General features: G+C 36.1%; 3 protein-coding genes across 7 annotated transcripts; 1 reads left to right on the top strand and 2 right to left on the bottom strand.

Moving 5' to 3' along the window:
* Nucleotides 1-16,768: 16,768 nt before the first annotated feature.
* Nucleotides 16,769-17,758, bottom strand: LOC145066542 (uncharacterized). Its single transcript, XM_079013831.1, has one exon. The coding sequence runs from the start codon at nucleotides 17,756-17,758 to the stop codon at nucleotides 16,769-16,771; it is 990 nt and encodes a 329-aa protein (XP_078869957.1).
* An 8,448-nt stretch (nucleotides 17,759-26,206) lies between these two features.
* Nucleotides 26,207-36,168, top strand: LOC145049817 (protein STRUBBELIG-RECEPTOR FAMILY 3-like). 2 transcript variants are annotated; one of them, XM_078998175.1, is made up of 17 exons: nucleotides 26,207-26,430; nucleotides 27,227-27,347; nucleotides 28,524-28,653; nucleotides 28,752-28,823; nucleotides 29,088-29,153; nucleotides 29,997-30,068; nucleotides 30,140-30,211; nucleotides 30,528-30,599; nucleotides 30,724-30,789; nucleotides 30,923-30,988; nucleotides 31,320-31,654; nucleotides 31,771-32,072; nucleotides 32,308-32,579; nucleotides 32,907-33,045; nucleotides 33,444-33,565; nucleotides 35,289-35,445; nucleotides 35,781-36,168. In XM_078998175.1, the coding sequence occupies exons 2-17, from the start codon at nucleotides 27,263-27,265 to the stop codon at nucleotides 35,853-35,855; spliced, it is 2,103 nt and encodes a 700-aa protein (XP_078854301.1). In that variant the 5' UTR covers nucleotides 26,207-26,430; nucleotides 27,227-27,262; the 3' UTR covers nucleotides 35,856-36,168. The 2 variants fall into 2 exon arrangements, with proteins under 2 accessions (XP_078854301.1, XP_078854305.1); XM_078998179.1 differs by having other exon boundaries at nucleotides 27,207-27,347.
* Nucleotides 36,169-57,707: 21,539 nt separating this feature from the next.
* On the bottom strand, nucleotides 57,708-61,332 carry LOC145049802 (uncharacterized). 4 transcript variants are annotated; one of them, XM_078998161.1, is made up of 4 exons: nucleotides 60,868-61,332; nucleotides 59,232-59,681; nucleotides 58,230-58,524; nucleotides 57,708-57,990 (listed from the first exon to the last, which is right to left on the bottom strand). In XM_078998161.1, exons 1-4 carry the CDS (start codon nucleotides 61,327-61,329, stop codon nucleotides 57,977-57,979), a joined length of 1,221 nt encoding a protein of 406 aa, XP_078854287.1. In that variant the 5' UTR covers nucleotides 61,330-61,332; the 3' UTR covers nucleotides 57,708-57,976. The 4 variants fall into 4 exon arrangements, with proteins under 4 accessions (XP_078854287.1, XP_078854284.1, XP_078854291.1 ...); XM_078998158.1 differs by having other exon boundaries at nucleotides 57,708-57,953; XM_078998165.1 differs by having other exon boundaries at nucleotides 57,708-57,953; nucleotides 58,377-58,524.
* Nucleotides 61,333-72,089: the final 10,757 nt, after the last annotated feature.

Genomic DNA, 72,089 nt, shown 5'->3' with positions numbered 1-72,089 from the left:
TGAAATGAAGTGTTACAATCACATGTGATTGTATGAAAGGGAGTTTACGGCCAAAGGAAGATGTGTTCATGGCCACACTTGAGTTTATGGACAATGGAAGATGTTTTCACGGCCACACTTGAGTTTACGGCCAAAGGAAGGATGGTTTACGTTCGTATCAAGCATCTTTGAAGGGTTCACGACCATGAACTCTTGAAGATCTTTCATTTGGTGCTTGTTTCATGGCTAGGAATCAAGTGTTTGGTATGGATAACTAGATGATAGAAGAAATACTTACATTTTGGATGACTTTAGAGTGTTCACGGCCCAAGAACAAGTGTATGTTCTTGGTGTTCATGGTGAAAGATGATGATCTTGAAGATCTAGACCAAAAGTTATAAATTCACGGATGAAATCAACGGGTTTTACTTGATTAAGAAGGATATCAAGAAACAATGGAAGAATAACTTACACTTTTGAAGATCAAGGAGGATATCCTTGATCATACTTGAGAGAAAATGGAAGTTCTTGACTTGAATATGTGAGAAATGAAGAACAAATGAAATAAATCTATATTTATCAAGGGAGTTCACGACTAGGAGGGTGTTTACGGCCGTGAATAGAGTTTATGGCCGTAAACCCCATGTGGTTGGCTTTCTGGTTCGGGTGCAGCCTTCTGATCTTGAGCTAATACTTCCTAACACTCAATCCTTATGTGTACTAGGCTTAGAACTCATTATAATGACCCTTAACAAGGCTAGAAGTCAATAGAATTAAGTCGGACTTTTGGTTGATTGAATTGACTGTACAAGATAAAAGTTTTTGGGTTGTCACATTATCCCCCCGTTAGATGGAATTTCGTCCCGAAATTAGCTTTCTTAGCAGTACTCCTGGGGTCACGCTTTTTCGAATAACAGAATACCCACTCCTAGACCTGGAAAATTTGCTCTTACGCTCATGATAGGATTCATACCTGGTCCATCTATCATCACCTCGTGTATACAGGTCGTATATAATTAAGATTAGCAAGACAGTCGGATGTGTGACTCTGCCCCAAGTCCATAACCAAACAAGGAACAGGAGATAGGGTGGAAACACACATACTAAATTTGTATAATCATAATTATATACCACCCTCACGTATACACTTAATAGTGATAGGTGGGCTGTATTCGTCCTTAGCCTCTGTGCTTGAACTTGATCTACTGGATGAGTGGTAATTCAAGAAGGTCTACTGAGTATATGGTCGTCAAGGTTTCAGAGGGAAAGGTACTCCTCGCTTGAGTACTTCGAAGTTTAGAAGACAAGAAACAATATTGAGTTCTGGGTTGGGTTGTCGTTACGAATGACGATGGTTTTGTGAATTTGGCGTTCAAGGAGATGGAATTTTTGAAACATATGAACTTAGTATGGTGAGGACAACACCAATCCATAACGAATGATGACAACAGACACTTTACTGAACAAAAGTTAGGCCGATTTGAAAGAAACGTTTGTTATACGATGTTGTATCCCGTGTGTGCTCGACAATGTACTCTATGTAGACTTTCTAGTGCTTTCAGTTTTCTTCTTGATATTACCACTAACACAAATCGTACCGTGATGAGCGAGTACTAACAGTTAAAGTGCTTTGATAACTAGTGTCGATACTCTATAGTATGATCCCCCTCGGTACCTTTATGATCGCCTGGCAAATACAAGTTATGTATAATTAAGATGAATAAGACGGTTGACTGAGTGGCTCTTCCCTAAATCCACAACCAAACAAGGAACAAGAATTAAGACGGAATCACTCACTCTAAGTCTGCAATATCTTAGTTATGCACTACCCTGATGTACATACTAAGCCATCATAGTTCACCTGTACGGATCTTTAGTTCATTTATGAATGTTGTGACTTGTTCAGATGAGTGAGTTATTGTAATTACTTTTAAATATTTCCCTAAGTTTTAATCTTATATAAATATAAATTAAATTTTTAATCAATTCTTATTTCGAAGACGTACCGCTAGTCGCTGGGGACTCTGGGGTAGTTTCTCCTATGGTGATCATCATAATCAGTCCATCTGAGCCTGAGTTCTTCGTTATCGGGCAATCCCTCTTGTAGTGCTCTGTCTCACCACAGCCATAGCAGGTATGGTTTATTTCTACTCTGGGGACTTGGGAGATCAGTTGTGTTGGTGCCCTGCAGAACCGGACAATATGCCCCTTCCTGTGGCAATTCAGGAATTGCATTTCCCGACATACTCCGGTGTGGTGGTAGTTACACTCATCACACTTCGGGAGAGTTCCAGCATATCGATTGGCAGATGCTGGAGTAGCAAATGTTGTGGCGGCGTATACGATAACAACTTGTTGCTCCTGCAGGGTTTCCTAGGTTGTTCGCTCCATCCTATTTTTCCCCAACTTTCATTTATAGTCCCCTCCCTTTGATGGATCATGAACGGGGACCACCACGCCACGGTGGACTCCATGGTCAATGAGTCTCTGGGCCAGACATTTGGCTCTATCGAATGTAGTTGGGTTAGAAGACAATACATCTCCTTGAATCGGGGTAGATAAACCCCAGATGTACCTTTCTATCTTCTTACTCTCCGGGGTAACCATCTCTGGGCATAGTGCTGCCAGGTCGCTAAACCTGTCAGTGTAGGCCACTATGTCTGAGCCGACCATGGTATGCTCCCATAGCTCTTGTTCTAACTTTTGAACTTCGCCCCTTAGGCACTATTCTTCCAACGTCATCTCTTTCAGGTTCTCCCAACCTATATAGTTAGCTATTGGTAGGGTTAGTGACTTAAAATGGCTATTCCACCATGCTAGGGCTTTGTCAAAGAAAGTGCAGGCAACAAACTTAACTTTGCTCCCTTCTGGGCACAGACAGATTGCGAAGACCGAATCTATTTTCTCGAACCATCGCATCAGAGCAATGACTCCCTTATTTCCATTAAAGGATTTGGGTTTGCAGATCATGAAGTCCTTGTACGAACACTCCTGTGGGCGTCCGTGGGTAACTCTGGGGTTTGTTAAGTGGGTACCGTTACTAGTTCTGTTGGTACCACATTCGCTAATGTGAGTTAGAGCAGCTGTTACTGTGGCGGCTATCGCTGCTTGGAGAGCAGCAGGATTGAACTGTGGTAGTGGATTCTCTGTTGTGTTATTGACTACACGCCTTACAGGTCTACCATGAGGCATCTTTTGCTAAAACGAATACAAAGATGAGACGGGAATAAGTCTATAGTAGTGGTTATAAGCCAAAAGCCGAATGACAATGTTATCCTAGTTCCGAGTGTATCTTGTTCTGACTTTCATAGGGTTCTGAAAACAATTCATAAAGGAAGTCTATATAAAATAAACTTTATGAATTAGAAATGGCTATCCTTGAATGAATTTCTACGAATTGAACAACTAATACTGGCTGCATGAAAAGAAATAATTCTAACACATAATGTGAGTAGTGTATCCACTAGCTCACAAAGTCAATTAAGGTAATTATTTATTAGTGTGACGCATAAGACGTTTTAGTTTCTCCGGCTGATCACTTCTTGGAAATCTCTTTTTGTTCCTCCTTGACTCCTCTGCTGACTTCTATGATGGAGTGGTCATATCTATCGGGTTTGTCGTACAAGAATGGAAGTGTCTAAAGAATCTATGAGATTAAGTGTAACATTATAGGGTGATCCTTACCAGGTCCTCCTATAATTTCGCAATGTATACAAGTTGTATATGATTTAAGATTAAATAGACCTTCAAATAAGTGATCCTACTCCAAAACCAAAACCAAACAACGAACAGGAAGTGAAGCATAGATCACAAATTGTAAGTCTATAAAATCTCAATTATATAAAACCTTGGAAGTATACACTCCGGAATCATAGACCTACCAGAAGGGTCTTTTAAATTCTCACATAAGTTATTTATAGTTCCTAAAATACTCCTATAATATTTTAATGTAATGAACTTGGTATGTTTTAAACTCGTTGTTGTCTTGTAGTATCATAAAATACTGCTATAGTATTTTAACTTTATGTTCTAATCTAGAATTCCCTTGAATCGAGTTAGGTAAGTTTTAAGACTGTTGCAACACCACATCACTCCCAAACACATGTCGGTCATATCTCAAATGAATATAGTTGATCAGGCTATACTGATCCTAGATATGATTACATAAATGTCCAGGTTTGACCACAGTGTTCAACCTTTAAACACTTATGTTCTGTTCTTCTTGTGATACTTGTTCTAGTATGTATATATGTTATAAGCAAGTATGTATACTTTTATAAAGTATCGTTATATTTTTAAAATATATTTTTATTCAGAGCACTTCGGCCCCATTGCATTTATAGTTGTATATCTTTTATAGGTTGATATACTTAGTTCACTATAAACAAAGCTTTGATACCAATCTGTCACACCCCTAAACCGAAACGGCGGAAACGTTCGGGGGCAGAGGACATCATGTTTAGTATCACAACACATGCATCATAGTAATCAAAGTAACAAAAAACCATTGCATTAATACGAAAGTGTTTACAAAGTATGTGGTTCACATAAGATTGACTACAAAAGTAAATAACAAAACAAGACATGAAGCTACTATACTTCATCTTCTGAATCCCAGTGTGCATACCTGTCTACAAGTTTCTTGAGAATACAAGTTATTTTAAAAGAGTAGATCATCATTTAAGCTGGTGAGTTCATAAGCATTTAAGTGATGAAAAGTTAGTTGTAAGTTCTTTTTAGAAAAGTCCGCCTGTTCATCCAGAAAATCCTATATTTCCTGATATGATGAATAAAAGTAAAAAGGGCTCTACAATTCCTTCTATGAGTACTAAATGGATACAATTTATATACAATTTAGAGTAAACAGACAATCGATTGTGTGAATCTTCCTTAAGCCCACAACCAAACAAGGAACACGGAATGAGGCGGAAGTCACACATCCCATTGTTTGTTAGATCTTCATTGTATATAACCCTAGCGTATTCATTTGGTACTTATGGAGTTAACTATAATAGTTTTTTATATTTGATGAAAACATTCTTTAAGAAAATCATATATTTCCTTTAGTAAAAAGGGTAACCACAATAGTTTCTTCTATAATCACTTAGTTTGTACAAGCTATATATAATCTAATATCGAACAGACAGTTAAATGGGTGAATCTGCCATAAGCCCACAACCAAAGAAGTAACATGATGTAAGGCGGAAAGCACACATCCAACTGTCTATCGGATATTAATTATATATAACCCTGATGTATAAACTAATGTATTATAGAATTAACCACTAAAGGTCCTTTAAGTTATACCAGTTTAATAAAATGGATTAAACCCTTTTGCTGATAAGTTTCTAGTTTAGCCTTCTAAATGTTCTATCTGAAAAGTATGTTTTTGTACTAGAAAACAGTGTATTGAATTTGTATGATATGACCTGACCTATACCTGGTACTCCTTATGATTACTTAGTGTATACGGAATATATATATATATATATATATATATATATATATATATATATATATATATATATATATAGCTAAGATCGAATAGATAGTAGACTAGGTGAATCTGCTCTAAGCCCACAACCAAACAAGGAACAGGAAATGAAGCAGAAAGCATACATCCTACTGTCTGTCGGAGCGATAAATATATATCCCTGATGTATCTACTGAAGAATCATAAAGTTAGCATTATAGGCCTCTTTTTTACTGAATGTTAATGTTACTAGGAAGTCGTGTGGTATCGTTCAACTTGTTAGGATGACTACTAGAAGTGATGAAATCCTGTACTCTAAACACCTTTGTCGATACTGTTGTGAGTTTTGTATATATTAATATGTTTTATTTATTATTGTCCGGTACTTTGTAGATGTACCCTTTATAAATAACATAGGGTACTTTGTAGATGTACCCCATATATAACTCCGGTACTTTGTAGATGTACCCCATATAAAACATGGTACTTTGTAGATGTACCCCATATATATCCTTATACCTTGTATATTATCATCTTTTGTTATAAACAATGAGTTAATGATTCGTTCCCTTCGTAGGTTATAGGGAATGTAAAGTATAAGTTCGTAAATCATGATTTGTTCTTCTATTGTAGAATATTGTATGTTCCTTCCTGTTCTTGTTATAGTACATTCCTCCCTATACTAGTTATAGTATGTACTGAACCCCTAAACTATACCTATTTTAGTTTACTAGTATGCTTGTTTTGAACTGTCTCTGATTTGTAGAAAAGACTCGATTATATACACTGATTTATGATTGTACTTTAAAAATAGAGTTTTATAAATAACTAAGTAACATAACTTAAAAGAGTTTTTGAAATAATTTGATCACTTATAAAATCATAAGAAATCCATTGATGTGATGGTTATCACAGATAAACATTTACATAATATCATTGTGTTCAACTTGTATTCCCCCCTTAAAATCATTTAAAACATTTAAAAGATTGATTATAGGGGTATGAACTCACTTTATGTGGGTGATTCAAATGAAGATTCACGTAAGGATGAGAAGTTCCACGAATGAATTTCCGAGACACAAACGAGTGCTAAATGACATATAATGGCATATATATAGGCATGCAATTAGTGTTTAAAACAACTAACATGCAATAAAACAACCTTTGGGACTAGGAAACACTCGAAATGAAGTGTTACAATCACATTTGATTGTATGAAAGGGAGTTTACGGCCAATGGAAGATGTGTTCACGACCACACTTGAGTTTACGGCCAAAGGAAGGATGATTTACGGTCGTATCAAGCATCTTTGAAGGGTTCAAGGCCACATGAAGGGTTCACGGCCGTGAACTCTTGAAGATCTTTCATTTGGTGCTTGTTTCATGGCTAGGAATCAAGTGTTTCTTATGGATAACTAGATGATATAAGAAATACTTACATTTTGGATGACTTTAGGGTGTTCACAGCCCAAGAACAAGTGTATGTTCTTGGTGTTCATGGTGAAAGATGATGATCTTGAAGATCTAGACCAAAAGTGATGAATTCACGGATGAAATCAATGAGTTTTACTTGATTAAGAAGGATATCAAGAAACAATGGAAGAATAAGTTACACTTTTGAAGATCAAGGAGGATATTTTGATGATACTTGAGAGAGAATAGAAGTTCTTAACTTGAATATGTGAGAAATGAAGAACAAATGAAAGAATTATATACTTATCAAGGGAGTTCATGGCTAGGAGGGTGTTTACGGCTATAAACCCCATGTGGTTGGCTTTCTGGTTCAGGTGCAACCTTCTAATTTTGAGCTAATAGTTCCGAACACTCAATCCTTAAGTGTACTAGGCTTAGAACTCATTAGAATGACCCTTAACAAGGCTAGAAGGCAATAGAATTAAGTCGGACTTTTGGTTGATTGAATTGAATTTACAAGATAAAAATTTCAGGTTGTCACAATAACATATTGGCACAACTAAAGCTTTAAATTCATATCAAAATATCCCACACAATACTAGCAAACTTATTTTTATATTTTTCTAATTTACACCATGTTTTCAAGTCTATGTTTTGTCAGATTTGTTTTTTTAAATCTAACATATATATTTTTTCTAACATGCTCCTTTCCTTTAATTCAATCCCATACCCCACACTTCAATTATAAAATACCCTCATTATGTAAAAACAATTAAAAGCTTATACAATAAGAAGGAGAAAAGGAACAAACTCGCCTTGGGAATGTAGTCACGAGATAGGATGACTGACGTCGGTTGCTTATCAATACTAAACTTGAATTTGTATGCTAGAACACTCCTAGAACTGAATATCCTTGTTGAGATTTGAGGACTCGTGGCATAATGGTAGGCGGAAAATGAATCTTCATAGCTCAAAAAATTAATTGCAGTATTCCATGTCGTGGCAAGTTGTTGGTCACGACGTGGACCCTGTGAAATCCAGAACTTGTGAAAAAATCATTGTTACAACACGCATTCAGAATTGGCACATCACAGTATTCGAATGTATGGAAAGTAGGCACAATGTAATAAAAGTCACGTCTCGAGGTAGCTAGGTTGGCGTCGCATATTCATGAAAACTCTTAAATGTTCATCGCTGAATGAATCGAGTAGTCTCGAAGTAACTAGTTTCTCGAATGGTCCCTCATATCAATTTCTCATAATACTCCTCCCCACTTTTGCACTCTTTCCCATCATCAATTTCTTAGCTATAAATTCTCTTGCAACAAAAATAAGAATCATTAAAAACAAAAACTACAATGAAAATAAAATGCAAAGTTATTTAAATGTTGGGTTGCCTCCCAATAAGCGCTTCTTTTTGTGCGAGTCTCGAGTTGGATTCTCAATATAATAAACTTCTAATAAAATCAATGTTGATCCATATATTGCACTTAATACTCCTTTTGGAACGATTGATTCGTAATATTTGACGTTTTGTTTCGAAAATCATCCTGCCAAGCTTGAATCCATAAAATTTAAGAATGTTGACAGGGGTTGGAACTGGTTGGACACTAATCAGAAATGGATCGTACATCAAAACTTTCTCCAAAGTTGGAATTGTTACCCATGCTTCGAAGCACAACCCGGAAAAAGAGGTCCATGTCGTGGTAATGATCACACCACGACGTTGTTCCTGCATTTCTGCTTGTTCTTGTTCTTCGTCCGAGTCTTCTGCTAGCAACCTCTCAAGCTCCTCCAAATCTCTTTTTGGATCGAACATATCATCAAGTGCTTGCAGCTCATGCTCAATAATAGCATCAAGAGTATCCATTTAAAAACAAAAAGAAAAACTAAAAACTAAAAACTAATAACTAATAACTAAACTATAAACAAAATTTAATCATCAAATAAAAAGTCCGAGCTAAACGCAACCGTTCCCCGATAAGAGCACCAAAAACTTTGATGTGTTTATTAATACACTAGTTTTTTATTTATAATGTCCTATATACTCTCAACTAGTCTTAAACACAAATAGCCAGTGTACCTAGTCGTGAAGTAATATAGTTGTGCTAAGAAAGGGTGTCGAACACAGGGAACGTGATGGTTAAGATCAAATGATTCAAATGCTAATTAAATTAATATGAAAAGTTAATATGGGATTTTTTTGTAAACTAAATTAAATTAATGCTTAATTAATCAACGAAACTAATGAACTAAATGGAAACAATAAATAAGCTATGAATCCCCCAAGTTTTTGTAACACTCTAAAATTTTCAAATAAAATTTTCATTTTTAAAACCACATAAAACTCAATATCACATTTCTCAAAAACCCAAGTGTATAAATTATTCAAAACACAAGATCACAAATGTCTGATAATATCCCAGAATCCTCAAAACATAATCACAAACTAGTGTGTACAATCGAGCCTTCGCCTTCCCGAAATCTACAAGAGTACCTGAAACACATATCACACAACACGGTAAGCACGAAGCTAAGTGAGTTACCCAAAATACCACACACAATAATTAGCCTCTCATGGCTATATCTCGATAACGACCCTCTAGTCATGTGTCTTAGTGAAGACCCTCCGGTCCCACTACTCGGGTTGGACCCTCTAGTCCTAACTCAATAAAGATCAGAATAATGCACAACCTAAATCACAAGACAGAATGCATGATATCACATATCTCAGTATAAGCAGATAAGATGAACATATACGCAGACTACTATAACAAAATAAGTCACAAAGACATTATGCACGATAACACATATCACATTATAAACAAATAAGACCATCAGGTCAATAGTAAGTGTTGGGTTATGAGCATAACATCAATCTTATGGTGTTCATGCAACTCTGATTGTGTTGATCTAGGTTTTTCTAAGTAAACATACAACATTTAATACCAAAGAAATAAACCCTAATTAACTAGTATGCATATCTGAAATTTACATGTGATTAGGGTTAGAATCATTACCCTGATTGTTATGTAGCAATAACAATCACACACCTCCTTGATCTTGAATTCTGAAAGCTTAGTCCCTCAAATGTTGCACCTCTAATGGAGTCACAAACACCACTAGCAACAAGACGACTTGGGAGAGGGAGGAGGAGGCACCAAAAACATCTAAGGTTTCTCTTAGAAGGTTAGCCATGTTTTTTTGGAGCCTTAGGGGCCCTTATATAGTTGAGGCTATTAGGGTTTTCAACTTGGAAACCCTAATCCAGCTGATTAGGCCCTAAGCAACCCAAAGATCCTTCCAGAAGGCCCCTTTAGACGATTTCTATATGGACTCTCATATAGAATTCGTCCATTGCTTCCTTATGGATCATAAGCCCAACTCTATAACTATCTTATAATTACAGTATCAGTCCCATTGATTTAATTCATCTCTTTTGACCATAAAATTAAATATAAATTAATTCTTGATCAATATTAATTAAACAATATGATTTCTCTTTTAATAAATTATTCATATAATATATTAATAAATCATAATTAATCTTCTTTCTCCTTAGGTCATCCTATCAGTTGCTATGGTGAAGGCAACCCAAAAGGACCATGCTCATAATCAAGTCAAGTACATACCAAAATAGTTATGGGCTTAGACACCTAATCCAATAGTCTCCCACTTGGATAAGTCTAATAACTATTTTGCATATGACTTCAGAATCAGATCAGCAATTATAGCTTTCAAAAGCTACTGTCGAACTCTGATCATATCAAAAACGTGTCCTTTAGATAAGGGATCATATATTCCTCCATTCTAGATATCATATGAACTGAGACATGGATTTTAATCATACTCTCTGTTCATGTATTGTTTCCTGATTTCCGATTTACGACGACTGACAACAGACTACAATTGAACACATCAACTTAGTCCCGGCTTGGCCAAGCGCTTAAGGGTGTCATCACTAAATCATCGAGGGTCCCACATATATCACTTTTATCTCGATTTGGGTAAAAGGAACGGATAAACTTCGACTCAAATGCACGCTTGTACCTACTCATCAAATCACACACAACAATATGTTTATAACACCAAGTTACTGGTGCGTTTACATATTATCAATGTGCAACCGACTTGTAAATTACAACTCACACGTCTCGGTTTCAAGAATATAAGATATTATCATCTCACTAATCACTCATGATAAAATCCATGAAGTGATTCAAGTGAGCGTGGGTTTAATCCAATGCTTAAATCTTATTTTAGGAGCACTCATGAACCTTGCAGCAAACTTTTGCTATGTCTAAGACACTTTAGACAATCTACAGTTAGATTCATGACAGTCTAGCTTCAATACCTACTTCCAAAGTATTTATCGACTGTGGATGGTTTGAATAATCTTATTATTCGGGAAGTCAAAACATGCAAAGTGAAACACAAAAATAATCGAATCCAATATGGCCCCAAACTTTTGAGTATAAATAAAACTCCTTTTATTTAGTCACTATATTGATTACATCATTCATTGTATAATTTTTCGGATAATCAACTTATTATTTGAATTATAACAACATTTGTCCCATGCTTCAAGCATGCATACTATGTTTACCTATGGTCCTTACTTTGTGAAATAGATCAATTGAACACATTTCCAATGATACTCATTTCACAATTCCTAATCCTTATCATTAGTGTAAGAATACAAGATTCTCGCCACTACTAGAATATATTAGATTCTAACATTTTATGCAATGATCCTTTCGTAATGTCACAACACCAAAGCCACCAAGACTTTGCCAATGAAAGTACAAAGTACTCTATGAAGTCTCATATTCAAAGTACATTCCTTTGAACATTCTTCTTGCATTAAAGTTTCTAATCTAGACACAGATTCTTAAAGTCTAACTCTCAATATGGAAACATTTCCATATTTGCCATTGTTTGATTCGGCCTCGTTCGAATTGCCAACATCACTCCAGTACGCAAACACCGAAGTGTATAGGTACCATGTGTCGCACGGGCATCTAGAAAGACCGAGCAACTCGTAAATGGCTTAAGCTCTTTTCCTAGGAGGTATTTTTGAACCAACCAGGCTCGAAGGTATCCGGATAGGGTTTCATGCTAAGTGCTAGGTTCTACCCTTTGCCCTCTATGCATAACCCCGCATAATCGATCGTAAATCAAGTACTAGTATGCAATATTCATATTATCATAATTAAGATTCATAACATTTATACCAAGAAGATACTCAACAAGTTCATAATCAAATAGCAGTCATTTCATATAGTCTATCATAGTTTCAATTAATCGTATCAAGTACCAAGATATGCATGTCAACCAAATTTTATAAGTATACAATTGTCACATAAAGGCAAAACAGTAACATATTTCACAATGCATATATTGGCATAATCGACAATTAATAATAGTCTAATTTGACTAATCGGACCGTTTCCGAAATGTAGTTTTCGACTATGTACAAGGTTTACGAAAAGTCTATCGACTCACCGTAACTTTATGATATATAGGGTTGCCCTAGCCGTCACCTCGTAATCTCGTTAAGTCGTCGATGACCTAAACATAATACATGCAATTATACTCATGTGTCCATTTTATTAGTTTATTTAACTAATAGAAAAACTTATAATAAAACATGTTAGCCAATTAATAACGTTTTACTCTTATTAATCTTCTTAAAAAATTTACTACAATTTACAATGTAAGTAAAAGTTATATATACGGTTTAATAACATTATTAAAGAACTGTGAACCACATCAACATACTAATTCACTGTAACCAAAAATAATACGTCCATGGCCCAACCTCATTAATTAGTCTTATTAATAATGACGTAATGATATTAAGTCAAAATATATTACCACATTAACTTAGGAATTATTCAGCATGATTCATTATTATTTGTTAAAACACCCTCCACTTTACTTGGCATTTTATAAATATAAATCATATGACTTGTTACCCACGATTTTAAATGTAACTTCATATTTTATTCTAAAAACGGCCAATATAATTGCACTATAATTTATAAATAGTAGGTGAATTTATATAAGGGTTTGAACTGGTATGAGAATCACCAAATATCAATTCGAATATAAGGTTACGAAGAATTTTTAACCTATAAACCCATGATGACCACTCTATGTATGGTATTATTCGAGGCCAGTGGAAAAAGAGATCGGGCAACTAGCAAGGGTCTTACAAAGAAAACATTGGCAACGAGGTGGGGATAGTAATCAAGAAATGCTTAGGTACAGATTCAAAGTCATTCAACAACTAAAAAGGGTTAAAACACCAACATATAGGGCTGCTGGGATCGAGTATATAAGGAGGCATAAATCATCTCACAACACATAGTGACATAGGCTTTGATTCGGCTTTTGGTAGCAAGAGTGATCATAATAACAATTTCAGACATTCAATCCCGAGTTAGTATCTGCATACCTGGTGTTAAGGTGAACAGGAAGTTATTACTGCATAAACTCGCAGGTATGTTTTATTGAAGAAATATAACTCAAAAACTTCAATTAATGATTACAAGAACCTACTGGATATATATACTAAAACAAAACTAATTAGCATATAATTAGGATTCCTAAAAAGTAATCTAAAACTTTCCATGTAGAGAATCCTTATGGCTCAAGGAAATTCTCTGGAACTTGGACAACACTCCAAGGAATTTGCTTCTGGACCGGATCACGCCTTCTAGCCACTTCCGGACTCAGGTATTCACTAACAATCACCCCCTGAATTTCTGAATCGATGGTAATTCTTGCACGCCAAGCAACGCTCTCATTTCTGCGAACCTTATTCGAGCTAAGGCCTTCGTAAGTGGATCTGCTCCTTGCTTATCTCCCGAAACATGTTCAACAATCACTTGCTCGTTTTCCACACGCTCTCGAATGAAGTGGAATCGAGTGTGAATGTGCTTGCTTCTTCCATGAAAGACAGGATTCTTTGACAATGCAATTGCTGATTTGTTGTCTATGAGAATCAGCACCTTCTGTTTCTTCATTCCTGTCAACTCAGATAACAACTCCCTTAACCAAACTGCCTGACACGCAGCTGTAGTAGCTGCCATGAACTCTGCTTCACATGATGACAACGTTACCCTATCTTGCTTCTGGGAGCACCAAGTGATAGGAGAGTCACCAAGGTAGAAGACATGCTCTGTTGTACTTCTGCCATCATCAACATCAACATAATGACTGCTATCACCGTAACCTATCAAGCTCATATTATTACTTCGTTTATATACTATCCCAAACGATGGAGTACCACGCAAGTAACGAAGAATTTGCTTAATAGTGTGTGCATGAGATTCTCTTGGACTTTGCATATAACGGCTAACTACTCCAACCGAATATGCTAAATTTGGACGAGTGTGTAAGAGATATCGTAAACAACCTACTATTTTTCGATAATAGGTAGCTTCAACTTCTTGTTCATCTTCAGCTTTTGACAACTTTAGTCCTGGCTCCATCGGACATTGAGTTGCATTACACTCTTGCATGCCTGCCTCTTTTAGAATCTTTATAACATAACTCTCTTGATTCACCTTTACACAACCATTTTCTTGCAATACTTCAATATCCAAGTAGCAAGTTAGTTCACCAAGGTCTGACATTTCAAACTGTAACGCCATTAGTCTCTTGAATTGGTTTATAAACTCTAAACTTGTTCCTGTCACGAACAAATCATCTACATAAACTGCAACTATTATGTATTCTCCATTTGCAACCTTTCTATAAACCGCATTTTCTTACATGCATCGTTTAAAACCCATATTTTTCAACGTGTTATTAAGCTTCAAATTCCATGCTCTCGGAGATTGTTGGAGACCGTATAAAGCTTTTGCCAATTTGTAGACTTTTGTTTCTTCACCTTGCTTCACGAAACCTTCCGGTTGGCAAACGTACACTTCTTCCTTTAAATCTCCATATAAAAATGCAGTTTTTACATCTAAGTGATGAATCTTCCATCCGTTCCCGGCCGCGAGAGCAATCAATAATCTTATTGTCTCGAGTCGAGCTACTGGCGCAAATACTTCATCAAAATCAATGCCTTGCTCTTGTACATAGCCTTTTGCCACTAGACGCGCTTTGTACCTTGTAATCGTTCCATTCGTATTTCTTTTAATTTTATACAACCATCTTAACCCAATAGGTTTAACATCTTTATATGGAGGAACTAATTTCCATGTGTTGTTCTTCTCAATGGAGTCAATTTCAGCCTTCATTGCATCAAGCCAATTTTTGTTCACTTTGGCTTCCTTAAAATTCTTTGGTTCTTCATCGAATGACAACATTAAATAATCCACATCTAACTCGTAGTCATTTAATCTTCTTGGCAACACTGAAGTTCGATTGGACCGCCGAAGTGAGACAAAACTTGCATCGTTATTTTGATCATCAACACGTTGCGATGGGCTGCTATCATCGTTATAAGTATCATTGGTTTGGTCGGTTTGGGTCGGATCAGTAAACTATTCGGTTTCTGTTGCAGTTGGGATCGAACCACCATTATCTTGGGTTGCTTGACCATTACTCCACAAGACCGTAAATGTACCCGGTCCATTTCCATCTTGATTTTTCGGTTCATTATTCCATTGCCATGTCTTATTTTCATCACAAAATACATGGACACTAATAATAATTTTATTTTCTCGCGGATTATATAACCGAAATCCTCCCGAATTGGGTTCCTTTCCAAAATATACCAATGGTCGTGACCTATCATCAAGCTTCTTTAAATGTTTTGAGACTACTCTTTCATATGCAACACAACCAAATACTTTCAAGTCTTCAAGATTTGGTTTTTCACCATAAAATTTATCGAATGGTGTAGCACCTATCAATGCTCGAGTAGGTGTACGATTTATGATGAACGTTGCATGTCGGACCGCTTCGCCCCAAAAGTGGTTTGGAATATCTTTTGCTTTCATTAGGCACCATGTCATCTCGAGTAGCGTTCGATTTCTTCGTTCAACTATACCGTTTTGTTGAGGTGCGTAAGGAGACATCAACATTCGTGAAAATCCCTTCTTCATCACAAAAATGGTTCAACTCGGTCGATGTGAATTCTCCACCTCTATCCGTATGGAAAGTCTTGATCTCTTTACCAGTTCGTTTTTCAATTGATATCTTGAATCGTTTAATAATTCCGGATGCATCGCTTTTGTGCTTCAAAAGAAAAGACCACATATATCTAGAATAATCATCAATAAGAACTAGAATATAAATATTACCCGCTTGGGTGGGGGGATCAACCGGTCCACAAATATCTCCATGCACCATCTCGAGAATATTTGTAGCTCTATAATTAGCTTTCTTTGCGAACGACTGCTTTTTTTGTTTTCCAACCATGCAAGATTCACAAAGTTGGTCTTGATGTTGGATTGCCGGTACCCCTTTAGCTAGCTTGTGCATGAAGTTTATTGCGCCAAAATTAATGTGGCCAAGTCGTGCGTGCCATAACCAAACTTCATCATTAAACTTGGCTTGTAAGCAATGTGGTTTTCCAACTTTTAACTTTATTTTGTAGAGTCGGTTTGCACATCTCGCATGGTTAGAAAATTACCTCGCATCCGAATATCACAACCGGCTATTGTAGATTGCCCAAGGCTAATAACATTGCTACGAAGTGATGGGATATAATAAATATCCTTCATTAATTTTTGCTCACCGCTTTTACCTTCGAACAAAATTGACCTTTTTCCTTTAATGCTAACACACGATCCATCTCCAAATCTCACTCTACCCGTTATGTTTTTATTTAATTCAGAAAAGTAAGAGTAGTTGCCGGTCATGTGGTTGCTCGCACCATTATCTAGGTACCAAATTTCGTCTTCATCGTAATTTGCTTCAACTTTTGGAGGGATATATTTGTCTTAATTCAAGAACACTGTTTCTTGAATTGTATTCGTCATAAAGAACGTCCCTTCTTCATGATTTGTATCTCCTTCGTGTGTCTGATTAAGGTTAGCCTCATGATTTTTTATTCGGTCCGGGCATCTTGAAGCAAAGTGGCCATATTTGTCACACTGGTAACATTGAATATTTGAGAGATCTCTTTGCTCGCATTGTTTTCCTTTTTGCTTTTGATCTTCACGATTTTTAGAGGATTCCGAGTGACCTTGATTTTGAGTGTTACCCCGACCACGTCCACCACCTCGTCCTCTTCCACGGTTATTTAAACCCCGACCTCTTCCTCTTGATGAATCGGTGTTTCTATTGGACGATTCGGTTTTGGAATAAAGTAATTTATTTTGAGTCTCGATTACTTTGTCTTCACCCTTGATTCTTTCTTCATAAGCTTTTAAGCGACCAACCACGTCTTCAAAGCCTATCGTTTTAAGGTCCAAAACTTGTTCAAGGGTTGCAACAATGTGTACAAATCGCCTAGGGAGGCTCGTAAGGAACTTCTTCGCAAGCTTCTGTTCAGTCATAACTTCTCCTAGTGAGGCGGATTTCGAAGCAATTCCAGATAATTTTGCAACGAACTCATCTATTGTACTAGTATCACTCATCTTTAAGTTTTCAAATTTTGTGATTAGAGTTTGGAGTCGGGCTTCCTTCACACGATCAGCTCCTAGGTTACGAGTTTTAATCGCTTCCCACATCTCTCTTCCGGTTTTCAAATTACCGATTTGAAGGATTAAATCCTCCGGAATCGATTGAAACAAAAATCCTTTCACGATGTTGTTTTTCTTCAAGTCATCTAGTCCGGGATCAATCACATCCCAAACGCCATGAATGCCGAGTAGCACCTCCATGCGCATCCTCCAAATTGTGTAGTTCGTCGATGTCAAAGTCGGACATTGGAACGTAAACGACATGTGTTCCTTAGCCGTTGGTTGAGACAATTCTCCTCCCGACATCTTGGTTCAATTTCTGATTCCTCCACACAAATCAGAAAAATTGATTTATTATTATTATTATTATTATTATTAAATAAATTCACAAGTGAATTGAATTAAAGTAACTTCTCCTTTAATTCAAAGTTGGACAGATTTGGGCCCCAATTAGAACACCTAGAAGCCAAACACGGATGAGAACATTAATTAAACAAGCCCAAAGTCAAACATAAAAACAACACTTTTGTATTTTGTTTCCTTTAGGGAAAAAGACGTCTGCACACAGATCTCTCGCTGGTTCACGGTATGCCTTCCTCACTTCACACGAAAACAACTTGTAGTCGTTGAGTTCTTTTCCCTTTCTGTCACGATATATTTTCCTACACAGATTCTCCACACAAGAATCAGGTTTGCTTCTTGATTTCTCAACAGGTTTGTTGAAGAAACCGGATGCTCTGATACCAATTTAAGGTGAACAGGAAGTTATTACTGCATAAACTCGCAGGTATGTTTTATTGAAGAAATATAACTAAAAAACTTCAATTAATGATTACAAGAACCTACTGGATATATATATATACTAAAACAAAACTAATTAGCATATAATTAGGATTCCTAAAAAGTAATCTAAACCTTTCCATGTAGAGAATCCTTATGGCTCAAGGAAATTCTTTGGAACTTGGACAACACTCCAAAGAATTTGCTTCTGGACCGGATCACGCCTTCTAGCCACTTCCGGACTCAGGTATTCACTAACATGGTGTTGATCGCACAACACTAAGAACAAGGCTAAATGTGTTTTGCTTCTTTCCTGTACTCTCGAAGGACCAGAGGACGTCTCCAAGATCACGACTGTCTCGATATTCTCTCTCGTTTCCTTCTCGTCGGAGATAAAGCAGAACACAAGAAGGTGACCGATTTGCAGGAGTGAACCACCGGAAACAGGATCAACTCGTTGGAGTTAGCCACTCGCCCGAAACCGCTAAGCCCTTGCCGGAGCACGGACTAGCACACAGTTTATCTCTCTGTTCTCTACCTCCCTTCTTTTGTGGTCGACACAAATATGGCGGCCCCAAGGAAGGGGTTTGATCGGTGTATTTAGGGAGTAGGGGAAGTATGCGAATCGATATGGTAATGGAAACGAAGAAGAACAGATAGGTTGCGACAGTTTTCCTAATCGCATAGAGTTATTTAAAACTAATATACAATCGTAAGTTACCTGATAATTCAATTCACAAATTGAATTGTAATTTACAATTATATCCCCTTATTTTGATACTTCTATCAATAATGACCCTCACCATATTTAATATGATGTTTTTTTTATAACCGCTTAATTTCTTTTTACATATAAAATAAACCATTTTTTAATACTTTGAGTGTTAATTAAATCATAATATTACTTAAATACCTTAACACATATTAACTATTATTTAAATCTTATAAATTATTTTAATCTATATTAAATTCTTACAACATATCCAATCTCACTCCGTAAACGCACATAAAGCTTAATTCTACGTAACAGAAAACTAACTTCAACTTCACTAACGTAGAGAATTTTGGGTCATTACATTATTTATTTGTGATTATTTCTAAATCTTGTAGCTATGAATTTACTGAGTTGGGACCGGAGGGTTCCACTGAGACACATTGATCGGAGAGTCTTATTGAGTTATGGTCTAGAGTGTCTAATGAGTTGTGTATGGTATTTTGAGGAACTCACTAAGCTTTGTGCTTACCGTGTTATGTGCTATGTGTTTCAGGTACTTCTTAGGATCACGGGAAGGTGCTGACTTGATTGTACACACACCAGAGATTGTTTTATGATTTAGAGGATCCTAGAGTTTTTATATATTGTTTTCTTTTGAACATGAGTTTTGGTGAATTAACATTGTGGCATTTTATGGTTATTTATTAAAATCAATGTGTTTTGAAATTTAAAAATTTGGTTAAAATTTTACGTTGTTACAATATAAGTTGTTGTTTGCGAGTTGGTTGTAAATTCATGATGCGTAAACACATCAGTAACTTGATGTTATAAAACGTATTGTTGTGCACAATTTGATGAGCAAATAGTACAAACATATGAGTTGAAGTTTATTTGTTCCTTTTACCTCACAAGGGTAAAAGCGATATCTTTGGCCCCTCGATGATTTGGTTTGACTTATGTGTCGGGCTTGGTCAGTACTAAGTTGATGTGTTCAATTAAGTTCTTTGTCAGACAAATCGGAGATCAAGAAACAAACTGCTGGACAATAAGTATAACTATGTTCCATGTGATTGTCCACACGATATCTTGAGAACGAAGGACTATAGTATCCCTTATCTAAAGGACATATCATTTGACTAGGTTAGAGTTGATAGAAGCCTTGAGAGCTGCGATTGCTAATCGAAGTTTGAAGTCGTACTTGCAGTTATAGTTATTAGACTTATCTAAGTGGGAGACTGTTGGATTAGGTGTCTAAGCCCATAACTATGTTTGGTATGTACTTGACCCGATAGTAGCATGGTGCTTTTGGGTTGCCTTCACCAAAGCAACTTGACTGGATGATTAGTGAAAAGAGAGGATATTATGGTTTATTAATATATTTTATGAATTATATATTAGAGAAATCATATTGGTTAATTAATATTGGTCAAAAATTAATTAAGAATTAATTTTGTGATCAAAAGATATTAACTGAACTTAGGAGACTGGAACTGCAATTATAAGATAATTGGATTTTGGGTTGTGGATCCTTGGATTAAAGGGTGGACGAAATTAAGTGGAAGCCCATCTTGATTTCGTCCAAGGCTTTATTCTAGAAGGTTCTGTTGGACTGCTTAAGACCTAAGCTATCCAATTACGGTTTTGACTGAAACCCTAGTAGCTCACCTATAAAAAGGACCATAGGGCTTTAATTTTCAGCTACCACTTGAACCCTAGAGTTCTTAGAGCCGATTTTGAGACTTCTTCTCCTCTCTCCAAGATCATCCAACTTGCTTTGGTGTTTGTGAGCCATCAAAGGTATTACATTTGTGATACTAAGCTCTTGAAGTTTGAAGATTCTTGCTACTATTGAAAGGTAATCATCTAAACCTGTTTAGTTGTTGATTTTGATTTTCATATGCTAGAATTAGGGTTTATAAGCTTTGGATAATTTTCATGTACAATTAGATAAACCTAGATCAAAAGCTTTAGGGTTTGCATGTGCACATAGCAATGTTGTAATGCTCAAAACCCATCAGAAATGTGATTATGTAAGGATATGTGCAAGTGAACTTGAGAAATTTCAATGTCCCCTTGTGGTAAGAGCCTCATGGATGAGCACTAAAAGATCATTCCAAATCAAAAAAATGGTTAAGCAACATACTTATGTTAGGAATTTCCGTAGTGCTAATCTTATGGATCCCACATGGATAGCTACGCAGTTTCTGAAGGAGATGGTTAGGAAACCAAATATGAAATGTAAGGAAATGGAAGCTATTATTCAAAGCAGGTTCCATTGCAAGGTTTCATGGTCAAAATGTTGTAGAGCGAAGTGTAGGGAATTTTATATAACATAAGGAAAGTTGAGTGATCACTATGCAAAAGTATGGGATTATGGACATGAGTTGATGAGGTCCAATCTAGGGAGTACAATTTAAACATCTATCACTGTAAACCCTGATAACACTACTACTTTCCACAGAATGTATACATGTTTCAATGATATCAAAGAAGGATCGAAAGTTGGTTGTTAAAGAGTTATTGGGCTTGATGGAAGTTTTTTAAAGGGACAATGTAAAGGTGAGCTGCTAACTGCCATAGGGAGGGATGGAAATAACCATGTGTATCCCATTGCTTGGGATGTTATTGAAACTGCGAACAAGCCCAACTGGAAGTGGTTTCTTGGAACTATTATATGATGATTTGGAATTACAAGGAGGCTTGTATTTGTGTGTTAAGTCTGATTAACACAAGGTAATGTTTTCGATTATATTTATTTGTCATTTCATTTATACATATATCGAGTAGTTACTAATGAAATGTTTTAATGTAATTGATGAAGTCTCTTAGAAGCTACAAAAGTTGTACTACCACATATTGAGCACATATAATGTGTAATAAATATGTATGCAAATTTCAGAAAGGTCTTTAACGGTACAACGTTCAAGAATATGTTTTGGACAGTTTCCAAGTCAACTATTGAGGGAGACTTCAAGTTGAATATGGAGAATATTAGAGAAGTCAATCATGCTGCTTATGATTCTTTGATGGAAAAAGGAGCCTAAATCTTGGTGCATGACATTTTTAAAGGTGGAATGGCATGTGCGACAGTTGAAAATAGAATGGCAGAGTGTTTTAATGCCATCATACTTGATGCTATAAAGAAGCCTTTGTTGGCCATGCTTGAGGATATTAGATTATATATGATGGAAATGTTCTTTAACTTGAAGATGGATGCACATAAATGGGTTCATGATGTGTGTCCACGACTTATTAAGAAAATAGATGAGTTTAGTATTGGTATCAAGTAAGTATCATAAATTTGTTTTTACAATTATCAATATGAATACTAATTACAACTTTTATTGTGTTTGCAGGAGCTGATATGTTCATCCAAGTGGTTTTGAATACTTATGAAGTGAGAAATGGCTATCACTCATATCTAGATTCATCAGCACATGGTTTGGTAAGGACAAGTTTTTAGCTACTTATGAGTCTAATATACATCCTATTAATGACAACAATATGTGGGAACCAACATTGACACTAAACCATTATCACTTGTTGAGAGAATGATGCCATGAAGGCCTTGTATCAAAAGGAAAAGGCATGTTTCTAAGCATGAAGACTGATTCTCCTAAGTCTCATTTAAAGGCGGAACTGTCCAATATTAGAATTGTATGCAAAGGGGGCATAATAAATTATCTTGCAAGAATCCCTCAGTTAACCCTACACCAAATCCTAAAAAGAAAATTTGAAGGGAAATTAAGAATCCAACAGTTAACATTTCAAATTGGGATAATGATGTAACACCGTAAAAATTTGAACAATTTTTCACTTTTGAACAACCATAAAATATCATTCACAATCATTTCAAAAACATTGTATCAGTACAAAACCCCAAGATCATAATATATAAACTCCAATGTGCGTGTGTACGAATCATGTCGGCGCCTTCCCGCGCTCATCACTGGTACCTGAAACACATAACACAACAACTGTAAGCATAAATGCTTAGTGAGTTCCCCAAAATACCGCATACAACACATACGCCACTCGAGGCTATAATACGACCCTCCGGTCAATGTGTCTCAGCGGGACCCTCCACTCCCGTAGCTCGTTGGACACTTTGGTCCGGTCATAGCTCGTTGGACCCTCCGGTCCGGTCTATATCATCATACAACATACATATATCACATAGCACATAATCTCATACATAACACATAAGACCCTTTGGTCATCGCATAACACCACTCTAGGTAACGTATAGTGAGAAGACTCACCTCAGTGTCTCGATAAGTCTCTGACTCGGTAGAAATGTGATCTAGCCTTTGCCTAATCACACAATGAAAATACTCTCATAAATACCACTATACCCAACCCTAAAAGTCAACAAAAGTCAACGGTCAACTTTGACCCGACTCGTCGAGTGCACTAGGGCGACTCGGCGAGTCTACACGTGTCCACTGACTCTCTTAGTCTCTCTCTTGGCACGTCAAGTGCTTCCACTGACTCGACGAGTCACACCTGGCATGAATCGCGGGGCCACCCCGACTCAACTCGATGAGTCTCAAGAACAACTCGGCGAGTTCCGCCTTGAACTCCAGTCCCCTAACTTTTCCTGACTCACCGAGTTATTCCCCAACTCGACAAGTCTACCCACTGAGTGATTTACGGGAAACCCTCATCCTACTCGCTGAGTCTGTTCTTCGGACTCAGCGAGTTCATGCCATGTACAAACTCCATATGCCTCTTGAGGTCAGATCTGTTCCATACATTTATAGATATGGCCTTCCCAAGCATGATAATCACGTAAAGCTCAGACCTTGACACTCATATAACATCTAAATGGTTTAACTTGGTGATTTAGCCCCAAAAATGACATCCCAAGCTCATGGCTCCCAAAATGACTCATAAAGCTCCAAGGGTTAAGGTCTTTGGACCTCTTTGGGTCCAGATCCAGAACATCGACTCGAGAAGGGACCAAATGCTCCACTTATTCATCCTCTAAAAGGGTTAGAAAACCCTAACACTAAGAATCAACATCAAAACTGAAGAAGGTCCGAGCAAAATACCTCAATATGATCTCTAAGAACTCAGAAATCACCACAATCGCTCCTCCTTCAGCCTCCTCTTGCCTTGGTCACCTCCTTCTTGCAAAAACACCCACAAAAGGATCAAGAATGGCCTCTCCTTCCTCACAAATGCTCTAGATCTCTTAGGTTTTCTCTCTCTGGGGGTTGGTGGCCGCAAATGACGGCCCTAAGGGCCTTTAAATAGGTCTCAAACACTGGAAATTAGGGTTTCATTAAACAGCGTGGACTCGCCGAGTCCACTCATGAACTCGCCGAGTCTCCCCACAACTTCCAAAAATAAAAGAATAAAAATATAATACCTAGGAATCCGGTTGTTACAAATGACTTAATAGGGTAATGTATTTTTCATTTTGTACAAATTTAGTCACTAATTTTTTTGTCCACATTTGACCATTTAACTTGTTTTTTTCAACATTTAGCCTTTATAACAAGCTACTTTAGGTTCTATCGAAAAAATGACTTAATAGGATAATATAATTTCCAGTTTGTACACATTTAGTCATTGTGATCAGTTTCTTTAGGTTTTGCTCACGATATCATAGATGTGACAATCATTAATAAGGTGTTCCTATACATGGCTCGTCGCTCACTTATATTAGTAACCTAATTCACGGATTGGTTAAATAATATTGATGTCTTAGTTTTCTCCAAGAAGAAGATATCTTCGACTTCGATTTTATCAATCATCAGTGTTGTAAAACTCGCCGAGTTGGCTGATTACTCCTCCGAGTACTCGCTACTCGCCCCTTACCAAGGCGAGTTACAAAATATCGAGTACTCCCCGATCGACCCTTACTGAGTAGTGTTGTAAAACACGGTCAACTTGGTGATTAATATGTATAATATACTTAATGATTTATTATCTAACACACTTGTGATTATTACTATATATATATATATATATATATATATATATATATATATATATATATATATATATATATCATAGATTTTCAATAATTATTCATTAAGTAAGTCCATTATGTGTTTTTTGGCTTTTATGTATTCACGTGTATCTAATTTTGTTATATATTTCAATAAACTTATGATTTTGACATATATAATTTCCCTAAAAATATTTCTACATGAGTTACCGAATCCGAGTACTCCTCGAGTACTCCCCGGGTACTCGCTACACGGTAGTCGGTCGAACAGGTACTGAGCAACGAGTTCTACAACCTTGTCAATCATCATAATAGACGACGATGTTTTTTTTGTCATGGACGTGCAAATTCGAATTAGGAGGAAGCAATCACAAGGAATTTCTATGTCTGTTATGGAGATAGATGAAACTTTTTGCTAGAGTGTTCTTTTGTCTTGGAAATGCAAATTATTTAGTCTTCCTTAATTCCTTTGTCTTGAAAGTGTAAATTCGAGTTGGGAGGAAACAATAAGAATCTTGTTGTTTGCTATGGAGATAGATAAAACCGAAGTCGAAGACATCTTATGCTTGGAGAAAACAAAGACACTAATATTATTTAACCGATTTATGAATTAGGTTACTGATATAAGTGAGGACGACCCCGTATGAAAACGCTTCATTAATAATTTTTTTCATATAAGATGTTGTGAACAAAACCTGAAGAAACTAATCACAAGGACTAAATGTGTACAAACTGAAAATTATATTATCCTATTAAATCATTTTTCTGTGTAAACCTAGAGTAACATGTTATAAGAACTAGACGTGAGAAAAAAAAAACAAACTAAATTGTCAAATATAAACAAAAAAATTCATTGGCTAAATATATACAAAATAAATAAAAATACATTAACCTATTAATTCGTTATTCCTTTTAATTTATGCCATTAACTTTTTCAATGATCTAATGAACGATGTAAATGGTCTAAATATTATTTATGATTAGAAAAAATAATCTTACGAAATTACAAGGCATTTTTTATAAAATAAATATTATTTTTTGTATTTTACTCTCTCTCTCTCTCTCTCTCTCTCTCTCTCTCTCTCTCTCTCTCTCTCTCTCTCTCTCTCTCTCTCTCTCTCTCTCTCTCTCTCTCTCTCTCTCTCTCTCTCTCTCTCTCTCTCTCTCTCTCTCTCTCTCTCTCTCTCTCTCTCTCTCTCTCTCTCTCTAACAAATAATAATAGAGCCACGCAACGGTCTCTCAACTACAATACAAAAAAACATTTCTTGAAATTTAAACTTTTAATACGCTAATCCTTTTTAGTACTTTTACATTACACTCCACTCCAATATCCAACTCAAAACACATCCCAAAAAAGTGAAAGAAACCCTCCTCAAAAACAGAATAACCAATGCTTACCTTTTGCCGATGAGCACCATGGCCTTCTTCTCTCCCTCGATGTCTTTTTGAAGTTCTAGGGTTCTAAATGCCGCTTCTTTTCAGAAATTAAATCTCTATCTGCGCATCTCGTGCTCACATATATAGTAAGTTGTACATGAATTCCTTCATGGGCTTGAATTTTCTTTGCTAAATTTCATCAATGGAGTCGAATCTGGGAAATGTGTCAATTTTCAGTGGAACCCTTCTGTATTTTTATTGTTGTACAGAGTTTTTTTAGCTGCAAAATGCTTTTAGTTAGTTATCACTATGTTCGTTCAAAGTTTAATTTTTGTTTGAATGCAAAAAACACTTTCTTTTTTTGATGATTTTAAATTTCATTATTTGCTACGCTTACCAATTTTTGATGTTTTCTTGGATTCCTTTAAAATATGGTTCCTTTTTAGGTGTTTCTTCTGTGAAATTGAAAGAAAATAGGAAAGAAAAGGAAAAAGTTTGTATTATCTACGTACAACTAATGATGAATTGTTTTAAATAATTGATTCAAGGTTTTGAATTTTCTACGAAATATTGAACATACTTTGACTTTATATTTTGGGAAATGTGTATATTCAAAACAGCCCTTCAAGATTCTTCTAATTTCTGAAATTTTGCTTGTGTGTGCTTTTGAGCCAAAAACCCTTTTTTAAACTTTAAATTACTTTGTTCTCCAATTCTCCATCTTTTCTGTTTAAAGTTCAATCTTTTTTCTTTTTTCTCTTTTCTCTTTTCTTGCAATTTTTGATTGTTTTCATTTGTGGGTTCTCTTATATTTTACTCTTTTTGCAATATATTTTGTGGGATACTTGCTACTTGGCCTAATGCATTTCAAATTTTTTTTGTATCTGTTTAGATTATCATTCACTATAAAAATATGTTTTAGGGTTTTTTTCTTTTTCGTAGAAATTAAAGAACACAAGGGAGAAACAAAACTCAGAAATGAAGATTTATGTGGTTGCAATTTTGGGTTTATTGATAATTTCTTCCACACGAAATTGTTTCGGGTTTACTGATCCTGGTGATAGTAAGTTCTTGATTCCCTCTCCTCGTTAACTTTAATTAATATTTAGTTTTTGGCGAAAAATATATTATTTGAATTTTATAATTCAAAGCTTTTATACTTCTCCAATTATAAACCTTTTTCAAAAGTTTTGTTGTTGGGAAATTTAGCTACTTTACCTTCATTGATATAAATTGCTTTATAAAATCCTTTCATAGTTTGTCATTATTAGACTACGCATATAGTTATTAAAAAAAACACGGTAGATTGATAGGTTTGTAATTTAAGTAAAATAAATCAGTTGGTCAAAAATTTAATAATTATATAACATTTTATTAAGATTAGAGGGTAAATATAATATTATCAGAAGGTGGACAAAGTGTAAAATATACACTATTTCAGTAACCACATAAATGCATCTTCACTCGGTTTTTATAAAGCTTTTAACAAATATAAAAAATTAGTTGTTAAGAGGTCGCTTTAAACATTTTTATACGAAACTACGAAAGTCTAATTTGGCCATTATATTTATAACACTTTATTTTACACTCTAGTTAATTAAAGTTGTTAAAATTCGAATATGATAATACTAATAAGTTTTTGAAATATCAACAAAAAATCATTCTTTCTAATAACACAAAATTATTGTTTTCAATGGCAATACTTTTTTTTTTTTTTTTTTTTTATTGTTTTTCTCAAATAACAAAAAGCTTTAAAAATCAAAGGGATTTACCCTAACGATATCAGGCCCAAATTATCATCGGAGATGTAATTTTTTTTTTTTTTTTTTTTTAACCAGCAAAAGAGTGATATATAAATAAGAGGAAAGCCGGAGATGTTGTAAGTAACTAGTATAAATACGATTACAAAATTATTATGAAAATAATGAATACCCAACTTTTAAACTATTTGACATGTTATCTTTTTAGTTAAATCTTTTTATTTTTTCCCATTTCATCCATTATGAATAAAATAATAAAGCTACGTTATTCTTTTCCTGTATTTTAATCCTTACCAAATCAGAAAACCGGAAAAGAAAAAGGTTTTCCTAAATTGCCAATAAAATTATAATGGTTTAATACCCAAATAAACCCATAAAAGTACAAAGACTTTCTTTTTAATATATTTTTTTTTGTCTCTTTATTTGACTATATTACTATTTTCCATCTTTGTTTACAAATATGATTTCCATATTTACAGTTTTAGCCATAAATAGCCTATACGCCGCCCTCGGTTTCCCTCCTCTTCTGGGATGGCTGCTCGCAGGAGGCGACCCATGTTTAGAAGGTTGGCAAGGTGTTCAATGCGTCAATTCCAACATAACAGGAATGTACGATATAAAATAATTATTATATCCCCTGTTTTTATCTTTTTACGAATATCTAAATAATTAAAAATTGTCTTTTGTAATTATTTCTAAATTCACAGAGTCCTTAACGATGCTAATTTGGGAGGTGAACTCGGTGAGAATTTGGGAGCTTTTGCTTCAATCATACAAATGTGAGTCTTGAAGGAGTTCTTTCTTTGTTGCTTAATTAAAGGACTTAATGGAACATGACTCAATCAATTAATAGAAAAAACAAACAAAACATTGGAGTCAATATTCCATACAGATTTGCCGATTACCCTCAAGACCTTGTACGTTATACAAACATTGGAGGCAACATTATACAAATAATAGAAAAAAAAACAATGCTTAAGTTTACAACTTTCATCATGTTAACACCTTGTGGTATTACTATTTTATGATCTTCCGTTATACAGAGATTTGAGCAATAACCACATTGGAGGCAATATTCCATCAGATTTGCCAAGTACCCTCAAAACCTTGTACGTTATGTTTCCATCTTTGTTTTCTTTTTGTGCATCTATTGCTTTGCACACACACACAAAAAAAAAAAATATATATATATATATATATATATATATATATATATATAATTTATAGGCTTAAAATAAGTTGTTTCTTGAGTAAATTACACGAATGGTCCCTATGGTTTAAGGTAATTTGCACGTTTGGTCCCTAACTTAATTTTTTAACTCGGAAGGTCCCTACTGTTTGTTTTTGTTACGCGCTTGGTCCCTTTCTTACGTAAAAATACTATTTTGCCATTGATTTTCTAATTTCTTTAAATAAACACATCCCCAATCCCACCTCCTCATCTTACCTTATCTATCTCACCATTTTTCTCTATTTAAATAATAGTCTTTTTATGTAAGATAGGGACCAAAAGCATGACAAAAACAAACTATAGGGACCAAGCGTGTAACAAAAACAAACATCAGGGACCTTTCGAGTTAAAAAAATAAGTTAGGGACCAAACATGCAAATTACCCAAAACCTTAGGGACCATTCATGTAATTTACTCTTGTTTCTTTTTTACCTAAGGGGCTTAATGCGCATGGCTTAATTCAATAAGCTATATATGAGTGATCCTAGTTTTAATAAATTTCCTCCGTTTATTTTTTCTTATGTTTCACTACATGTGCCGTTATTTTCTGGAATATTTTTTTGAACATCGTTATAAACGTACAACACTTAATCCAGAGTCCAAACAACATTTAATTGGTAAAATAAAAGAAACAATGCCTACAAGAAAATTCAAAAATTTTATGACATTGTTTCTTTAATGAAATTACATCTTATTTATTTATTTATTTTATTTTTGTTAGCTTTCTATCTGGGAACCAACTTAAGGGAACCATACCAGAGTCATTGTCTACTTTAGGCCAATTGACAGATTTGTAAGTTTCCTTTTCATATATAATATTTCCTCTGTTATTTTCTTTAATCAATTGTTCTTCTTTAATTGTAGGTCTTTGAACAACAACCATTTGAGTGGAGTCATTCCAGATTCCTTTCAACAACTTATCGCATTGAGTAATTTGTATGGCTTCTTTTTTTTGATAAATTCAAATAGGCAAAATACAACAAACCACGATGTACTTTCATCATTTTATTCATTTAGCCACTTTTTTAATCTCTGTAGTCATTAAATCATTATACGTTTTTTTAACCTTTTCAAAAAAACCAATTAAAATAAGTTCGGTGGCAAAATTAATAAATGGTGAAAATACGATCGTGTTGGTATTTTTAAACTATCCAAAAAGGTAAAATGGTTTAATCACTAAAAAAAATAATAAAGTGATTAAATTAATAAAATAATAGATATGTTTTAAATTTGATTTTTTTTTTTGTTTCAGGGACTTATCTCGCAACAATCTAAGTGGCCCTTTGCCTCCTTCAATGGTGAACTTGTCATCAATTTCCACATTGTAAGTCGTTTATATGAGCTTTGAATTTGATCAATGATGAATAAAAAAATAAACATAATATTAATGATGTAAATATCAATGAATAAATTTATATTTTGGGTATCGTTTTGTTTTACTTTTACAGGCATTTAGAGGACAATTATCTCACTGGGGTACTCGATGTATTGCAAGATCTTCCACTTATTGATTTGTATGATTCTTGCCATATTTTTTTTCTTCCATATACAGCTTCTCTCAAGATACATATATTTTCATTTTTTTTTGTTTGTATTATATATTATTATTTTTATTAATTGAAATAATATATTTTTTTTGTAACATAGGGATATCGAGAATAACCTTTTCTCTGGGCCAATCCCACCGAAATTGTTGAGCATTCCAAATTTCAGGTACAAATTAATCATTCCGTAAGGAATATAATCTTTTCTCCAAATTATAAAAGTTTTTGATAATTAATCCGATGTGTTCGATACCCTTGAATAATTGCAAAACATAAAATCTAGTCGACCAAAATCCAAGTAACCAAATATCGTCTCATAAACAAGATTCCAATTTGATTGCCATTCGTGAAGGCTCTCAAGATTTTCTGATTATCGAAGGGCATATTAGACCATTTCCAAAACATGAAAATGTTTCAATTTTTTAAAATAGTTGCAATGATTTCTCTTGTTCGAGCTATTTAAACGATATATAAATATAACATTCATATATGCAATGCAGAAACAAAGGAAACCCTTTTAATACAACCATTATTCCTTCGCCACCTCTCTCATCTCCTTCACCATCATCGCCATTCCCCCCTCAAACTCCGGAAACAAGCTCCGGAATTGAAGCACTTGGACCTTCTTCTCCAAAGCTACCACATGATTCCGGTCAACAAAAGTCAATATTTAGTAATAAAGTTGTTTGGGTTGCAATTAGTGGATTCTTGATTATTGTTTTACTTGCACTTGGATTTTGCATTCGTATGTCAAAACGCCACAAAGAAAAGTCAAGTATCAAAGTTAGTGATCATATAAAGTCTTCCTCAAATCCACCTCATCTTAAAGAGAATGGTAAGTTAAACACAAAATAATTGTTTTAAAAACATACTTTGAGTTTAATGGTTTGCATATTTCGATCTTGAAAGTCAAAAGTTGACCATGACACTTGTGATCTCTTTGTTACACAGAGGCTCAAAGGAATGATAATGGAAGAAATAACTTATTGCCAATATCCAATGTGAAAGAAAAGAAAAAGGAAACCATTTCCAAGAATCCAACACCTCCTCAACTTCTTTCAAGAGAAAGTGTCATTGTAAAATCATTGGTGATTCCAACAAACACAAATGGGAACACTTCAAGAAACATAAATTCTCCCAAATCTTTCTCAATTGCTTCTCTTCAACAATATACAAATAGCTTTTCTCAAGAAAATCTTATTGGTAGAGGCGTACTTGGCCCAGTTTACAAAGCCCAACTCCCTAATGGAAAGGTAATTTTTTCTTTTTTTTATAGATAAATTGTTGTCTGAATAATTGATGTTTAAAAATTTATTGAGAAAATGACTTCGCTTTTGGGAAAATGGAAGGGAAAAATAAACGAGAGTAAGTTTTTAAAATGATACACCCATATATTGCTTACTAGATTACGAATACATAAAATTTATCGTTTTTACATGTTTTCGTAATCTTATTTTTGTTTGGGAATGCATATCATTTTTTTTTTAGGTATTTGTAATAAGAAAATTGGAGAATATATCTTTGAGGCAATGGAGTGATGAAGATTTCATGGGTATGGTGTCGAATGTCTCAAAACTTCAAAATGAAAATATAGTTGGACTCGAAGGTTATTGTGTAGAACATGGACAAAGGCTTTTTGTCTATGAATATTGTAAAAACGGGACGTTACATGAAGCATTGCATCTTGATGATGAGATTCATGAAAAACTTTCATGGAATGCTCGTGTACATTTGGCACTTCAAGCAGCAAAAGCATTGGAGTGAGTACATCTTTCAACTTTTTAGGTTCAAAAAAATAAAATAATAATAATAACACTTGTACTTACATCCTTTTTTGAATAGTAAAAAAAAGTAGAATTAAAATATTGTATGGGTGACGTGGATGGAAGGATTTTTTGAAAGTAGAATGACTCTCATGGGACAAATTAAAAAGATGGTTGCAATTTATGGTGACCTTAACCCATATAGAAATCATATATTTTTGTTGTAGTGTCACATAGATAACGTATAAACAGACCTAAAATATGAAAAAGTTAAATCATGATTGTAAATGTTAGTGTTTTTATTTTTATAATGTTTTTTTTAAGGTATTTGCATGAGGTTTGTCAACCGATTGTTGCACATAAAAACTTCAAGTCAACAAATATTCTTCTTGATGAAGAGCTTAATGTACGTGTTTCGGATTGTGGTTTGGCCCCACTACTACCATCAGGCCACATTAGTAAGGTAAATCTTCGGAGTTTTCTTTTTTTTTTTTTTATTTTTTATTTTTTTATTTTTTTTGTGGTTCCATAAAGCAATAATATTAGCAATCGAAGACCCATAAGTCAAAATCCATGAAAGTGAGACGATATTTGTAGAATTTATTGACATATAATAGCAAAAAAAACACTTACAACACAAATTGCAACGGAAACCAGAAAGATCTTAAATAAGTAATCTAAGTAAGGAACTTATATAAAGTTTCGGTCTTAATTTTCGGGTTGAAAAGAAAAAACCAAAAAACACCCTAGAATTTCGGTCAGTTTTTTAAAACAAATTGTTTTTGAATAAGTTTTATTAAATTTATGATTCGTGTTTGAATAATTATGATGATGAAAATTGACATTTGGTAATTTAATTAGCTGCAAGCTTCGGGATACGGTGCCCCGGAATTGGAATCAGGAACTTATACTTATCAAAGTGATGTTTATAGCTTCGGAATTGTGATGTTGGAACTTCTCACGGGTCGAAAAGCTCATGACAGGTTTTCCTCCTAAGATCTTCTAAACCTTTTGAGTAAATTACACGAATGGTCCTATAGTTTGGGGTAATTTGCACATTTGGTCTCTAACTTTTTTCTTTTTTTAATTTGGGAGGTACCTACTATTTGTTTTTGTTACGCGCTTGGACCCTACTGTTTGTTTTTGTTACGCGTTTGGTCCCCTTCTTACCTAAAAATATTATTATTTAAATAAGGAAAATGGTGAGTGTAGGTAAGGTAAGGTGAGGAGCATTGGCGGAGCTTATATATGGCCAGGGGGCCTTTTTTTTTTTTAATAATTAGTCCATAAGTATTAAAATAGTTACATATTATGCCCAAAAACAATAAAGTTTGACTTTGCCCCCCCCCCCCCCCCCCCCCCCCCCGTTCTTCAATTTTAGTGTTTATTACTCAAATGTGTAATAAAAACAAACAATAGTAACCTTCCGAGTTAAAAAAATAAGTTAGGGACCAAATATGTAAATTACCCTAAACCATAGAGACCATTCGTGTAATTTACTCAAACTTTTTTTTTCTTTGTGGTAATGAATGTTCAAAACCATATATATGAAATTTTGGTTAGTAGATTTTGATATCCGCGAAATCGTATCAAAGAGTATCTCGACTTTTACAAATATATATTAACTAGTTTATAAGCCGTGAAACCACGGCTACAAAATTAATTAAACTTTAATAGTTAGAACACAAAATTATTAATCAATTATATTCGTTAATTTAAATCAATATGTGAAATTATATCACCTTATAATTTATATTAATTTTATTTTAATTTTTATTGCATTGTTATTAATTTATTGTAATTAAAGTGAAAGTTTTAAAATTTGAAATAGATAATTAATAGATTGACAAGTGGCATACATTAATTAAGAGGTTTAATAAGGTGACAAATGACAAAAAAAAGAATAAAATGTGTATTAATTAGAAGGCCTAATATGATGACACATGTCAAAAAGAGATTAAAAGTATTCTTTTATTAGAATAAGATTTCTTTGTCTTTTAGACAACCTAATTTCATATTAGTTTTATCTACTTAATGAATGAATTAAATTGCTTATTGATTACCTCCATTATCTACTTAATAAATGAATTAAATTGCTTCTTTATTATTACGTCTATTAAAGTTGTGTTTGGTAGATTGAAACAACTTATTTATTCTAACTTATTTATTGTATACATGAAAGGCATATAAAAAAAGAATTATTACCTCTATTAAAGTTGTGTTTGGTATTGCAGTAGAACAGGTAAGGTACAAAATAATAAGGTTTTGTAAAAACTAATTGTTAAGGTAAATTAAAAATATAAAAGACATTAGCAAAAATGAGTTTGTAAGGGTTTATATTGGAAAATCATTATCTGAATACTGTATCCCTAATTTTGGATCGGATATTCAAAACTTCCGGTCAGATTATAATATTTTTAGCACCCTTGGTAATGACCGAAATGCCCCTCCCCATCTTCTAATGCAAAGGAAAGTCCATTTTTGACTTCAAGTTCGAAGCATACTTGAATTTTCTTATTCTTGTTATCTCCAAATTGTGTTGAACTTTACTTTATCTTTCGTAAGGATGTATAATAATTATTGTATAGTTGGAAAACAACTCATTTGATTCTTTTGATACTTAAATTGAATGTTGAATTTTTATTTTTAGGAAGAAAGTAATATTATCTTTTTTTTTTCCTAATGAATATTGCTTGATTCTTATAGGACAAAACCTCGTGGGGAGCAATTTTTAGTAAGATGGGCAGTTCCTCGTCTTCATGATATCGAAGCCTTATCAAGAATGGTTGACCCATCTCTTGATGCCACGTATACATCCAAGTCTTTATCTCGATTTGCAGATATTATTTCTCTTTGTGTTCAGGTTAGTATCTATAACGGGCTATAGAAAATAATGTTTGGATACGATAATCAGATAACGAACAACTGTAGGAGTTTTTGACAAATTTATGTTACTTTTATGAAATTAGTTATTTGATCATTAAATAATCAAATAATCAGAAACATAATATATTTTTCCAAACATTATAAAATGACTATTTGACACCCAAGTAGTGAGATAACCAAAACATCTTTGAAAAGGAACATACAGACACTCGGATTCATGTCTATTAATGATTCAAAAAATGTTTAATTTCCAAAATGAACCATTATAGGTGTCAATGATTTATATTTTGTATGTTTCTTCAATTTTTGTAGGCCGAACCAGAGTTTAGACCACCAATGTCAGAAATTGTACAAAATCTCTTGCAAATGACCAAGATGAACCATTGAATTTTCGAATTGATGTTTCTTAAGGTTGTTGCCTTGTTGGTGTGCTAAATTCTTCATAGAATTTAGCTAATCTTGTCTTGATTCGATTTGTTAGTTAAATTTGTTGGTTGTGTTTGTGTAAAAAATATGTTTTGCTTGGGGTTTATGATGATGGTGGATATTGGATTGTGGGGGGGACTAGCGAATGGCGATGCACTGGTGGTGGTTGGTCATATGGTTGTAGTTCATTCATTGGATGGGTGTAAGATTTTTCTTGAATGACTAAATACCTTTCTTGATTTAGTGTCTATCGGAGAACTAAGAAGTTTTGTTATGAATCTGGTATAAACTTAGATTTGGTTGTGGAGTATATAGAATTGGCACTTAAGAAGTTCTTAAGAAAAATGCGGTCTTGAATGTTGTATTTATGCATTACACTTGTATTCTCATATAGCGTGAACCGAAAAATATAAATATAGATGTGGTTTTGGGAAAGTCTGTGTGCATACGGAACAAGATGTTGAGGGGAGGGAATTTGCCTAGACTGAGACTGTTTAGCAGAAAAGGCTGCAGTAGGAGTTGAAGTGGTAAAACCATACAAAGATTTCAAAAATAATTCATGACTTTCGGCTTGTGAGATAAGATCATTAAATACCGGACCTGGTTTAGAAACCCTTATGGCAATGGAAAATGTTTCAAATGAAGCACCCAATCAACACAAAAGCCATTGAATCTTATCGATCTCCTCTACCGGTTGACTAGTTTGCTGCAAGTTGATCACATAAACCTTTAAAAGCACGACTAAATTCAAAGACATATAAGGTACCTTTGTTGAGTTGTCGAAGTTGATCACGTTGTTAAGTTGTCGAAGTTGATCATGTAAACTCTCAACTCGTTCAACGGAAAACTTACTATAAGTAGATTGAAGTGAAGTACCATATTTGGGCAGCAGTAGGTAAGCCAAGAACTTCAGAGATAGCTTCTTCGGAGAGAGACAAGAGGAGAAGATGATCGACAACAAGTTTGTCCTTAATAGTAATTATCTTCGCAGGTGGTAAAACAGACCCATCAGCGTGGTTCATTACCTTCTGATATTTTATTTCATAACAGGTAGTTGAATGAATTGGGTTTTGTGATCATGTTGATAATTGTAGACATAGGTAGAGTTCTATCAGATGACTTAGAGGAAGACATGTTGAACTGAGTGATTGAAGAAAAAGAAAAGAAAATAGGGTGTAGCTAGGGTTGTACCCTAATAGGGAGAAAGAGAATGAAATTTGCCTAATTAAATGGTTGATACCATATAAGCGTAACAATTCTCATCACCAATATATACTAGTGAATTTTAAAGGACCGCGCTAAGCACGACCCACAAAGAGTATTTTGGGAAATTAAAAATTATGTGTAATGTATGTCTTGAAAGGTTTCAAACAAGTTCAATTTTGTTGATTAAAGAAATGAAAGTACCAAGTTATATAATACACAAGTAACTGAAAGTATGTTAATTTTTTACATTTACCCATTTTTTAACTGACTAATTGAATGTTAGTAAATAGTGATGGATCAAGGATTTGTTTCCATTGGGGACAAAATACTACCAAAAAACCGAGGCATTACTAGAGAAAAAAATTTGTAGAAAGTATATATGGATTTTTGATGAATAGGAATTAACATAATATTGTACAAACTATTAAGCAATTATAAATATTGATGCATTTAATTCACATGGCTTGTTTGACTTCATAGACTAACAACTGTTCTTACTTTCTTTTGTCTATGGGGACATGGTATGGTACCATAACTTAGTAAATTAAGGAAAAAGGTGAAGGGCATACTTGTCTAAAACATATTATATGTAGGTGGGTTTTCACGTAACTTGCTCATCCCATAAATGATTATCTTTAAAAACATTATTTGAGACAATTTGTTTTCTCACACAAATCGGTGCCCTACATGTTTTAGTTACATTTAGGGCATCTAAAGGACTGTCATCATCTACTCTAATATCTTGTATGGCTTCCTGAAATCAGGAAATTTCAATCAGGGTCAAAGGTATTTGTTTCACTTCATTTCTTCATAGTAAATCATAACCACAACTTCTATTATTTTTAGGTCCCAAAATAAAATGTGGATTGTAATGCTTCTTAACTATTTTATCTTTCCACCTTAAAATAATACGTTTTATGTACTCTTTCTTATTAAGAAAATTAATAAAATTTGTAGTTACATCATGGTAAACTAAATTTCCTATGTCAAAAATAGACTTTATTTCACCCTCCACTTAGTAACCTTTTATATACACCTACAAAGAACATAACATAAACATTTCATCATTAAAAAAAATATTGATCATGAATGATAAAAACAATCGAAGAGTAAGGAAAGAAAAGTTGACAAATTTACCACGCCACAGTAGATCAGATAGAAAATTGTAACCTTTTTACATACACATATGTGACATCCCCATTTTCACGGCCAGAAAAGACCGATTTTGCTTATGCTTTATAAAAAAAAATCAGAGTACTTCTTTTCATAAAAATGTTGCGGAATTTGTTCCCAGAAAAATACGATAAATACATTATCAAAACATTTTCGAAGAAAATTATTTTATTCATTTTAAAACGTTTGGGATGTCATCGTCAATACAGGAACATAAGCATAAACGGAACTTACATTTATTTATACTAGTGATCTACACCTCTTTAATCTCTCAGTGTAATGTCACTTCATATCGACACCTGTGATATAAATAAACTGAGTGGGTCAGGTTGGGAAACCTAGTGAGTACCTAGGGTTTTCAACCCACAATAATATAATTATTATGTTTGATCATCAAATAGTTAACCCAATTACACATCCCCTTTATCTTCTTTATTCTTAAGGATCTACCCTAAGAATCATTTATTTCTTGTTCATTCATTCCTAATGAGTATCCTAAGGAATAGGTACACATTCCATCGTTGTAAATGACACATCCGTCAAGCACAACTGCTAGTTCTGTCACTTAGGCGCAGCTACCAAAATTGTGACATTCTCTATGGGGCGCATCTGCCGGAATAGTCCTTTTAGGCGCATCTGTTGAGGTTATGAGGTTCTCTATTAGGCACTTCTGCCGGTAGAGTCCTTTAGGCGCATCTGCCAGGGTTTTATTGACAATATCGTTTTTGAGAGTCCACTCGCAATACATATCAATGGGTTTTTAGAGTACACCGGTGAACACATCGTTCACAACACCTATAGGTTGCGAGCCTGCTAGTGTTCCACTGGACTGTCTAAAATAGTCTGTGGGTGTCATCCATACTCTGCTGAATGACGGGGCCATCATTTGGGAAAAAGGCTTCTCACATCGTCCACCTCTCACACCCTCACCTCACAGTCTATTTCACCTCTTAACTCATCCTCCAACTCATATTTCATCTATTACATCTACCCATGTCTTACCCCAACATTTTCGTAGATATAAAATACATATACAGTTTAAATCATTTAAAACGTGTATAAAATCATTCATCCAGCATAGACAACAAGTACTCAGGTAATATGCACACATAGCAAGTAATTTATATAAAATACTTCATATCTATGTGTAAGATGAAAGTAACTATGCACTCACCTGATAAGGTGGTGACTCGGCACTCGGACAGCACTTCATTATCTCAAAACAATTTCCCTCGACAAAACCTAGTATCAACACCACTAGGGTTTAGTCTAACGATAACCACGATAAATTAATAGTCTGACTATTATTACTATTATATATGCGTTAAATAACACTCAATATAACTCATAATGATAGCCTAAATAATTATTTTAAGGACCTAATAACATTACTATAATTATTTGAAAGCTATATTAAAAGTTGCGTAAGCGTAGCTCACTTACAACGAATTTTAAAGAAAATCGGGCTTTGCTCGGAGCAGCGTTTCTGAAACCGAAAGACCCTTTTTCTCTGGACTCCGGGAGCCTCGGGGCTTCTCTCGGGTGCTAGGGGTTTTATCTAGGGTTTAGGAGGGTTTAGGGGAGTTAGAGAGAGAAAGAAATTAGAGAGAGAAGTGAGAAATGTGTGAAAAAGTCGGAACCCTCGCCCCCCTTTTATACCCAGCGAGGCCTCGGATTACGTTGGGCGTAGTCCTTGGCTACGTTGGGCGTTCCTCGGATAAGGATGCCAGCTCGCACCCACTCTCGGACCCGGAAAATATCAAGTACGCCGGGCGTACCAAGCTTCGGACATGGGGCATAATGCGAGACTTCGTGGCGATCATCGGATGCGAGGCCATGCTCAACAAGCAATGGCTGGGATTTGGCCACGTCACCACTTCCTTGCAGATTTCGGAATTTTCCTTCTCGACTTTTAAAAATCATAACTTTTGCATATGAGCTCCGTTTTCGACGTTCTTTATATCCACGCGTAGGCGGGAACGTACTCTACAACGTTCGTTTATACTCCGTCGGTTAATTTTGAGTTTATTTTAAAAGTTATATTATTAACAGGCCGGGACAAGATTGGCCCGTTAAAAATTCATAACTTCTTCATCCGGTGTTCGTTTTCACCCATCTTTTTCTTATTACGCTACTCTTAACGAGATCTTTGATTCTCGTTTAGGTCGTGTCGGCTAAAAACCGCTCGATCTATTATTCGAATTTCGGGCTGTACACTGCTAATCCGAAACTTCGAAAAATCATAACTTCTTCATACGAAGTCAGATTTGGGCGTTCTTTTTATGGACGCTCTCGGGTTACCGTATTTTACGTCTTTAGTTTAGATCGCCAAGGCTAAATCTCTCTCTATCGTAAATTCATTATTTACGCTTCCCGGTGTCGTGCCGGTTCCGTCGTGAAACTTCGACGGGTCATAACTTCCTCGTTATAACTCGGATTTTGGCGTTCTTTATATGTACGGAAACCTTGTAACATATTATAAAACTTGGTTAAGATTATTTATTCTACATAATATTTTGTCAAAAATTCGTTTTTGACCCCTATTGTCTCTAAATTGACTAGCCCGGATCTGCAGGCGTTACAATTATCTCCCTCTTAGGATGATTATGTCCCGGAATCATCAACGAAACAGGGCTCGTATAATGACTCCATACGTCATCTGCTCATCCTAGGTAATAATTATAACTTCTATATTCCTTCAAGTCTATCTCCTAGACTCATTGACTGTAAGCAGTACTCGATCGTGCACCTGCTCTCTATCTCAGGCTAGACTCCAAATTATGACATTCAAGTCACAATGTCAATCCTCAGTTGATACGAACTTAAGATAAGTTCTTTTATTACTACAATGGAACGATGTGTCATATTCTAATGACTTATCATCGTATGATGCATTGCTTGGACTCAGGTCGTTTAGAGTCAAATTTCGGAACAGACTATACCTTCCTTCATGTTCTAATCATATCTTAAAAGGTAGCATTTCTAGCAACCGTTGCGATATTTCTACTGACCGCTTTGATTAATTCTTCCGGCTTAAGTCGGTGCTACATCGAACTTGGTTCTCTGAACCACGTAATATACTCATCGTAGTTGGACTCAATTCGATATGACCACTCGAGTCGGAATATCGACAATCTTTTTAGTCATTACCGAAACGATGGTAACAACATACTTGAATAAAACGGTATCAATTACTAGCTTCTTGGTAACCTTGTGACTTTCCCTGATCCAAGCGTGAGTCCTGTGCTTCCGGTAGTATATGCATCTACTACCTTTCACACCTACTCATACTCGTGCCAAGTATTGTCTCGCAGTTTTCCAAGTCGCCATACAGGAAAATCACATAACAGTTTAACACATCAGATAACAAAACGAAGGCTTTTTTATTTCTTGAAACTATTACATAGGTGTTCAAGTTCACCCTAGACTATGCCTCTAATAGGCTACATGATGTGATTCTATTCCCTTGGTTACTTCATAACTCGATCTTCGGGTATGAATTCATCATCCTCGATTCCTTGTGTTGTTTTCTGCTTCGTCGAGAATCATGTGGAATGCTCTTGGCCTTGGTGGTGTGTTTGGCCTTGCTGCCTAGTTTTTCTTTGGGCAGTCCCTAGAAATATGCCCTTCTTTGTTACATCCATAACACACCTTCTTGTTGGACGCACACTTGCTGGCGTAATGCCTTGTCTTTCCACCTTTGTAGCAAGTCACCTCCTCGCCACATTTCCCGAAGTGCTTCTTTTTACACTTTTCGCACCACTTGGCTTCACCTCCTCCTCCTCCTTCTTCAGTCTTTGAGAATTTCCTTTCTTTATTGGACTTTGAAGATCCTTCATGCTTCCTTTTCTCGCCAACTTCATCTCTCTCCAGACCCTTTTCCCTAATCTGGGTTTCAACATTCCTGGTTGCCCAGATGGCTCCTTTCAAAGTAGTTGCTTGCTTGACCATTGGTCTAAAGTCTGCTGGTAATCCATTGGCAAACTTGTTGACCGTGGAGAGCTCAGTTGGAACTAGGTAAGGAACAAGCTTCATTTTCTCCGTAAAACTTGCAGCATACTCGATGACACTCATCCTTCCCTTCTTTAGATTCTGGAACTCATTGTTGATCTTTAGAAGATCCTGCTCAGAGCAGTACTGCATCTTTAACTGCACCAGAAAATCTTCCCATGACATCTTGCTCGCTTCTCCTTTAGGCATCGAATCGGCTAGTAGCTTCCACCAGCTTAGTACTCCAGATTTCAACAGAGGAACCGCAAGAGAGGTCTTTTGCCTGTTGCTACACTCGCAAATCTCAAACATCGTCTCCATCTCGGAGATCCAGTTCAAGACCTCCACCGGCGTCGGGCTTCCGGATAGACTCGGTGGTTTGGATGCCATGAGATACTTGTATTTGCATCCACGTCCGTCATTTCCTCCATCCTGATGGTTTCGCCTAACTATTGGTGGGTTGGCTTGACCAACAGTCCCACTGTAGTTTCCTCCTTCTGACTGCCCATCATTCAGCTCGGGCTGTTCAATTGGTATCGTAAGTTCTTCTCGGTTCTGTCGAAGTAAACGCCTTGTTTCCTAAATTTGGTGATTCAACATCATCTGGATCATGGCCTGCACCCTGGCCATCGATATTGGCTCAGGCGCCACTTCTTCGACAACAGGTATTTGCTGTATAACTGGAGGTTGAGGGGGTTGGTTCCTATTTCCATTTGCGTTTACGTTTCCTCTATGGGTCCTTGCCATCTTGATCTATACACCGAATAAGGTGAATCTAGATCTTTATTTAGGATAGACATTTAAATCATCCTTATCACTCCGAAACGTTTATATGCTAGTTCTAAGATCATAGTTAAACGCTTAGAATCCTAAAAAAATAAGGTTTCCAGATCCGATCGGCAATACCATAGATCCGAACAAATAACAACATATCTGGCACAAACATTTAGCACATAAAAGCATTTTAGGCACTATTCCTAAAATAAGCTAGTGCTCACACCTCACAATCATCGCTTAGCTTGCTAAGTTTAAGTCTAGAAATAAATCCATATTCCTAGTTCGCTTAAACTAATGCTCTGATACCAACTGTGACATTCCCATTTTCACGGCCAGAAAAGACCGATTTTGTTTATGCTTTATAAAAAAAATCAGAGTACTTCTTTTCACAAAAATGTTGGGAATTTGTTCCCAGAAAAATACGATAAATACGTTATCAAAACATTTTCGAAGAAACGTATTTTATTCATTTTAAAACGTTTGAGATGTCATTGTCAAATAGGAACATAAGCATAAACGGAACTTACATTTATTTATACTAGTGATCTACACCACTTTAATCTCTCAGTGTAATGTCACTTCATATCGACACCTGTGATATAAATAAACTGAGTGGGTCGGGTTGGGAAACAGGTTGAGTACATAGGGTTTTCAACCCACAATAATATAATTATTATGTTTAATCATCAAACAGTTAACCCAATTACACATCCCCATTATCTTCTTTATTCTTAAGGATCTACCCTAAGAATAAGCTATTTCTTGTTTATTCATTCCTAAGGAGTATCCTAAGGAATAGGTACAAATTCCATCGTTGTAAATGACACATCTGTCAAGCACAACTGCTAGTTCTGTCACTTAGGCGTAGCTGCCAAAATTGTGACATTCTCTATGGGGCGCATCTGCCGGAATAGTCCTTTTAGGCGCATCTGCCGGGGTTATGAGGTTCTGTATTAGGCGCTTCTGCCGGTAGAGTCCTTTAGGCGCATCTGCCATGGTTTTATTGACAATATCGTTTTCGAGAGTCCACTCGCAATACATATCAATGGGTTTTTAGAGTACAACGGTAAACATATCGTTCACAACACCTACAGGTTGCGAGCCTGGTAGTGTTCCACTGGACTGTCTAAAATAGTCTGTGGGTGTCATCCATACTCTGCTGAATGACGGGGCCATCATTTGGGAAAAAGGCTTCTCACATCGTCCACCTCTCACACCCTCACCTCACAGTCTATTTCACCTCTCAACTCATCCTCCAACTCATATTTCATCTATTACATCTACCCATGTCTTACCCCAACATTTTCGTAGATATAAAATACATATACAATTTAAATAATTTAAAACGTGTATAAAATCATTCATCCAGCATAGACAGCAAGTACTCAGGTAATATGCACACATAGCAAGTAATTTATATAAAATACTTCATATCTATGTGTAAGATGAAAGTAACTATGCACTCACCTGATAAGGTGGTGACTCGGCACTCGGACAGCACTTCATTATCTCAAAACAATTTCCCTCGACAAAACCTAGTATCAACACCACTAGGGTTTAGTCTAACGATAACCACGATAAATTAATAGTCTGACTATTATTACTATTATATAAGCGTTAAATAACACTCAATATAACTCATAATGATAGCCCAAATAATTATTTTGAAGGACCTAATAACATTACTATAATTATTTGAAAGCTATATTAAAAGTTGCGTAAGCATAGCTCACTTACAATGGATTTTAAAGAAAACCGGGATTTGGTCGGAGCAGCGTCTCCAAAATCGAAAGACCCTTTTTCTCTTGACTCCGGGAGCCTCGGGTGCTAGGGGTTTTATCTAGGGTTTAGGAGGGTTTAGGGGAGTTAGAGAGAGAAAGGAACTAGCGAGAGAAGTGAGAAATGTGTGAAAAAGTCGGAACCCTCGCCCCCCTTTTATACCCAGCGAGGCCTCAAATTACGCTGGGCGTAGTCCTTGGCTACGCTGGGCGTTCCTCAGATAAGGATGCCAGCTCGCACCTGCTGGCTTGCATCCACTCTCGGACCCGGACAAGATCAAGTACGCCGGGCGTACCAAGCTTCAGACGCGGGGCGTAATGTGAGACTACGTGGCGATCATCGGATGCGAGGTCGTGCTCAGCAAGCAACGGCTGGGATTTGGCCATGTCACCACTTCCTTGCAGATTTCACAATTTTCCTTCCCGATTTCTAAAAATCACAATTTTTGCATACGTTCTCCGTTTTCGACGTTTTTTATATCCACGCGTAGGCGGGAACGTACTCTACAACTTTCGTTTAGACTTCGTCGGCTAATTATGATTTTATTTTAAAAGTTATATTATAAACAGGCCGGGACAGGATTGGTCCGTTAAAAATTCATAACTTCTTCATCCGGCGTCCGTTTTCACCCATCTTTTTCTCATTATGCTACTCTTAACGAGATATTCAATTCTCCTTTAGGTCGTGTCGGCTAAAAACCGCTCGATTTATTATTCGAATTTCGGGTTGTACACTGCTAATCCGAAACTTCGAAAAATCATAACTTCTTCATACGAAGTCAGATTTGGGCGTTCTTTTTATGGACGCTCTCGGTTTACCGTATTCTACGTCTTTAGTTTAGATCGCCAAGGCTAAATCTCGATCTATTGTAAATACATTATTTACGCTTCCCGGTGTCGTGCCGGTTCCGTCGTGAAACTTCGTCGGGTCATAACTTCCTCGTTATAACTCGACCCCTATTGCGTCTAAATTGACTAGCTCAGTTATGCGGGCGTTACAACATACAAAGAAAAGAATACAAACAATCTTGTCTTTAAAAAAATATTTTTCATTTTTAGTACAAGGCATATGTGATTCTTGTTCGATTCTGAAAGTGTTGGCATATTTCAAGTAACATGATTAGAAATATGCGTAAACTTACTATTATAAGTTCAATACATATGTATAGAAAAGACAAGACATAAGCCCACTTTTAAAGTTGTTTTCACCAGATTCACCTGCAAAATACCAAAAAAAAAGATCATGTAATAGTCAAAAGAACAAAAAGGCAAAGTACAATGTTATAATAATAAAAACATACACATACATTCATACACAGCGACATCATACTTTGGAAAACATATGTAACTATAACGATATTCTTGAAAAGTACAATGCTTTAATAAGAAAACAAGTGAAAAAAATTTTCTAAAATAAAAATGATTTATAAAACTTATATTACATTTTTGTGTTGCTAATAGAATTTATTTAATACTTTTCGTCTTTTATTTTTTTGCTTTTTCAAGTGATATTTGAGTTTCACTCGACAAAAAAGGTTTGGACTGAAACCATTGCATAACTTATAAGTATATTATTCCATAAAGTTGTGGATGCAAATAATTTCATTGGTAGTGTATTTTCACAGATTAATGTTTAATGCTTAAATTATGAAACCCAACTATTTTTTGCATTACAATAATGTAAGTAATTACTAATTCTTGCATTTATTTTTGCTCCCTCTTCATGTTCAACCAAAAACTCATGGTACTAGGATTTTTTTTTTATAATTTTAGTATTTATCAGCAAGTTTAATACAATGACAAATGTTGCATCAATTACTGGAAGAGAGTATGACTATCTAATTCAATTGTCCATATACATCATATAGTCTTTATATCCTATGGTTTAATTTAAAAAGTGTACAAAAAATGATTGAAAATAACAAAACATTGTACCTCTAATCTAGTGTGCCAAGAAATACCTGATAAGAGAGAAGAAAAAAGAATCCAAATTTTCTGTTAGATCTTTTCTTATTTCCCTAAGATTGTAGTTCAATAGGCAAGTTGTCATGTCAAGGCAAACGTTGCGGGTTATATCATAAACGCAACATGTATTTCGTAATTAATTAAAAATTCTTAGCTTCTTATGTACACCAAATGGTTCGTGATTCTAAGAAATTCCAAATTGCCTTCATTTATGTAATATTCATAAAAAAACATGTTCCATGGAAAGCGTGCATACTTCATTTAAGCATCAACAAACTCACCCTAGATCGATTGTGAATGCTTCTTTTAGAGGTCTGAAACACTGGACTTGTATCTGTCAGTTCTGGCTTCTATTTTTCTATATATATATATATATATATATATATATATATATATATATTTTATATATAAAAACAAATATTCTTGTAGAAAATGAGTTCTTATATGTTACTTTTTGGCTTCTCATAAAATTCTTAAGATTATTTATGTGTTTGTAGTATTTTTGTAACTTTTTTCATATATATCATGATTTAAAATTTGGGAATATTTTGTGGTATCAAACAAGTATTGGTGTTCTGATTGGGAATAATTCCATGCAAGAAGTTACCTTGTAAACAGGAACAAAGCCACATTGTCCAAGCTTATTGTCAATTGAGAAGTTATATTTAGCCTTGGCTCATATAGACACGCTAACAAATTCAGCTCTAGATTAATAACTCATGTCACTTCTATAGGTAGCATAACAACAGAATAAGTACACTTATAATGACTATTAAGGGACATGTTTTCTGAAACACCCATGTAGTACAACTTAATAACATTATACACAAATTATCTATTACTCACAAAGCATAATACATTAAAGGTAACTCTTATAAGTTTTCTAAAGTACTTTGGAACTTACAACCATTCAATCAGTCTGCTATGTTCCATTCTTTAGGATGTTTTGGTTAAAAAAACCCTTCCATACAACTATCGGGATAATTTATGTTGACCATATTTAGAGGAAAGGTCATCTGCCCTGATATCAGAAGAATGAGAAGAAAGGAAGCATCAAGATAATATGCTCATTGTGACTATAGTTAGCAAATGCCCACCTGCGGTTATTGTTGTATAAGCAAACAAAATCATATATTAGTCTATTTTAGCTATTTTCAGAAAACATATCTTATTCTTAGATAAATGTAATTACCCTAGAGGTTGAGCATGATTGAAACAGATGTGAACTTTAATAGAAGAGTGAAACCAAAACAAATGGTTAAATTTTGTGTTGCTGTGAGGCATCATATCAAAACTCTCCTGTCATATCAATGTGTAACGCTCTAAATTTTCAAAACAAAATTTTCATTTTTAAAAGTTCATACAAAACATACATAAATATTTCCCATGTCAAAGTTCATAACTTGGGATGATAGATCTAGACTTTTTTGAGGTCCTTTGTTAATAAAAATGATAACTTGATCGGTTTTTTGCAACCATACAAGGTTGATATTTATCTTAATGGAGTTAAGATGCTAGAATTGGACCTTGGGGTGTGGTTAGCGATGCAAGCGCTTAAATTCTTTCACTTTGTTGGCTAGGACCTTGATATGATGTTATTTTGTGAATTGGATAATAAGTTCTGAAGTGAATAGGTCGTTTGGCCAAGGGTTGAGATCAGGCCAGTACGCGGGGCGTACTCATGGGTACGCTGAGTGTATTGGGGTGCAAGCCCCTTTCCGGATCAATTGAACGCAGGGCGTATGAGCTTGGTATGCCGAGTGTATGCTAGGTTGTAGGCCGAATGAATTATGGGCATGGTTTTTTTTGGGCTATGTTTCGCTTTGGCTTGGCCCCCTTAACTCCAATGGATAATTTCTGGACTTTGGGCTATTATTGGATATTAGATCTTCTTAGATTGGGCCATATTGAGCTTTGGGTGCCAGTTAGGAGTTTGGGCTTTTGGAACAATTGGGTTGGGCCTTGGCAAGGTTGTAGAACTCATTACTCAGTACCTGTTCGACCGACTATCGAGAAGCGAGTACTCGGGAGTACTTTAGAGTACTCGGATTTGATAATTCATGTGAAATATTTTTAGGAAAATTATTTATGTCAAAATCATAAGTTAAAATCGTAAATTGATTGAAATATATAACAAAATTAGATACATGTGAATACACAAAAACTAAAAAAACACATAATGGTCTCACTTTGTGAATAATTACTGAAAAAATTATATATATATATATATATATATATATATATATATATATATATATATATATATATATATATATATATAGTAATAATCACATGTATGTGTCTTAAATGATAAATCATTAATTATATTATACATATTAATCACCGAGTTTACAACACTACTTAGTTCAGTAAGGGGCCGCTAGGGGAGTACTTGGGATTTTGTAACTCGCCTTGGTTAGGGGCCAAGTAGCGATTACTCGAAATAGTAATCAGCCAACTCGGCGAGTTTTACAACACCGGGCCATGGTTTGGGCCAAGTAGGAAGAAGCGTAAAATGGTCTTTTACCCTGGATGTTGGGCAAGTGATCAATATTCTTCTTTTTAGATTAAGACCCAATTATTAATTAGGACGTTGTTGATTTATGTTCAGTGTAAGGATTTCGGTAGTAGCAACTCTTGTGCCTTTGTTATCTCTGATCGAAATGAGTTTCCTCACTTTGTTCAGTGGGTTGAAGGCACCAATATTGACCCATGGTTTGATATGTTAGTATGCTAGTTGTTTGCGTGACTCATGCATGTGTTATTTGTATATGTTTACTGAACGGGGCCTGATGACTATATGCATGTTATTTATCTTTGTGATTATTGCTTGTGTTTGTATGATTATATGTTTATATGTTTATATGTATACCGGGCGGGTCTCGATGAGTGGCAGATCTGTATACTGGATGAGGCTTGATGTCGGACAGTGCCCATTATATGTTTCATATATATGGTATGTGGTATCTCCGAGAACTCACTAAGCTTTGTTGTTACGATTTTTAGTTTATGTTTTAGGTACCTCGATTTGAAAAAGGAAGAGTTTGGGATAACTACATTACACACACCACATTGTTCTGCATTTTATATAACTTTGATGTATTTGGATGTTTATTGTCATACTCTAAGTTTACTATGGTTTATGATATTGTTTTGGATAATGGATTTATTAATATAAAAATCGAAATTCTTGGTCTTAAATCAGGACGTTACAATATATATATATATATATATATATATATATATATATATATATATATTTATATGTGTGTGTGTGTGTGTATATATATATATATATATATATATATATATATATATATTGTTAACAGAAAAAGAAACAAGAAAGATAGGGTAATTTGGTCTTTTTATATGGTGCAAGGACCTGTAATGTAATATTCACAAACCACAAGGATGTAACCTATCAAAATTTAAACTTATGGACAAAAACTATGAATTCGACCAAACCATAGGGACCATATCTGTAATTTACTCTTTTTTCTTTGTATTTAACTAAATGGAAAGTAATTGAAAATTATTAATGTTCTGCCATTTAAATGATGTAAGTTCACATATTTATTTTTGTAATAAGTTGGGTTTCTAGAAGTATGCAACAACAAATGTAAATGAGTAAAGTTGTAAAAAACTCAAAATAATGTGGCAAAGGTGGAAAACATGACTATTCACAAAGGAAACTCACAATTTAATCTATATAATAATAATAATAATAATAATAATAATACAACAAAGGACAACAAAAGACAAAATATATAATCACCGATGCTTGCTCCATACCCTGTAAATGACTTGGGAAGAAGCCCATAATTGGCTAATTCCCATTTCCTTACATACAGGGGAGGCGAAGTGGAAGGAGATTTGGCCTCTCCCATGTAGGTGTATGGGTTGCTGTTTCAGAGAGGTTACATCTATATAGTTTCTAAACCTTTTCAGAGTGTCTATTTGAGCCTTATAACCCATGTTATAATAGGCTCTAATAGGTTCCTACCTCTTAGTTGCCAAAATACGGAATGTATGAAGGCCGCGTGGTCATAGAATGCTTTTTAGGAGAGCAAGACAAGCTACAAGTAAGGGTCAGCTCGTATCTCATTTCCTGTCATGAAATGTCGGGCACACTCATTATTTCCGGATAAGCATCAGGAACAATAAGCTAGAAAAATTAATTTTAAAAATAACAAAATAACAAAAAGAGGAGTACATTGAGAAATTCTATGCATTAGTGTTTTAAACGACGCATTCCATTTCTAAAAACATGGTAATGATATGTAATATTCCGTTACTTTTCCTTGGTCAATTAATTATGTTTATCGTTTTAACTTTTATCATGATTCCATTCCATCATGAAAACATACCTAGATATTACAAGAAATGTAAAACATAGAAACGCAAAACGTACTCTCACAATTTTATATATTTAGCTGTTTAACTATGTTTTCTAGAGACTAAACCAATATAATTTTTTGAGGAATTTTCCTGTTTTTGAAATTTTTTTTAATAAAGAAAAACACAATATATTTTTACTATTTTATCATTTTAGTTGGGTAAATCGATAAATGGTAAAATAAAAGGCTTTTATGTATATTGCCTTTATAAGAATAAACATGTACCTTTCATGTTTCTATAAGAATCTGATTAGCTTCTAACAAGAAACCACTTAAGATGGCCATGTAAAGCCAATGGTTTTATCCAATAACCACAAAGCAAGAGACAATTGAATTGCAAAGACCGTGTTTACAGACATCCGATCTAACATGAACCCGTACACCGTGATCCCAGTTTAATTGTTCTCGATATACGTCACTACATCTATGATCAATCATCATTAATAGTCAATTCCTATAATGTATTAAGGTCATGTTTGTCACACAAAATAAAGTTTGGACTTAACAAATTTTGTAGGAATTTTTTTATGCCGAGGATAAAGAGGGTAGTCAAGTCTTTTTTTGGGCCTTGTTTTTGCGTTTTGGGTCCTTTAAGCTTTTTTTTGGAGTATGGGCTACTCCATCAACTTGGGATGATACATCTAGGCTTTTTTGAGGTCCTTTGTTCATAAATATGATAACTTGATGGGTTTTGTGCAACCATGCAAGGTAGATGTTTCTCTTAATGGAGTTAAGATGCTAGAATTGGACCGTGGGGGGTGGTTAGTTGTGCAGGGTCTTAAAGTCTTTGACTTTATGGGTTAGGACCTTGATATGATGTTATTTTGTGAATTGGATAATAAGTTCCGAAGTGAACAAGTCGTTTGGCCAAGGGTTGAGATCATGCCAGTACGCAGGGTGTACTCCTGGGTACGCTGAGCGTACTGGGGTGCAAGCTCATTTCCGGATCAAATACATACACAAGGCTTGGCCCCCTTAACTCCTATGGATAATTTATGGACTTTGGTCTATTAATGGATAATGGACCTTCTTATATTGGGCCATATTGGGCTTTGGGTGCCATTTAGGAGTTTACGCATTTGGAACAATTGGGTTGGGCCTTGGCAAGGTTGTAAAACTCATTACTTAGTGCCTGTACCGCTGACTACCGAGTAGCGAGTACTCGGGAGTACTCTTGAGTACTCGGATTTGGTAGTTCATGTATAAAGATTTTTTGGGAAATTATATATGTCAAAATCATAAGTTCAAATCATAAATTGATTGAAATATATAACAAAATTAGATACATGTGAATACACAAAAACTAAAAAAAAACATATAATGGTCTCACTTCGTGAATAATTACTGAAAATTTAAGATATATATATATATATATATATATATATATATATATATATATATATATATATTAATAATCACATGTTTGGGTGTTAAATGATAAATTATTAAGTATGTTATACATATTAATCACCGAGTTGACAGAGTCTTACAACATTGTTTTAGTTTAGTAAGGGGCCGATCGGAGAGTACTCGGGATTCTGTAAATCGCCTTGGTAAGGGGCCGAGTAGTGAGTACTCGAAGGAGAAATCAGCCAACTCGGGCGAGTTTTACAACATTGAGCCTTGGATTGGGCTAAGTAGGAAAAAGAGTAAAATGGTCTTTTACCCTGGATGTTGGGCAAGAGATCTATATTCTTGTTTTTGGATTAAGATCTAATTATCAATTAGGACATTGTTGATTTATGTTCAATGTAAGGATTTCGGTAGTAGCAACACGTGTGTCTCGATTATCTCTGATCAAAGTGAGTTTCCCACTGTGTTCAGTGGGCCTAAGGCACCAATGCCGGCCCATGGTTTGATACGTTAATATGCTAGTTGTATGCGTGACTCTTGCATGTGTTATGTGTATATGTTTAATGAATGGGCCCCGATGACTATATGTATGCTATTTATCTTTGTGATCATTGCACGTGTTTGTATGATTATATGTTTATATGTTTATATGTATATCAGGTGGGGCACGATGACTGATCTGTATACCGAACGAGGATCGATGCCAGGCGGGGCCCATTATATGTTTGATATGTATGGTATGTGGTATCTTGGGGAACTCACTAAGGTTTGTGCTTAAGATTTTTAGTTTATGTTTCAGGTACCTCGATTTCAAAAAGGAGGAGCTCAGGATGACTGCATTGCACACACCACATTTCTCCATATTTTATATAATGTTGATGTATTTGGATGTTTATTGTCATACTCTAAGTTCACTATGGTTTATGATATTGTTTTGGATAATGGATTTATTAATATAAAAATCGAAATTCTTGGTCTTAAATCGGGACGTTACTATATATATATATATATATATATATATATATATATATATATTGTTAAAAGAAAAAGAAAAAGAAATAAAGGGTAATTTGGTCTTTTTATATGGTGCAAGGACTTGTAATGTAATATTCACAAATCATAGGGATGTAACCTATCAAAATTTAACTTTTTGGACAAAAACTATGAATTCGACTAAGCTACAGGGACCATTTCTATAATTTACTTGTTTTCTTTGTATTTATTAAATGGAAAGTAATTGAAAAATAGTATTGTTTTGCATTTAAATGATGTAAGTTCACATATTTACTTTTATAAGAAGTTGGGTTTCTAGAAGTAGGTAACAACCAATGTAAGGAACTAAAGTTGTAAAAAGCTCAAAATAATGTGGCAAAGGTGGAAAACATGACCATTCACAAAGGAAAATCACAATTTAATAATAATAATAATAATAATAATAATAATAATAATAATAATTAATAAATGACAACAAAACGACAACAAAAAGACAAAATATATACTAACCGATGATGGCCCCTTACCCTGTAAAGGAGTTGGGAAGAATCCCATAATTGGCTAATTCCCACTTCCTTACATAAAGGGGAGGTAAAGTGGAGGGAGGGCAGCCCTTTCCCCTATAGGTGTATGGGTTGGTGTTCCGGAGAGGCTACAACTATACGGTTTCTAGACCTATTCAGAGTGTCTATTTGAGCCTTATAACCCCTGTAATAATGGGCTCTAATAGGGTCCTACCTCTTAGTTGCCAAACTATGGAATGTCTGAAGGCAACATGGTCATATAATGCTTTTTAGGATAGCAACACAAGCTACAAGTAAAGGTCAGCTCGTATCTCATTTCCTGTCTGGAAATGCCGGGCTGTGTCGCACTACAACACATAATCAATCATCATTAATAGTCAAGTCCTCTAATGTATTAAGGTCATGTTTGTCACACAAAATAAAGTTTAGACTTAACAAATTTTCTAGGAATGTTTTTATGTCGAGGATAAAGAGGGTAGTCATGTCTTTTGCACAGATCAAGAACGACTCATTCCCCCATCTTATGATTTCTTATGCAAGATATAGTTTAGGGCCTTGTTTATGCATTTTGGGTCCTTTAAGCTTTGTTTGTGTGTATGGGCTACTCCAGCAACATGGGATGATAGATGTAGGCTTTTTTGAGGTCCTTTGTTCATAAAAATGATAACTTGATGGGTTTTGTGCAACCATGCAAGGTTGATGTTTCTCTTAATGGAGTTAAGATGCTAGAATTGGACCTTGGGGTGTGGTTAGCTATGCAAGGGCTTAAAATCTTCGACTTTGTGGGTTAGGACCTTGATAAGATGTTATTGTGTAAATTGGATAATAAATTCTGAAGTGAATAAGTCGTTTGGCCAAGGGTTGAGATCAGGCCAGTACATGGGGGGGTACTCCTGGGTACGCTGAGTGTACGGGGTTGCAAGACCATTTTCGGATCAATTGCATATGCATGGTGTATGAGCTTGGTACGTAGAGCATATTCCAGGTTGTGGGCCACATGAATTATGAGTTTGGTTTTTTTGGGCTATGTTTCGCTTGGGCTTGGCCCCCTTAATTCTTATGGATAATTTCTGGACTTTGGGCTATTGTTAACTATTGGACCTTCTTAGATTTAGCCATATTGGGCTTTAGGTGCCATTTAGGAGTTTCGGCTTTTGGAAGTATTGGGTTAGGCCTTGACAAGGTTGTAGAACTCGTTACTATGTACGTGTTCGGCCGACTACCGAGTAGCGAGTACTCAAGAGTACTCAGATTTGGTAATTCATGTGAAATATTTTTAATGAAATTATATATGTCAAAATCATAAGTTAAAATCATAAATTGATTGAATTATATGACAAAATTAGATAAATATGAATACACAAAAACTAAAAAACAGATAATGGTCTCACTTCGTGAATAATTACTGATAATTTAAGATATATATATATATATATATATATACATACATATGTATATATATATATACATATGTATGTATATATGAATGAGTTCTATGGAAAACAAATAACTAGGGCAACATCTACCGGAACCAATAATCAAATGACACGTGTCCATTTCTTCCTTCACAAGTAATGTATTGTGGAAGTTATTGTGAAAGTAATGTGTTGTCATGTTTTCATTGGTTCAAATATGTGTTGCCCTAATCATTCATTTTCCATATAACTCTTCTCTCTCTCTCTCTCTATATATATATATATATATATATATATATATATATATATATATATATATATATATATATAGTAATAATCACATGGGTGTGTTAAATAATAAATCATTAAGTATATTATACATATTAATCACCGAGTTGACCGAGTTTTACAACAATGTTTAGTTTAGTAAGGGGTCGATCGGGGAGTACTCGTGATTCTGTAACTCGCATCGGTAAGGGGCCGAGTATCGAGAACTCGAATGAGTAATTGGCTAACTTGGTGAGTTTTACAACACTGGGCCTTGATTTGGGCCAAGTAGGAAAAAGGGTAAAATGGTCTTTTACATTGGATGTTGGACAACTGATCTAGATTCTTATTTTTGGATTAAGACCCAATTATTAATCAAGACATTGTTGATTATATTCAGTGTAAGGATTTCGGTAGTAGCAACATGTGTGTCTCGGTTATCTCTGATCGAAGTGAGTTTCCTCACTGTGTTCAGTGGGTCGAAGGCACTAACCTCGACCCATGGTTTGATATGTTAGTATGCTAGTTGTCTGCATTACTCTTGCATGTGTTATGTGTATATGTTTATAGAATGGGGCATAGTGACTATGTGTATGCTATTTATCTTTGTGATTATTGCATGCGTTTGTATGTTTATATGTTTATATGTATACCAGACGGGGCCCGATGACTGATCTGTATACCGAACGAGGCTCGATGTCGGACGGGGCCCGTTATATGTTTGATATGTATGGTATGTGGTATCTTGGGAAACTCACTAAGCATTGTGCTTAAGATTTTTAGTTTATGTTTCAGGTACCTCAATTTCAAAAAGGAAGAGTTCGGGATGACTGCATTGCACACACCACGTTATTCCGCATTTTATATAACTTTGATGCATTTGGAATTTTATTGTCATACTCTAGGTTCACTATGGTTTATGATATTGTTTTGGATAATGGATTTATTAATATAAAAATCAAAATTCTTGGCCTTAAATTGGGACATTACTATATATATATATATATATATATATATATATATATATATATATATATATATATATATAGAGAGAGAGAGAGAGAGAGAGAGAGAGAAAGAATAAATAAAGAAAGGGTAATTTGGTCTTTTTATATGATGCAAGGACCTATAATGTAATATTCACAAATCGTAGGTTTATAACCTATCAAAATTTAAACTCATGGACCAAAACTACGAATTCGACCAAACCACAAGGGCTATTTCTGTAATTTACTCTTTTTCTTTGTATTTAATTAAATGGAAAGTAATTGAAAATTAGTAATATTCTGGCATTTAAATGATGTAAGTTCACATATTTATTTTTATAAGAGTTGAGTTTTTAGAAGTAGGCAACAACCAATGTATGTGAGTAAAGTTGTAAAAAACTCAAAATAATATGGCAAAGGTGGAAAACATGACTATTCACAAGGGAAACTCACAATTTAATCTATATAATAATAATAATAATAATTAATAAAAGACAACAAAATATATATATATATATATATATATATATATATATATATATATATGTATATATTCAAAGATGATTTTAAAAACAACAAAATAACAAAAAGGGGAGTACATTGAGAAATTCTATAGATTAGTGGTATATACAACTAACACCTTTTAAAAGATGCACTCAATTTCTAAAAACCTTTTAAAAGATGCACTCAATTTCTAAAAACATGATAATGATATATAATATTCTGTCACTTTTCCTTGTTCAAATAATTATGTTGTTCGTTTTATTTTTTTTTCATGATTCCATTCATCATGACCAACATACCTAAATATTGCAACAAGTGTAAAATATAGAAAAGCAGAACGTACTCTCACAATTTTATATATTTAGCTGTTTAATTATGTTTTATAGATGCTAAACCAATATAATTTTTTGATTAATTTTTCCGTTTTTGAAAAAAGTCTGTAATAAAGAAAAACACAATATATTTTTGCTGCGTAAATTGATAAATGGTAAAAAGAAAGGCTTTTATGTATATTGCCCTTATAAGAATAAACATGTACCTTTCATGTTTCTATAAGAATCTGATTAGCTTCTAACAAGAAACCACTTAAGATGGTCATGTAAAGCCAATGGTTTTATCCAACAACCACAAAGCAAGAGATAGTTGAATTGCAAAGACCGTGTTTATAGACATCCGATCTAACATGAACCCGTACACCGTGATCCCAGTTTCATTGTTCTCGATATACGTCACTACAGCACACGATCAATCATCATTAATAGTCAAGTCCTGTAATGTATTAAGGTCATGTTTGTCACACAAAATAAAGTTTGGACTTAACAAATTTTGTAGGAATCTTTTTATGCCGAGGATAAAGAGGGTAATCATGTCTTTTGCATAGATCAAAATCGAATTATTCCCCATCTTATATTTTTAGGCGGGATAAAAAGTTGCAAATTTGTGTCCCACTAGATCAGTCGAGCCAAACAAACTACAAGGCCATAAAGTAACAATATGAATAAATTCACCTAAAGCTTGTCTTTGCTGGTATGATATCGAGTGCTTATAAACAGGGATGAACTTTGTATTGTCTAGTTCATCGTCACCATCTCCTACCTCATTATCGAAATCTAAATCTGACATTTGTGGATTAATATTAGACCTCGGAGTCTCACCCGTTGTGCCCATGTCTACGAAGGAATCAATGGTTGCACATATGTGCCATTTGGTTACCAAGCTTCTTAAAGATTGCGCTTTGTGTGTGATTTTTGCCGCACTTCGTTGGCATATATACATACCAAACAGAAGGGTAAAGGAGCATAACTGCACCCATCATTATATCATGTTTTATTGGCATATAAAAATAAAATGGATTTTCATATAAACTTGTTATATTATATATGAAAACAACATATAGTTTTAACTGTATTTTATATACAATCAAATCTTAATTTTTTTTTATCTTAATAAAAGCATATTATAACAACCGATACGAATAATATTATGAAAAAAAATTATTTTCGAGTTAACTTAGATGATAAAATTGCAATTCAACTAATATCATGATTTTATGTTATTTTGAAATAAAAGTGTCCTTCAAAATCACATAAACGGTATGAGTTATATAACAACTTTTCATTGCATTAAATGATAATAAAAGATAATCACAACCCAAATAGGATTATAATAAAATATATTTCTAGTTATTTAGAAAAGAAAGATTTATTTAACTAAGAATTACAAAATAAAGTGGGTTATATTGCCACTTTTCATTCAATTCCATGGTGGAATGAAAAAAAGCCTGTGTCTAAATACTTAATTAACAAAACCGTACTTTTTTTAGAAGATTGAAAATTAACAAAATGTAAGGAAACATGTTTTTCAAGAATGGTAAGTTCATTTCATTCCGTTAAAGAATATAAGAAGTTTATTTATTTATTTATTTATTTATTTTCATGAACCAATTCTTTTATTTCTTTATTCTGTTATACGAAACACTACCTAATTAATAAGAGAGAAATAGGAATTACCGCAAGTTCTCCGGTAGTGAACAGGTCAACAACCGAACCATCCACCGTCGTAACAAGCAATGAAGCAAATTGACTAGCAGTAACCAAGATCAATGTAGCCAAAATGAACACACGAAACCTATGGCTTATAACTCGAAGATTTCTTCTAATAGTGAGGTGTTCAACCAATATTGGAACCACATCACATAACTTGTCAAACACTCGAGCAAAATCATCTAACCTAAGAATTTGTAAAGAACATGTGAGTTTAAAAAGAACACACACAAGCAAAAATAATGATGTCCGATATAACCAAGAACTCATGTGCAACGTGCATGCCATTGCATGGCTAAAGTAAACGTTGTAAAAGTATGGTATCTTGATTCCACCGGATATGAACCACCATATGTTGTAAATAGTGTCCGCGAGAAAACATGGTAGGATAAAAGTATAGAGAAGTTTCGTAGATCTCTGCATGAGGTGAGAGAGATACTTTATTTTTTTTCTCATAATAGCAACATACCTACATTTCTCTTTACACCTATAGCAACATATTTATATTTCTTTAATGATAATAAGCAATATCTAATCGATAATAGTAATATACTTACACTTTTTCTAATACAAAACAAAAATTTATTTACAATTCTCTACTCATAACTATTACAATATGTAACATATAAGTACAGTGCTTGATTTGTAACTAATATAATTCACATGTTGCTATCATAGGTAAGAAAAAAATTACATTGTTATTATCGGTAAAAAGTTATAAGGACTCTGTTATTATCGATAATAGATAACATACATTATCATACTAGTCGCAAAAGTAAAATATATTGGTATTCCTCATAATTTTCCTTAAGGTAAACGCGTAAACGCTTCTGTTTTTTAAAATTATGTGAACTTTTCACCAACCAAAATGTATTCTTGGGTTCACTTTGGACCCGTGAGACAGCCTTATGAAAGTAGTGGTCCAGGTTGAACAAATCCATCCATTTCAAAATATGTCAATCCTTCAAGACTTAGCATAATGACTTAACATATAATTAACAACTACATGTATTTATCATCAAATTTCTTTCATTTTTAGTCCTAGTAAGTTATTAAAACTTTAAACAATTAAACTTATAGGAAAAATGAGTCATAGATTTCCTAGATTCCATTTGCTTAAATAAATACTCCATTTTGTATTATTCTTAGCCACTAAAAAATATAATAATTTTGTTTTCAACGACTTACACTCGACGTTTATTAGTTATTACAATTGATTTTTTGCATGGATAAATTATTTTTGATAAACATTCAGGAAATGAAATATAAAACACTTGTAACCATAGGATTTGCTAGAAACACTAGTATTTCTATTAAATAATTTGACTTCAATATTAACAACTTTTCAAACATAGTTTTCAAAACATAAAATTTTATAAGTAGTAGGTGCTAAATCATTGTCATGACGCCCTTTTTTTTTTAATCCAGTTTTATCCCTTAAGTTTAAAAACATGACAATCTCGCCCCTAGCTTATGGTGAATATTCGATGTTAATTACAAACAATAGTCCTAAAAGAAAGGGGAAAATTGGAAAAGCTATCCATGGCGTGATGCTTGTCCCAATAAGCAACATTAAAAAGCAAAAGTTAATCAAGAAACGTACATGGAGCTCCTCCGAATACCGCCGGCGAACTTTATCATTAACAGCGTCCAATTCATCAAGAAACAGAAACCGCCGGAGACCATACTTCCGAGTAAACCGCCAGAGACTAACGAACGAGAGCGTCGAGAAAACAGAGAGGGACACTTGAACGATCAAATCGAAGGGACGACGGTGATTGTAATCACAGGCGGAGCACTGGAAGGCAAAGTGAGAGAAAACTGGAGTTAGAAATGTTAGGAGGAAGAAGAGGATCCATGAGGCGGTTGCTCGCCATGGGTCATGGTGATCTGCAACGAAAATCCATGAGAAGGATCTGGATTCAAGCAAATCGATAATAGAAAAGTGGTTTGAATTAAGCTGCGGAGGATTGTCCATGGGGAGCGAGAAGCGATCGATGAAAACGGAAGAAAGTGGACTAGTGGAGACACGAATTACCAGCTTATAGCCGCCATTTTTTAGCATTTGATTTATAGTGTATTTTGACAAAAATAGATTCATAATAAAATACTTAAAGTAATAAAAGTAAATTATGCGAATGGTCCTGTGGTTTTGAGTAATCTACAATTTTGGTCCTTAAGTTTATTTTTTTTTAACTCGGACGGTCCTCATATTATGTTTTTGTATCGTGTTTGGTCCCACAAAAAGTAAAAATACTTATGCCCTTACAGGTTTTTAAGTATTTTTAATAAATAATATATTAATTATTATATATATCAAATATCAAAAATAAAAATAAAAATAATCCTAAACCTACTTGTTTCACTTCATCACCCATGTCTCCACTTCTACCCATATCAATCCCCGCTTCTCCCCTTCATCTTCAAACCTACTGGTGCCTTCTATCTACAACATTCCCGACGAGTACAAAGTTGTCATCACTTGCCGTCGCCACACCTTCAATAAATCGTGATTGATAGAAAGAATAGGAATAGAGACAATGATTACGAGGAGAGAAAACTTAAGGTGTCTAGCACACGAAACATGGAAGACAGTGTAGATGATAAAAGTTTGGAGAAGAAGGTTTGATGAACTCTTCAGATAAGAAATATATAAGGAGCCGAGAATAAGATATGGAGGAAGGACAACGGAAATTAGATGATGAAATGGAGAAGAGAAGGAGGAGAGTTCAAGAATGGAAGTAGAAAAAGAAGTAAGAAGGAGGAATTTGCAAAGGAGACCTCACTATTCGAACAGTTGATTGAATCTCAAAATCGATTTCTCAGATGTATGAGTTTTCTAAAACCCTTTTGGGATTTATTTTTGGGAGTTTTTGTTGCACGTTTTTTTGCAAGTGGTTTAATCGGTTCATTTTTAGCAAGGGGTTTAAATCCGTTTTGGATTTGGTCATTCTTATTTGTTGCATGTTTTTTGCAAGATAATAGAGGTATGGGAATTAGAAGAACGAAGCAAAGGCAATCAATTTGGGTGTTTGAAGATCGATATTTCTTGATTTTCTGGATTTGATTCATAAGTTTTCCTTATTGTGACTAGTGGTTTATTAATGGTAGTTGTTGATAGATGGTGGTTGTCAAGGTTAACAGGATGGAATATTTTCCGGTTTCCGAATATATTGGCAAGAGATGGTGGTCTTCGGTAATGTATGTGGCCAATATTGCTAGTGATGGTCGAAGAGGAGACAGTGAAGAAGGGGATGGGGATGCAAATGATTCTTTTCTTTTTATTTATTAATATCGTTTTAATATATTAATAATATAAAAAGGATAAAAAAAATAAACAGTGATTAAATAAAATAAAAAAATTATTAAGGGCAAAATAGTCTTTTTATGTAACATGGACCAACGACGCAACAAAAACATACAAAGAGGACTGTCCGAGTTAAAAAAAAATTAAGGACTAAACATGAAAATTACCCCAAACCACACGGACCGTCCATGTAATTTACTAAAATAGTAAATTTATGGATATGAATCAAATTTAGACATGCAAGGGTTTATATTAGATGGATGGGTTGTGCGGTTTAGAGTTAAAATTACAAACTTTATCATAAGTGTGGTTTGATATTTTCGAAGTATTATGTGGTGCAATTTGTATAGTTTGGATGCGGTTTGATGAATAACTAAAATATTATGTATTTTAGTTTTACATCGATCAAACAAGCCACCAACAAATTTATAAAAATAACTAAAAATGTTTTCCTTTTTGGAAGGTGAAGAAAATATTGATTCTTATCTTATTAAGCTTCACTTTGACAAGAGAAACCTCTCTACATAAACCTATCTACTCTCTTGATTTAATCACTAAAGAATCTGACATGAAACCCTAAAGGTGCATTTAATTCGTTGGAATGGAATGGAACGAAATTCTGGGGAAAATGTGTAACATCCCGAAATTCAGGTACAACTATTTAACCCTTCTCTTTTGTCAAGATGTCAAAATTAGTTCTTGAGTAGAAAATGTTGCAAATGAGTACGCTAGGCGTACCGGAGAGTACGCTGCGCGTACTCATGCGCTTGATATGCACGCGAACTCTTTAAGGTACACTGGGCGTACCAAAGTTACGCTGGGCGTAACTGGTCCAGATGCAAACCCTAAATGAGACTTAAGCCCTATATAAAGAAAGCTATGGCCTTATCCTCAGCCACCATTTAAGAGAGTGAAACCCTAAGATAGAGTCTACATTCGTTCTAAGCTTGTATGTGTGTGTGTGTTTTGAGCTTGAAGTTCCTTTGTGTGTTTGTGAAGAAGAAGAAAGGACCTTGGTGGAAGCTAGTCTTGGTGTGCAAGCTTTGGATCTGAGCTTTTCAGAGGGGGAAACATCACTTGGAGGTAAAAAGCTCATAGCTTTTCCCTTCATTTTGGATTGGTGTATTGTGGGCCATTTTTAGGGTTAAAGTCCCAAAGGTGGAGACTTTATGAACAAAAGGGACTCCATGGACCTAGATCTGTCCCATTTCAGTGATATATGAGTTGTAGATCCATAAAAATCTCAACTTGGTCGTCATTATGGAGTCATGCTTGAGTTATGGGCTTTTAAGTGTTGGAAATTGAATGATATGGGTGTTGGTGACTTTTACAGCCATGGAAAGGCTTAAAATCACTGACTTTATGGATTAAGAGGCTTAGGGGCAGTCAGATCTGAAAGTTAGACGTGTGTCTTAACCGTTTAAGACCCAAAATCTAAAGGAGTATGAAACTGGGATTTACGTGGGGCGTAATCCCAGTACGCACATCGTAGGGGGCCGTGTTCCCTGATTCTGTGAAGTTGCCGGGTACGCCCAGCGTACAGATTGGTACGTGCACATATCCCAAAGGGTTGACTTTCGTTGACTTTTAGGGTTTTGGTCAACATTTGGACTTTTGGGTCAGGGAGGGGTAAAAAGGTCTTTTACCCTTCTATGGGATTGTAGGAATGGATTTAATCTAGCCTTTAATAGCCATTATTTATTTGAGAGTATTGTTTATGTGATTAGGCGGGGGCTAGATCAGTGTTCTCATGTGCGAGATTATTTGAGACTCCCGAGGTGAGTCTTCTCACTATACTGTACCTGGAAGGGTACCTATGTGTGACTAGAAGGTCTTTTATGCTATGAGATGTATGTGCTATATGCTATTATGTGATATGTATGTTATGTATGATAAGGACCGGAAGGTCAAGATGCTATGGACCGGAAGGTCAAGATGACATGGACCGGAATGTCAATTCGGGTAGGACCGGAAGGTCTACCGAGATTCGGGATGGAAGTCTCCTGAGACACTTGGACCGGAAGGTCCCACAGAGTTATGGCCTGGAAAGGCGTATGTGTGGTATGTGGTATTTTGGGGAACTCACTAAGCATTTATGCTTACAGTTGTTGTGTTGTGTGTTTCAGGTACTAGCGAGGACCGTGGGAAGGCGCCGACATGATCCGTACACACTTAGATGATTTATGTATTTGAGATCTTGGGATTTGTTTTGTTATGATAACATTCGATACATTATGTTTTGATATGGGTTTGATGATTAAAAGAATGGTTTAAAAATGAAAAAAAGTTTTGGAAATTTACGTTGTTACAAGTTGGTATCAAAGCCATGGGTTGAGGGATTCGGGTGCATCTTCGGGTGTAGCTAAACTCAAACTGAGGATTTGAGAAAGTTTTTCATAAAATAAACAATTTTTCTAAGAGATTAAAAGATTTTGAGAAAGGCAGAACGGAGGAGTGTGTATGATCAGCCAGCGCCCGAACGGTGATTTCCCAAAATACCCTTACATTATGTGTTATGATGCTAGAGTAGGCTAGGTACTCCCTCACCGATCTCCAATAATCGTCCACTTCCTCCGATCTACATCACCGCCTCCGACAGCAACGCCGTCTCCGACATCGTTGCCGGCAGCCAAGCCCTTCGGCTCCCTCATCGACGCCGGTTCTCTTCCACACCTTTCTCCTCCTCCTCTGATTTTGTCTGCATCCATTCGGTCGGCAACATCGCCGCCGCCGCCGACTTCGCATCCGCCTCCGGTTGCTTCACCTGTGTCGCCTTCACCTCCGGTATCTTCTGCAGGTAACATATTCTTTTTCTCTTGTTACGTAATTCAAGTTTAATGCTTAAAAATCTAGTGTGTTTCCCCTGTAATTCGAATATCAGAGAATCATTACTTAGAGGTTAGTTTTGGTTCAGTTTTGATTTATGATAATGTGTTGATTTCTGATTTTGTGTTTATTTGGTGAAATATATTGCTGAGAATGTGTTAGTAGTTGCTGATTGGTTCTTTTTTATTGATAATGTGTTCCTAGTTGTTAATATAAGTTGTTGATTTTCTTCATTTGCTAAAATATGTTGTGGATCTTGTTGTTATGTGCTGAAATGTTGTTGACATATGTTGATCTTTGAAATTTGATAATGTTGTTGATGAAATCATATGCTTTGCTTTTTTTTTTTCCCTGAAATATGATAATGTTTTGCTTATGAAATCATATGCATTTTTGTTTTGCTTGATGAAATATGAATATTAGCATGTTATGGATTCACTAAATGAAAGTACAATGTTATATATTGAACAGTTGGTGTCTATTAGTGGAGGATATTTCATACCCACAAGCTTGAGGAGTTCATTAACATTAGATTTGTTATGGATGGAGATGGTTCTAAAAGATTTCACAAAACAATGAAAGCATGAGCTTTGGGCATAATCAAGAAATGATTAGTGTTATGTTTGATTTGGATTTATGATTTAATCTGGATTTTATATGGTTTTTGCAATTTTTTTTATAATTATTCAAGAAGTTGATTCGGTTATTTTATAAAAAAACGTTAAATTTAGTAAAAATAACATAAAAGGGTAAAATGGTCTTTTTTATAATTCAGCACGACAATTCAGAGATTCCAACCAAACAACATTTGAAAATTCAGATCTTAAAAAATTCAGACCCTCTTTGAAATTCAGACATCTTAAAAATTCAACTCTTATAAATTCAGATCCTGCCAAACAGCCCCTTAGCCTAGGAAGATTTCTACTGCTATGAGATGCTTGAGAGCGAGTAGGTAGCAGTGAGGAGCCATGAGAGGTTTACCGAGGGGTAGCCTATGCTAGCGAGATGTAGAGCACTTGTAATATGGGATCCAAGGAGGAGGACTTGGGGTGAATACTAATGCGGTGTGGATGATAGTATAGGGCCCGTACTACTGAAGACACCGGAGCAGCGCGCACTCCAAGTAAGAATCCTTAGGGTACTAGGGAACAAGTAGGGTTGAGTTATCGAGTGCGAGTATGCTCGAGAAAGTCTTTGATATTATTATGTTGTATTTCAGAGACATCATGGTTGGGACACACCACAGACTTGAGACGAGCGGCGTGAGTGACGAGGAGCTTCGTCAGATGATCCATGATGAGGTGGAAGCAGCGATTCGAGCCGAGATTCCGGAGATGTTTGGGTATATCAAGACCACATTGATTGAGACTTTAGATGAGCGGTACGCAGCGGTGACTGAGGCTGCGGCTGCTGCCAGGCCTCAGGGAGGTGACTCGTTGTTGTTTCAAGAGTTTAGCAACACGAAGACACCAGAGTTTGACGGGACGCTGGATCCGATTATTGCGATGAGATGGATTTTTGATATTGAGGGATTCTTCTACACGTGTTCATGTCCGGAGCATCTGAGGGTATGGTTCGCGCTGAACCAGCTTCGCTTGGGAGCGAAGAACTGGTGGAAGTTCGTGACAGCGAGCTTCACTCTTGCATAGGTTTCAGAGGTGACCTGGGAGAGGTTCACGACCATGTTCAAAGACGAGTATGTTCCCCTGGTGGAAAGGGAACGACTGGCTCAGGAGTTCTTGACCCTCAAGCAGGGTACTGATTCTGTTACTATGGTTACCAGGAAGTTTCATGAGAGGGCGATGTTCTACCCTGAGCAGGTGTCTACCGAGCAGGCACGCATGAGCCGATATTTGAGCATTTTAAGGAGGGATATTTGGGAATTCGTGTCGAACTCGAATTACCAGACATTTGCTGAGCTCCAGGAAAATGCTCGGAATAGGGAGATTGAGTTGGAGACTCAGGCCATGGAGGAGGCCGAGTCTCAAGGGATGAATCGGCGACCGACACAGTCTCAGCCGGAAGCCAAGTGGGCAAAGCCCGCCGATTTGAGATCTGGAGGCCAGAAGGGCCACAATTGCGGAAAGTGCAGCAAGGGACATGACGGGGTTCATCGATCGGTTGCTTGCTACAAATGTGGCAAGGAGGGGCATATAGCCAAGGATTGCCCCAAGGGGTTCATGTTTTGCTTTCATTGCAACCAGACGGGGCATCGAAAGGCTGAGTGTCCGCAGCTGCGGGGGACAACACAAGGAGCATCGCAAGGGGTCTGCCCCTGCCGCTGTGCGAGCTACTGAGGTTCGGCCGGTGAAGACCGAGGCACCGAAGGCTCGTGGGAGAGCCTTCCAGTTGACAGTGGAGGAGGTCCGCGCAGCGCCCGATGTCGTGGCTGGTATGTATTATTTCATTTATTTATGCTGAGTTTGAGGTGTTGTGCTTATATTATGATATGCGTAGGTACTTTTCTTGTGAATTTTGTACCTGCTTTGGTGTTACTTGACTCGGGTGCGAGTCAGTCATTTGTTTCCTTAGCGTTTAGTCAACACATCAATATCCGACGAGAGGCGTTGAGTCGACCTCTGTGAGTTTCTATAGCTGACGAGCGAGCGGTGTATGCTACGGATGTGATTCGAGGATGTGTACTCGAGATCTTCGGTGTTGAGTTCCCGATAGATCTGGTCCCGATTGCAATGGGGGACGTGTGTGTTATAGGGGGCATGGATTGGTTGAGCCGATTTGGGGCTGTTATAGACAACGAGCGACAGTTGGTGACGATACGAGACCCTAGTGGGGGAGTACTTATGGTGTATGGCGAGGGTACCCGATGTAGGTCAGCGGAGGAGGTGAAGACCGAGGCACCGAAGGCTCGTGGAGGAGGTCCGCGCAGCGCCCGATGTCGTGGCTGGTATGTATTATTTCATTTATTTATGCTGAGTTTGAGGTGTTGTGCTTATATTATGATATGCGTAGGTACTTTTCTTGTGAATTGTGTACCTGCTTTGGTGTTATTTGACTCGGGTGCGAGTCGGTCATTTGTTTCCTTAGCGTTTAGTCAACACATCAATATCTGACGAGAGGCGTTGAGTCGACCTCTACGAGTTTCTATAGCTGAAGAGCGAGCGGTGTATGCTACAGATGTGATTCGAGGATGTGTACTCGAGATCTTCGGTGTTGAGTTCCCGATAGATCTGGTCCCGATTGCAATGGGGGACGTGTGTGTTATAGGGGGCATGGATTGGTTGAGCCGATTTGGGGCTGTTATAGACTGCGAGCGACAGTTGGTGACGATACGAGACCCTAGTGTGGGAGTACTTACGGTGTATGGCGAGGGTACTCGATGTAGGTCAGCGTTTTTTTCGACTTCCAGAGCGAGACAGAGTTTTCAGCAGGCCTGCAGCGGGTTTGTAGCCTATGTGATGGACACACGAGTGGCCGTTGGGAGGCCAAGTTCGATTGATGACGTTCTGATAATGCGTGAGTTCCCGGATTTTTTTGCCGAGGAGTTGTCGGGTGTGCCTCCCGAGAGGCAGGTAGAGTTCCGCATCGGTTTGGTTCCAGGGGCAAAACCTATCGCCAAGGCGCCTTATCACCTTGCACCGCCAGAGATGCAAGAGTTATCCTCGCAGCTTCAGGAGCTGCTGGGGAAGGGTTTATTAGACCGAGTAGCTCACCATGGGGAGCTCCGATTCTTTTTTTTTCAAGAGAAAGGATGGTTCACACCGGATGTGCATTGATTACCGGGAGTTGAACAAGTTGACGGTCAAGAACCGTTATCCATTACCGAGGATCGACGATCTGTTCGATCAGTTGCAGGGAGCGTCTTGGTTCTCCAAGATAGACTTGAGGTCGGGATATCATCAGATGAGAGTGCGGGATTAAGATATCCAGGAGACGGCGTTCAAAACTTGTTATGGGCATTACGAGTTCATGGTGATGCCTTTTGGGCTCACCAATGCATCGACAACATTCATGGATCTCATGAATAGGGTATGCAGGCCGATGCTGGATCGGTCGGTGATCGTGTTCATCGACGATATTCTGGTATATTCCAAATCTAGAGAGCAGCATGAGGAGCATCTAAGAGAGATTCTTGGGGTATTCAGGATGGAGAGGCTTTTCGCCAAATTCTCCAAGTGTGATTTTTGGTTACGAGAGGTCCAGTTCTTGGGACACCTCGTTAACCAGAATGGGATATTGGTCGATCCGGCCAAGATTGAGGCGGTTATGAGGTGGGAGGTGCCGAGATCACCCACCGAGATCAGGAGCTTTCTGGGATTGTCCGGCTACTATCAGAGATTTATCAAGGATTTCTCCAAAATTGTCGTGCCACTCACCAGGTTGACCCAGAAGGGTGTTGCTTTTTCGTGGGGTCCGGAGCAGCAGACCTCATTTGAGACTCTTCGCCAGAGGTTGTGCGAAGCCCCGGTGTTAACCCTTCCAGAGGGAATGGAGGATTTTGTGGTGTACTGCGACGCATCGAAATCGGGGTTGGGTGCGGTGCTTATCCAGAGAGGGCACGTGATAGCGTATGCATCGAGGCAGCTGAAGCCTCATGAGATGAGGTATCCCACCCACGATTTGGAGTTAGGGGCAGTGGTGTTCGCCCTCAAGATCTGGCGTCACTATCTGTATGGGGTTCGGTGTACCGTACGCACGGACCACAAGAGTTTGAAGTATTTGACGGATTAGTCCAACCTAATTATGCACCAGAGGATATGGTTGGATGTGGTAAAGGATTATGATTGTGAGATCCTGTACCACCCGGTCAAGGATAATGTCGTAGCCGATGCCCTGAGCCGTAGGGCGGAGAGTGACCTGATACGGGATGTTTGTATGAGGTTGACGGTGATGACTCCGGTGTGGGACACCATTCAGGAGGCCCAAGCAGAGGCTGTGAGACCGGAGAACCATAAGAGAGAGTGTATGATTAGGCAGATATCTGAGTTCGTTACCGATAGCCGTGGGCTTATGACCTTTCAGGGTCGGATTTAGGTGTCGTATGCAGGCGGGGCACGTACCACTTTGATGGAGGAGGCGCATAGATCGAGATTCTCAATCCATCCCGGGGACACTCAGATGTATTTAGACCTGAAAAAGAGAGTATTGGTGGCCCTGTATGAAGAGCGATGTTGCGTGGTTTGTTGAGAGGTGCTTGACGTGTCGCAGGGTTAAGGCCGAGCACCAACGTCCGCATGGCAAGTTGTAGCCACTTGAAGTTTCCCAATGGAAGTGGGAACATATTTCTATGGATTTCATCACCAAATTGCAGAGGACCGTGAGGGATGTCAATGCAATTTGGGTGATCGTCGATCGGCTGACGAAGAGCGCTCACTTTCTTGCTATCAGTGAGAGCTCTTTTGCAGAGAGGCTGGCAGTGTTTTATGTGAGGGAGGTGGTATCACGGCATGGAGTACCGATCTCGATTGTGTCAGATCGGGATGTATGTTTCACTTACAGGTTCTAGAAGAAGTTCCACGAGGAGTTGGGCACGAGGCTGCATTTCAGTACCGCTTACCACCCACAGACGGACGGACAGAGTGAGCGGACGATTCAGACGCTCGAGGACATGCTTTGGGTGTGTGTGTTAGACTTCGGAGGGAGTTGGGACACGTATTTGCCATTGGCTGAGTTTTCGTATAACAAAAGTCACCATTCGAGCATTGGTATGCCTCCCTTCGAGTTGTTGTATGGGAGGAGGTATCGGACTCCCATCAGTTGGGGAGAGGTAGGGCAGCGAGTGATGGGCAACACTGAGATAGTGCTTCAGACGACAGAGCAGATACAATAGGCCAGACAGAGGTTGCTGATAGCTTAGAGTCGCCAGAAGAGTTACGCGGATAGGCGACGATCCGAGCTCGAGTTTCAGGTCAGAGATTTTGTACTCCTGAAGGTGTCCCCGTCGAAAGGAGTGATCCGATTCAGGAAGAGGAGCAATTTGGGGCCCCCGTACATCGATCCATTCAGGGTGACCGCGAGGGTGGGCAGGGTAGCGTACCATTTGGAGCTACCTGTGGAGTTGAGTCGAATACATGATACCTTCCACGTGTCTCAGCTGAGGAAGTGTATAGCCGACGAGTCGTCGGTGGTGCCGCTGGAGGATATTCAGGTGGATGCGAGCCTAAATTATGTTGAGAGACCGATTGCGATCTTGGATCGGAAGATCAAGGTTCTGAGGAACAAGGAGGAGCCCCTGGTTCAGGTCCAGTGACAACATTGGAGGGGTCCGAGCTGCTTGGCAGCCGGAGTTAGAGATGCGGGAGCTACATCCGGAGGTGTTTACAACATGAGACTTCGAGGGTGAAGTATGGTTCTAGTGGGGGAGAATTGTAACATCCCAAAATTCAGGTACAACTATTTAACCCTTCTCTTTTGTCAAGTTGTCAAAATTAGCCCTTGAGTGGAAAATGTTGCAAATGAGTACGCTGGGGGTACTGGAGAGTACACTGCGCGTACTCATGCGCTTGATATGCACGCGAACTCTTTAAGGTACGCTTGGCGTACCAAAGTTACGCGGGGCATAACTGGTCCAGATGCAAACCCTAAATGAGACTTGAGCCCTATATAAAGAAAGCTATGGCCTTATCCTCAGCCACCATTTAAGAGAGTGAAACAATAAGAGAGAATCTACATTCGTTCTAAGCTTGTGTGTGTGTGTGTGTGTGTGTGTGTGTTTTAAGCTTGAAGTTCCTTTA

This window comes from Lactuca serriola, chromosome 1, assembly GCF_051521515.1.
Source record: "Lactuca serriola cultivar US96UC23 chromosome 1, Lser_US96UC23_V15, whole genome shotgun sequence".
Classification (NCBI taxonomy): domain Eukaryota; kingdom Viridiplantae; phylum Streptophyta; class Magnoliopsida; order Asterales; family Asteraceae; genus Lactuca; species Lactuca serriola.
The sequence above is the reverse complement of the archived record's forward strand: the minus strand, read 5'-3'. Positions and strand labels throughout refer to the sequence as shown.

Excerpts from the sequence above, each read along its gene's own strand:
- LOC145049817 (XM_078998175.1), top strand. The coding sequence starts at position 27,263 with ATGAAGATTTATGTGGTTGCAATTTTGGGTTTATTGATAATTTCTTCC. Across the intron at positions 32,580-32,906 it reads CAAGCAGCAAAAGCATTGGA|GTATTTGCATGAGGTTTGTC; the intron begins GTGAGTACATCT and ends GTTTTTTTTAAG. Across the intron at positions 35,446-35,780 it reads TTATTTCTCTTTGTGTTCAG|GCCGAACCAGAGTTTAGACC; the intron begins GTTAGTATCTAT and ends CAATTTTTGTAG.
- LOC145066542 (XM_079013831.1), bottom strand. The coding sequence starts at position 17,758 with ATGTCGGGAGGAGAATTGTCTCAACCAACGGCTAAGGAACACATGTCG.
- LOC145049802 (XM_078998158.1), bottom strand. The coding sequence starts at position 61,329 with ATGCTAAAAAATGGCGGCTATAAGCTGGTAATTCGTGTCTCCACTAGT. Across the intron at positions 59,682-60,867 it reads GGTATTCGGAGGAGCTCCAT|AGATCTACGAAACTTCTCTA; the intron begins GTACGTTTCTTG and ends CACCTCATGCAG. Across the intron at positions 58,525-59,231 it reads TCACTACCGGAGAACTTGCG|TTATGCTCCTTTACCCTTCT; the intron begins GTAATTCCTATT and ends TGATGGGTGCAG.